This window comes from Plectropomus leopardus, chromosome 18 (genome assembly GCF_008729295.1).
Source record: "Plectropomus leopardus isolate mb chromosome 18, YSFRI_Pleo_2.0, whole genome shotgun sequence".
Taxonomy (NCBI): Eukaryota; Metazoa; Chordata; class Actinopteri; order Perciformes; family Serranidae; genus Plectropomus; species Plectropomus leopardus.
Window position 1 is genome coordinate 25,719,879 of NC_056480.1, and position 72,089 is coordinate 25,791,967.

Consider the following 72,089-nt stretch of genomic DNA (forward strand, 5'->3'; position numbering starts at 1 on the left):
CCAAAATCTAATCAGTTCATCTTTGAGTCCACTTCTAAGGTCCCCTCCTAAGGTGTTCTTGAGATATCGGTTTCATAAGCATGAGACAGACAAGGTCACATTCACCTTGACCCATTGCCACCAAAATCTAATCTTTTCATTTTTAAGTCCAAATAAACGTTTGTGCCAAATTTGAAAAAAATTCCCTCACGGTTTTCTTGAGAAATTGTGTTCACTAGGTGGGATAGACAAGGTCAAAGTGATTTTGACCTTTGACCACCAAAATCTAATTTGTTTATCCCTTAGACAAGTGGAAGTTTGTGCTAAATTCAAAGAAATTCCTTCAAGGAATGGGCCGGCCAGATGTACATACAAATCTACAGACGTTTATACAGATGCACGAACAACTCAAAGACACTATGTCCCCGGCCAGTGTAAAGACGTTTACATTTGTTTATTTATTGCAAAATAAAGTGTAAAATAACAAAGCCTCTCTTAAATCTATTGGCCTACCTACTGTTTTAGGGGAATATTCTCTCCCCTTGAGGAAGTTTTCAACAGTGTTTCTGAGAACTGTGTCCTGCCAAATGTTTGTTTCTGTCAAATTGTACATCTTTGGCGCAGATTAGACTTCATTAAAAGTTATTTTTATTGGGCTTTTAGTAGTAGTTGTAGCAGTTATAATAGTACTAACAGAACAACAACAAGACAATACAATCACAATAGAAAAGGACCACGATTCTGTGGGGGCCTGCCAAATGTGAAGATCCTTCAAGTTCCACATGACTGCAGAGGTTAACTCAGCTTTTGATGCCGAATGAATCAGTGAAACTCAATTGGGAAAGGAGCAGCTTGGCAGGCTGATTCCTGAAGAAAGAAGACGGGGTTCTTTGAGTTGGGCTTGGTGCTTTATTTTTTGTATTATATCTCCTCTCACATTATTGACTAATCAATTAATTATCAACCATTCCTGAGACAAATCAATTTTATCAACACCTCAATTCCATTTTTGGGTTGAAAATTACTTTTAAATGATGATGATGATGATATATATATATAATATATTATTATATATATATATATAACGTAATTATATGATTTACGAAATTTTTGGATCTGTGTCCATTGTTGCAAAGGCAGGTTGATGGATGGATGGTATATGTGCCCATATGTAACCATTATTTTGAATGACCACTAAATCTATCAAAAATATTCCAAAAATTGTGCAAGAGAAAAATACCAGAGAAAAGACCTGCCCTAATCTACATTTTTTGTAAATAATTTTTCTGTTGAAGTTAATGTAGGAGGGCTAAATAACCATGTCAGTGTTTGATACAAAAAAATGCTAAATCATGTAGTGTGTTTTTTGACCGTGTTGTGGCAAAGAAACTACTTAAAGTTGCAAACTGTAAAAGTTCTAATGCCCAACCATATGGCTCGCAGACAGGGCTTATGGACTGTCTCCATTCTATTTACCCTAATATTGGACGTCTTAAAACATGTCCACTAGCACCACTCTCAATTAAATGTCCAAAATCCCTCATCCAACAACTTATCTTTACATGCGGTTACAATGCCGATGGGTCTGGTATATGCTCTGAAAACATTACATTATTATAAAACATTAGGTAAACTTAATATTGTAGGTAGACTGAAGTATTTTCAGCTCTGGAACTGCAGTTAAAGGAACTTAAAATATTGTGTTGATTCACCTAGATGATTCTGTGGGCACTAAATTGTAGTAAAGTTACATAAACTAAAGAATTTAGGTACAACTAAATAAATATTAATTTGATTTGACTTGAAAAATTATCAGTTTTGAAACTTTTCAAAAACACATCAACTTATCTCCTAAAATTCAGTCAACCAAAAACTTTAAGTGAGAGCATGGACATAACTTTTTAAATTTAAAACAAATAATTTCTTTTCGTAGTGGCAAAGTGTGATATTTTTTGTTGGTTTGTGTTTTTAACAGAATGTAAAAAATTGGCATGAATATTGCACCTGATTAAAATTAAATATATGCTACTTTCCATATGTTAGACAGAGGAGTTTATGTAGAAATGCACAAGAAATACAGATAAAACCAATATTGCCATCAATAAAATAATTTGAACATGAACACATTTAAACACTCGGTGTGATGAATAAAAGGCCAAATCGAATCGACGCATTTCTTTTTTCAGTGTTCTCTTAAAGCTAAAGAGACAAAAAAGAAAAACAAAACGTACCTTTAAAATCCTTTAAAAAAGACGATTTTCTTCTTCTCCTGTAGTTGCTGAATAACCTCATATTCATGCCCTCCCGCATGAGGTCCAGTTCTCAGCATTTTCAGTTTGAGAACTTCAAAGTAATGGCTCCAGTTTCCTTCGCTGTCTGCTCCAAACCCAAAAACGCGGACCTTTGGAAAACAAAAATCATACCATGAATTAACTTAAATTTTGTTGCCACTGTTTTGTCTTGTTTTTGTTTTTCTTTTGTTTGGCAGATTTGTACTTATTCAAATGAACATTTCTTTTTCTTTTTTTTTTTTTATTTCTGCATACTCTAAATTTGCTTTAATATGTAGTTTAGTGTTCTGATGTTGTGCTCCAGTGTTAGTAATTAGCCTTTAGAACATTTTATTTTGTTCCTAACCTTCAATAAATCCTCTATCCTTAAATAGCTATACTCTTTCTTGCAGAGAGTTGGATAAAACAATCCATACTAGTTCATATGGTAAAATGAAGCTGGAGCCAGGGGAGAGTTAGCTAAGCTTAGCCTTAAGGCTGTGGGGAAATTAGTATATGGCAATTTTTTTTCCTTTCTTTCCTTTTTTTCAATACAAAAAGGAGATATTTTTATTGGTGTCCTAATATTGGAGGTAAATTCTGTTACCTTTGGACTTAAACAGGCTAGCTGTTTCCCGCCAGGTTTCATGCTAATCCAAGCTAACTAGCTCCCAAAATGATGAACTTTTGCTTTTGTGATAAACACAACCCCCTTTTAATTTCTAATAAAATATTTGTTTTAATCTGATGATTTTGTGTTATTTTGAAGCTTGAATTTAAATTTATTTTGGCCTGGCAGTCTTCTTCTTCCTTATCATTGATGAAGCATCATTGTGTATGGATGCACTGCTGCGAGCAGCTGTCAAATCAGTGAAATAGCTTGAATGTTTGGTGTAATGTGTAACTAAACTTACCTCATCACATATCTGCAGGCTCAGAGCCACAGTCAGGAAGCCAGTGGATGGATACTTCCCCTTCTTCTCCAGCCAGATTTCATGCACATATTTCATGAAAGCTGGATTGAGGATCATCACCTGTTATGAATAAGACATAGCTTTAAACTGACATTCATAAAGCATTCCTGTCTGCATTTAATGCACAATGTTTTACTGGGTGACTTATCGGTTTTGTGCAAAATCATTTAAATTAGTCACCAAATCCTTGTTAGCTATCCTCTTGGAGTTCCCAGCACTGTTTTTTCTGTTGGAGGAAACATTAAGTGTAAAATTTAACAGAAAACCAAAATGATTACTCAGTATGATTTAGTAATAATTCTACGATAGTGGTATGTAAATGGTAAACTCATACACGTCATTGCAAAACATAAAATTACAAGCTGTGTGAATAACGACATCAAGCTGTTTATCACCCAAAATGCCTTTTTTTGTTATATGATAATGCCACAAAAAATGTAAACAAAAAAAACAAAGAAACATCACTTTAGCTCACTGAAACATAATCAAACCCAATACTGTAACAACTTGATCAATATGTAATTAAATATTCTGACTGTTTCTGCAATAACATTTTTATTGTAATTTATTACATTTTTAGGTGGTTCATTTTGTTCAAAAGTGATAATGACATGATAAATGACAATCTTGCCTTCAGGCAAGAGATACAGCAGCCTGCATAGCAGCACTGTCAGGTTCAGTAAAAGCTTCTACCCAGCTGCCATCAGACTGCTAAACAAAATAACACACCGCTGACTTTGCACATATTTACATAGCAGCTGCCTAGTTATGGATGTGAGAAATGACAAGGCAATTATTATTTATCTGTTGTGCAATGCTTCTCCACCTTTATTCCTGTGTATTGTCCAGGAATGTTTTTATCTATTTATTTATTCAGTTTTTATACAAATGTATTCATTGATGTCTCTATTTTTATTATACCGTTTTTTGTTTGTTTGTTTCAGAAAATGTCATCACTTTTAGTGTGAATATTTACTACATTTTTTAGGAAATTATTACATTATTGCTAAAAGCAGACTTGAAAAAGTTGAACTTTGTTTATTTCAAGGCCCAGCTGTGATGCCTTGAAAAAAATAGGCTTTGAGAACTGTTGCACAATGTGATGGTGTATTTCTATTTTAAACATGTCCTCGGTGTGCATTACCAAAAGTTTGCCCAACTTTGGAGCATTTATTTAACCCCCTTCTTAACTCTCTAAAACCTGAGCAATTTGTCTTAATGTCTTTTATAAACATGGAAAGAAGGCAATGAGCAACTACAATTACCCAAAAATCTGTGAGAAAATAATTAAAAAGTTATAGGAAAATTACCTAAAATTTGCACAAAAAAATGATAAGAGTAAAAAAAATAAATTAACTCTCTCTCTCTCTCTCTCTCTCTTCTTTTAAGGCAATTTCTTTGCCACTTTTTACAGATTATTTCATCAATTATGAGACATTTCATGCCAAGTTGCTTTTTTTCATTTTTTAAAAAAAATCTGATCACATTTTAAAGATTTAAATACTTGTGAAAGCTGTCTGAACGCAACACAAGAAAAACTGAAGTCGCTCAAGGTTTCAAAGGGTTAATTAGCTAGCATGACATGGCTGGTACCACTGGAGTCTTTAGGTCATTTTATATTATGTTACAATCAGTGCAGCTGCCAAGTACTGCCTCTTCAAGATGGGAATGTCAGGGGCAATTAACGCGAGTTTGTTATGAATGGACCTTAGACGCATCAAGAATAACACATTTACACCAATAGCCCTAATTAGAATGGAAAAAGACAGTTTAAAGTTGCTCTAATCTATATTCTTTATATTAACAATTGATCATATGGCTGAAACTCAGAACAAATAAACCAACTTTACGCCACCTACCAAGCACAAAACAGGCAGACACATTAGTGATTAGCTTCAACTATCTAAAGAGCCGCATCATTTGCTTGGTGGTGTGACGTCATGTGCATATCCTCTATAGTTAACGCTGTTTGTTTTTTTTTTTACACACACCCACCCTGTATCGAATTTCTTGAGGAGCCACAGGAAATCACTCATCTTGAACGGAAACAGCACAAGATGAGTGGTGTTGTCCAAAGTAATAGCACTCTCAGGATACATAACATGATGAGTCGTTCTGGTTCCAGCGTCTGCTTCATAGCCTTTAGTACGGCCATGATTCATTCTAAAAGATACAGAGGAATACACATATTATGTAGTTAGAGAACAATGATATTGTGATTGGTGGTAATATTAAATGTTACCAGATTTTTGTCAAACTACAAAAGAAAAATCTTCAGAATTTCTCAGTGTGTCAATATCAATGTTCAAATTTGATATTTATAAAGATGGCAGTCATAATTTACCTTATTACGATATCATGATAATCTATGAGAGGCCCATAACGTGATCCCTTCAAATTCCCAGAGTTCCCCACCACAGCACAAGTCCTGCAGCGATCAGGGCTGGCTTCTACAACATTTGGAAAGGGTGGGAATATCTTAAAAAGCTTGGCCAATGTTGTTTTGTAGAAAGTGAAGTTGCGCCTTTCCCCCTGCATACCCTGACAGACAGAACAGAAAAAGAACGTTTCCAGCATCAGATAATACCAGTTCCATAAACCAGAGCTGTGCTATTTAAAAGATAACTTAACCCCTAAAACCACTTTTTTTTCGGTTGAAAAGCGAGATATATGGTATTTAGCAGGGAGGGGCTGTGGATCAACAGGCAGCACGATTGGGTGACTGGGCATGTCTTAGCCCCACTTCTGATGTGGTCTTAAGATTTGATGACTATTATCATTATTTCTACTAGTATTATCATTAACATTATTATTATTACATTATTATTATTATTATTTGTTAATGGCTCTTATTTACAATTATTGATTTTTTAAAAAATGTATTTCTTCATAATACTACTGTGATTCCGCTTCTTGGAAATCTTGGCTCCCCCTGCTAGGATGCATTGGAGTTGGTTTTATGTGTGGACATAATTAATTACACTTTCGAGATCTTTGCGTTTTTTCCAGTGTACACTCTGAAGAAGGGCATCTGGCCCAGCACGTCCGGGTGGAAATAAAAATATTTTTTTTAAAACCACTGTAATCGGAGTGCTATCCTATTTTGACTGCTCTGATATGGAGAGACACTATTATGGGTAATTACTGATAGGAGTGTTTGATTAAATATTAAAATGGTCATAGCAGCATTTGCAAATACACACTCTGGAACACTCTTGAGTTAAACACCCTGGTTGGTAACTGAGAAGACATGAGTGCAAACACAAGTTATAAATCCCAACTACACTATCGCTCTTATTTCTTGACTATTAATAACAGCTGTGACTTATGCCAAGAGAGCTGGATTTTGTTGTTTTTTTTTTTTTTAACTCTAAAAGCTCAGTTAGATGAATTAGCAAGCACTCATAGTAGAATAGCGTCTTCAAATCATATAAGACCTTCAGTTTGTTTGTGTGAGAATAATCCAATCAGAGTATTTTAAAATAGTTTTTGGACAGTACTTTGAAAAGTGACAGAGAACACCACTGACCCCATTAAAAGTGAAACACAAGCAAAATATTTGTGCTTAAAGATAAGTTGACATTTACCTTCCACCAGTTGAAATCGTCCTCTAAGGGTGTAAAGATTTTTGACAAAAAGGGCTGAGGAGATGCCTTGATAAGCTCCCGAAACCACGGATCACTCTCTGTTAAACATCTGGGACAGGCGCAGAGACTGGAGTTCTGGAGGCCCAAGGAATATACAGATGAATCCCATGAAGATCTGGAGATCAGCCCGATGGCAGCGATGCACAGAAGGGAAATTAATATTCTGGCTTTTCCCAATCTTGAAAGCATCTCGGCAGATCGACGCTCTTGAAGGCAGACCAGAGCCAGTCTGTGGGTACAATATGTGATGAAGCACACAAGTGAGTCTAGGGCTGAACATTACATTGCAATATTTTTATTTTATTTTAAAAACTGATTGATTGATGTCGCTTTGGGTTTTAAAGGGTTAATACTATACGGGCAGGGATTTGGATTTACCTCCAAACAGGTGTTAAAAATTTCAATTTCATGTGCGCACTTAAGCTGCAGTACCCAAAAATCACTCATCAAAATTAACAAATAAAAACAAAACAAAGCAAAACAAATCTGAAATGAGGATTGTAAAAGCACTTCACATAGTTATTGCTGGTTTATTTCAGCAGTGTGTTAGTTAAATGGTCACTTTAGAATCATAACGTTCTATCTGACATTTTAGTCAAAATTGTGTTATTTATACATTCTTATTACATGACAAATTATTAATTGTTTGTTTTTTATAAGTTATATACATTTTTGGACTTTTTATCCAGAAAATAAAAAGGCTCATATTATTTTTGCTATTTGGAAATGCAAAACTTTGAAGCTCAATGTCTGAAAATTGATAAGGATTTAGACAGAGCGTCTCTGCACACTCAACCATAAGGGATGCAGAAGGGAACAAAATAAAATAAAATAACTTTGCAGCTCTGCACAAATTGTCTTAGTTTGTTTATTAGAGGGCCTGGATGTGCTAGTTGTGGCATGCTCATCACAGCCACACCGTAATATAATTGAAACTGTGTGAAATAATCCAATCGAGGTGCACATTAAACGGGGGTGTACAACAGTGTGATGCTGGCTGCGCAACGTTCAGCCTAAAACCAGCAGATCTGCAGTGTAATGTCACAGAGGGCCTCCTCATAAAATGCACTGACTTCAAACTAAAGTGAAAGTCTGCAGCCCTGACGGCTCATGGATCCTCCTAACAGCGGCAGATCGCCGTTTGTGTGCTGAATGGTTGTGTACTCACCTCTGCCTGTTCCCGCGCCTCCACATCCAAACAGCAGCAAAGTCCAATCAGCTGTTAAATAGCTGCTGTCGTCACCAGGGCGCATTCAGATGAGGTAATGGTCACGTGATAAAAAGTGATATGTTTCTGTGTAATATTTTAAGGCAGATTAGAAAGTTTGTTGTTTGGGGTATAACATGAATCTTTTTTTTTTGTATGACTTTGGTCTGTTTGAGGAATAATTTAATATTCTGCAGATGAGATAACTGCATGTATTTTGGTATGCCATGTGGACAATTAGCCAGATGCGCGGGGCTTCCTCGAGGGTGGAGTGTAAGGCCTCCAGAAAGCCCTTGGTCGACTGGTAAGCAAAAAATTGTATGTCATATTCAGAGTTTCTTCAAAAAATTGAAGGTATCAGTTAAACCATATATATATATATATATATATTTGATATTGTTCTATTGCCTGTATGTTTTTCCTTTCAGACACAGAAATGCATAAACAAACAAACAAAAAAATATTTTTGATTTCAATATCCAAAAAACTCAAAAATGAAAAAATTAAAAGTTTTGGGGTTCAGAAATGCAAAATACAGAATAGAAGTGTCACATTTCCCCCCCAAAACCCAAAGAAAACAAAGAAGAAATAAATCTTATTTTATCTTCTGAAACCAGAAGTTGTCCTGGGTAAAAATAATAATAATAATAATAATTAAATTTGAAAAAAAATGAAGAAAGAAATAACATAAACCTTGTTCAATAGGCTACATGGGCGCCAAAGTCACATTAGTGTAGTATCGATTTTTTGTTTTGTTTTGTTTTGTTTTTCCAGGACAACTTCCAGTTTCCAAAAACATGTTTTAACTTAAAAAACAACAACGTTTAACTGTAAAATGACATCACCAGCTACTACTGTTTCAGTCGGACCAGTCCACATTACCACCAGCGGGAGCATCTCATAAGGCACGATGCATTTTGGTAGTTGCTGGTTTTCATGAGCAAAAGCGTCCTTCTTCTTGGTTTCCTCTAGTCATCTAGCACCACTTTCAAAAGAATCTGCATCTTTCTACTGCACAGATGGCCTCGTTGTATGTGAGGACTCTGGTGAAATACTTCTTTAGGTGGAAATCACTGAAAATTTCAGTCCTGGTGGATTTGGCGGCACTTGTAATTACAGGTGGTAACAGCAAATGCAGTTTTTTCCATCATTCTGTGAGCAACTATGATCTAAATAAAAAAAAATGCTTTGAAATGCTTTTATTGTCAAACTGCAGCAGTAGGAAATGTTATATTTTTATTAGCAGTAACTTAATACATCATTTTTTCTGCCACCCTAACCTCAGGTGAACCCAGCCTCCCCTGTGACACCCCGTATCTCTATGTGCCGTATATTAAATTGTTTTGCAGGTGATGAAGTCTGATATCAGTCCAGACAAAAGAAATTATTGCTGACTTTGGAAGTCCAGAAGGAATTAGACTCCCTCAACAGCTCATCTATCCAAATTGCTGTCAGTTATAAATTCCCAGACGCAAACATCACAGACACACTGACAAGGGAACAAGAGGACACACAACAGAGGCTGGACCTCCTGAGGCGCCTCGACAGCTTCAGTATCAGTACACACCCAAAGCGGATGTCCTCACATGCACTGATCACCTTTTTTCCACAGTATACAGTGTTATTTGATAGTGCTGTGGGTGTATGGTTATGTGATTTATGTCACATAAAATCCAGAATGAATGGCATCAAGTCATTTTGGGTCACATACATTTTTTTAGTCACAAGAGAGGAGCTGAAATCACTTTTTGGCATGCTGGTTAAATTGTCCTTTAAAAGGTATTCCAACTGGTAAAAAAAAGACTGGGCAAGTTATATTCTGACACATAAAATCCTAATAAATCAAGTCATTTTGGGGGCAAATATAATGTTTTAGTCACAAGACAGAATCTTTCAGATCACTTTTCAGCAATTAGATACTGATGTAAAGCCTGACATCTCTTGGTAATGATATCCTAATCACCACCCTTTTCCCTCATCAGTTATATAATATTTATATTTATTTATTTATATTTAATAGAACAATTACAAAACAATACAATCACAATAGAAAAGGTCCATCATTCTGTGGGGCCTGCCATATATCCTCCAGGAAGATCCTTTCAGTGCCATAGGACTGCAGAGGTAAGCTTGATGATGCTGAAAGAATCAGTCAAACTTGAATGGCAAAGGTGCAGCTTGGCAGGCTGATTCCTAAAAAAGACAAAATGGAGTCCTTAGAGTTGGGCTTGTTATTTTTTATAACATAAATGCTCTCTAGCATTATTGAAAAATGAATGCATTTATACACAAAGTCAGCGTAAAATCAGCAGATTTCTGCAGACCATAATCATATTTTATTTCAATTAGGACAATTATCATTTAATACCCTCTGGAGGGCTATAGTATGTGTGTGGATTTTTAGTCACAAATGCGAGTGAAAAACACACTGTCGTACCCTGACATAACAACATTTGGCGTGCAAAATACAACACACAAACTTTGTATAGATACAATTTATTTATGTCTTGAAAATGATTTTAGATCACACTAGAAGGCTGACTTGCCATTTATCTATTGATGTATGATCGCCTGAATATAAAGTGACGCATCGATACAACAGATGTATCCATACGCCCCTACAAAATATATGTTTTGTTGTTTTGTGTTTTTTACATGAGGGCATGCATATTGCACCTGTTGGAAAGTGTAGAACTTCATTTTACTAAAACAAAATTGAAGTTAAGGAATAATTTGAACATGAACACAGTTAAATTCTTAATAAACAAATGATGTGACAAAAAAACAAACAAATAACAGCCAAATTGTTTGCCAAAAAAACCAAAAACAAAACACTGCCCTCTTATAGCCATGGTCACATTCATGCAATTAACGGACATGGGAACATAAAAAGAGAAACAAAAATTACCATTAAAATCCTTTAAAAAAGACAATTTTCTTCTTCTCCTGTAGTCTCTGAATAAGTCTATATTCATGGCTCCCTGCGTGCTGTCCAGTTCTCAGCTTCTTCTGTCTGAGAATTTCAAAGTAATGGTTCCAGTTTCCCTTTTTGTCTGCTCCAAACCCAAAAACGCTGACCTGGGAAAACAATAATTAGATCATGAATTTCAGCAGGATTTTACGTAAAGTATTGCTGCCATTTAATTTTTTTTTAACTTATTCAAATGAACATTTTTTAGGACTTTTTAAATATTCTGCATATTTTATTTTCATCATGCTATTTAGCATTATGGTGGTACACTCCACAAAAAATGACTCTTTGCTTTGTGAGCATTTTGTTGTCCTTTACCTTAAATAAATACTTCTGCATTTTAAAAGATGTGTTCTTATCCTCTTACATGCTGAAAGTAAGATAAGAAGATACATTCATTCTCATGTGCATTTGATAAAAAGAAGCTGGAGCCAGGAGCTTAGCTTAGCTTAGCATTAAGACAGGAATTGAGGAAATTATGCATGTGACAAAAAGTTGTTTTTACTTCTTTTTAAAATACAAAAACAAGATATTAAGTGTTCACTGGTGTCCTGTAGGCACTTGGACGCAAATTCTGTTACCATTGGACAGAACTGGGCTAGCTGCGTTTTCATGCTAAGCTAACAGGCAAACTAGCAAGGAAAAAGCACTGCTTTTCTCATAAAATATCTGTATTCTGTATTCTGTATTTTGTGTACATTTTGAAACTTGCATTTTTATTTTTTTATTTTTTGTCTCGCAGTCTTCCTTTACCTCGTCATTGCTGGCACATCATAATTTACTGGTGCACTGCCTCTGCCAACTGTCAATTAGTGAAATAGCATAGAATTATTGGTGTAATGTGTGATTGAACTCACCTCATCACAAATCTGCAGGCTAAGGGCCACAGTCAGAAAACCAGTGGATGGATAGGCGCCATTCTTTCCCAGCCAAGTTGTGTGAACATATTTTATGAAGGCTGGATTGAGGATCATCACCTGTTTTGAATCAGACCTAGTGTTTAAAATGACATTTATAAAGTATTCTTTTTGCAGTCAGTACACAATACAATACAATGTATCACTGGATGACTTAGATATTTCAGTTTCATTCAAAAATCATTGAAAATACTCACCAAATCCTTGTTAGCTATCCTCTTGGAGTTTACAGATCTATTTTCTCTGTTGGGAGTAACATAAATCAGTAATTAGTTACATTTTCTACTAAATTTTATAACAAGTGTTATTTAGTAACAACTATGTTGCACTCTTTCACCAATTATTATGTTAAATACAATGTTATAGTAATGCCCGAGGACATAATAGAATTTGCACTTGGCAAATGCACTTGTTAGCATAGCCTATGGTTAGCAGGCTAGCTGACTAACTTTGCTGTAGCTCATAAGAATTTTGTTCAATTGTACAAACTTCAATGTGTAAACTTGGCTTAGCTCTGAAGAGGCCATGGATGTAATACGACGGTCAGCCATGAAGGTGGGGCCCCAATAATTTCTATGAGAGCTGATCATGGGTGCATAAAGCAAAAAAAAAAAAAGTTTTTTTGTGGGTATAGAATAGTCGGATCTATGGATCCTTGAGGCTTGTGCACTTGAGACTTACGGCAGCCGGACGCTGCCAAGCGTGCCTGAATAGGTAATTTCCGCCAGCAGAGTGACTGACTTCCAGCTTAACGCTTTGCTACCTTGAATGGAGGTCTAAAAAAGTTAACATTGCTGCTCTTTCCAAATGTTATCAAACTGGATGGCTTAAATGTATATAGTAAAGTGAGTAATTTCGAGGGGGATTTGACCCTCACAAAAATTATCTACTTATTTACAGAAGTTTCTTCTCCAATGTAAGTCAATGGGGAGAAGTTTCTCTGGACCCGTTGGCATCACATGATGGACACAGATGGCGTAATTCCACTTTTGGCCACTATGTAAAACTTGCATCAGAGCCTGACGCACTACCTGAGGTTTGGAAGAAGCACAAAGGAATATTGAAAGAACTACAGTAGCAGCACACTGATGATGTCACAGGGCTGTGATTGGTTGATCGCAATGTTGTTCCAGGGGCATGTCTACTTGGCTTAATCACACCGGTCACCTCCATGATGCCACTACCTTTTCTCTTTTGACTTTTTTGAATTTGGCTCTCTGTTGGCTAGTCTGAGGACAGTTTCACAGCTGAGGTACAACTGGATAGCATTAAGAGTTACATTTTAATTGCTGATGGGAGAAACTTATATAAACTTATATAACTTAAATCTTATTTGTCATCACTATGGAAATTTCATACAAACAAATCTATACTTTGTTGGTTTTTCATTTAAGAACAGTATACAGGTATAGCAGCTTTGTTTTACAAACCCACCCTGGATCGAATTTGTTGAAGAGCCACAGCAAATGACTGATCTTGAATGGAAAAAACACAAGATGAGTAGTGTTGTCCAAAGTAGTAGCACTATTCGGATACATTACATGATGAGTTGTTTTGCTCCCAACATCTGCTTCATAGCCTTTAGTACGGCCACGATTCATTCTAAAAACAACAACATGGAAATATAAATTTAGTAATATGTTGTTAAAGAACAGTGATATTGTGACTGGTGTTCACATTAGATGTTACTAGATTCTTCTTAAACTACAAAAGAAAAAATGCTCAAAATTTGTTTTAGTGTCAACATCAATGTTCAAACTGTTTTTTTTTCTTTTTTTTAAAACGATGGTAGTAATAATTTACCTTATTACCATATCATGAAAATCTATGAGAGGTCCATAACGTGATCCGTTCAAATTCCCAGAGTTCCCCACCACAGCACAGGTCGTGCAGTGGTCAGGGCTGTGTTCTACAACATCTGGAACAGGTGGGAATATCTGAAATAGCTTGGCCAGTGTTGATTTGTAGACGGTGAAGTTGCGTCTTTCAAACTGTATGCGCTGAAACACAGAACAAAAAAAAGACTGTTTCCAACATCAGTGTACAATGTCATCATTTAGTATTTAAAGCAACAATCCTAAGATTTATATGCAATCATATCCTGTTTTGACACAATAACAAACAATGTCATACTATATGTGGGCACCATATAATAAAAAGGCCAAAAGCCATTGGTCTACTTTTAAATTAAAATATTCAGCTTAAATTAGCATATTCATTTTGGATATGTAATTAAAGACATCTCAAATTGGAAATTCTTTTGTTGACATCTAAAAGTCAATTCTGACATCTAGTTGTGACAGAAATTCTGGATATCTCAAATATAATTGTTACTAGTACAAATATAATTTCCACTAGTTAAAATTGTATTTCAGATACCTTAAAGGCAACTTTAGATATCTGAAATTACATCTTACTAGATATAATTCAGAGTGGCATATCAATTTGACATTGGCTAGTGAGAATTTAATTTTAGATATCTAGAATTCCATTAATGATATCTGTAATTCTGAGCGGTCAAAATAAATTATTGACATGTCAGCTTGCAATTTTAAACTAGTTGAGAATGTAATTTCAGATTTCCAGAATTACATTCCAGATATCTGAAATACAACTGTAATATGGTAAGCCCTTTAACATTTAGGGCTTATTATCTGGGATTTAGTTTTCACTTGTAAATGATACAACTCAGATTCCAAAAAAGTTGGGATGATGTTTAAAACAAAATTAATAAGAGAACGCAATGATTTGTGAATCCTTTAGACCAATATTCAATTGAATACAGTCTAAAGACAAAACATTTTTATGTTCAAACTGCTAAACTGTGTTTGCACATATACATTAATTCTGATTTTTATGCCTGCGACATGTTTCAATAAAGTTGGCAAAGAGGCAGGTGTGGCAGTTTTACATCATCTTTTATCTTTTCACAACACTCTGTAAAGATTTGGGATCTGGGATCGCTAATTGTTGAAAGTGAAATTCTTTGCCATTCCTGTTTGATATACAACTTAAAAACAAAGAATATATGTGCTGGACTTGTATATGTAAGTTGATATTTACCCTCCACCATTTGAAATCGTTCTCTAAGGGCTCATATGTTTTTGACAAGAAGGGCTGAGGAGATGCCTTCATGCGGGCTGTGAACCACGGATCACCCTCAGTCATACAGTTTTGGCAGGCACAAAGACTTGAGTTCTGAAGGCCGAAGGAAAAAATGGATAAATCCCATGAAGGTGTTGAGAACAGCCCGATGGCGGCCATGCATAGAAGGGATATGAATATTTTGATATATCCCAATCTTGAAAGCATCTCAGCAGGTTGACGCTCTTGAAGGTGGATCAGAGCAAATCTGTGGATACAACATGTGATGAAGCACACAGGTGGGTGAGGTCATAAATGTGGAAAACCTGAGGCCATTTGAAAAAAGCGTTATGCCCTGAGGACAGAATCAGTGGCTCTTCATAGGCCTCATTCACAAACTGTGCATATATACAAACCACGTGTTAGAATTTGGGATTGATCAACATTGTTTTAACTTGATTTGTTCATATCTAAGAACTACCTCAGACCATGTCTATGCGCAAATGACAAAGGCCCTACTATCTTAAAAAATGTAAACACACTGTTTTTCGACTGTTTAAGGCATAGCAGATTAACACCACATTCTGGCACTGCGCTGCGTCAGTCTGCTCCAATCGATCAGCTGTGTGTGATCAGCGATCACTGTGGTCCAAAACTGTGTCCTCCTCAGACCATTTGATAGAGAGATATAGAACCATCAACAGCACTGTTTGTTAAGTGTAGGGGCCGCTGGCGTGTGCATAAGATGTGTGTGCTGTTCATAGAGCTGAAACAACTCTGAGGAGTTAATAACCTGCCTGCTTTGTGTCACGGTGAACAGAATTTTTGCATTCAACTCAATATTAACCCCATTACAGCTATCTGCAGACAGAAGAGAAACAACAGGGAAGTGGGCTAAGATCTACAAAAAACAAACAAACAAAAATGATCATTCATTTAACCATGCAAGTGAATTTTTGCACATTCTCCTTCAACATTTGCAGGGGGGGAGGCGCTGAAAACAACTGAAGCATAAATCAGTAACTCAGTCTCTGTCTCTGTCCTCTGCTCTGTGTTTCAGTACCACGGACAGCTCCACACTGCCCTCCATCATTTGGCATTTCCATCAGTGACATGTCCGGCTCCGCATAGACATACGCTCCTCCAGTCCCTCACTGCGTCGTTATTGACATTACACTCGTCACGGCAATAATAACAACGTTTTGTACTCTTGAATATAAAAATTGACCGTGATAACCTTTATTCATAATTAAATAACAGCATCAATCTAAAACTGACAGCTCTGTAGAAGATAGCCATCCCATTACCAGAAATGAATTATCTCACTGCATTATCTCATGGCCACGCATTGCTGTCTTGTGACCACACTTTTTTTTTAATCAAATGTCACCAGAGGGGCTCCATAACAATAGGATAAACATAACTCAATGAGTTTCACCTGCACTGCACTCACAGACCATCACAGAATGATGAAAAAAGGGACACACACACACACAAGACTGAAAAAAAGAAGAAAAAAAAAGGAAGTTTTGCTGACACCAGCAGCTCTATGCACATGTTAGTGAATGAGGCCCAGTGTCTTCGATTATCTATGATAGAGCCACAGCTGACATTTATAGGTATAAACAATCACATTGTCTCAGTTGCAGCCACACCTGTTATTCTCAAGTATACTCAAATGAGACAAAATAACATCAGATGACTATAAAAAGAAAGGAAAAGAACACGCAGCTCAAAGTATTTTCTGATTTATACTCAGGCCTGCCACTTTTTTGTTTTTATCAAAGGGAAATGGGTCAGAGCTGTGGGCATTCAAGACAAGTTATCAGATTTTATAGTTAGATCTATTACATCACAGCAGGAAGTAGGGCTGCACCCAAAAATTATTCACCCAAAATAAAAACATAAAATGATTTAAATCCTAAATGAGGATTTGGGGTCAGGGATAGCTTGCCTATGGTTCTAGACAGTAATAATAATAATAATAATAATAATAATAACAACAACTTTATTTATATAGCACCTTTAAAACTGAGTTTACAAAGTGCTTTGACAAACAGGCAGTTCTCAACAGTTTTTTGGGTGATTTTCTGATGAGTTTAAGAAAATTAATTTATTAACTTATTTAACAAAAAAAAAAGATCAGGTGTAGCCTATTATTATGAGATTCAACAATGTAATGTTGGGGGGGAAAACATTTATAAAATCCTGCTTAGCTTATCTGAGCATTTTCAAGGCTCTTCAAAGATTAATTTAAGCCAATTTAATACAAATTAAGGCCGTAATTTCAGATAAATGAATTCACTGCCTTTTAAGACTTTTTAAGGATCCGTGGGAACCCTGTATTTTAAGAAACACTGGTCGCAGTGAAAGTCATTCTCAAAATTTTTTATTGTTTATTTTGAAAGAAATATGATTTCATTTTTTTTTTTTAATCTTTGTTTTCTCATTTTTCGTATTTAAATCTTTGAACCTTCAGCAAACTGGTGCAATTTCATTTGAAAACATAGGAGGAAAAGGCAATGCCTTACATAGGAAATTATTTTTTTAAAGCTAGGGAAAATGTTTAGGGAAAAAAGAAAAAAGCTAAGGACAAAACATAATAAAATCTTTTAATGGCTAATTATCATAATTACTTATTTAAAATTAAATTACAGAATCATTATATTTTAAGCAAATGTTCCAGGTAATATAATGTTTTATTCTTTTATTTATGCATTTATTGTTTTATTTTACTAATTTTCAGAGGGTTAAACATGTAAATCACAGGAAAAGGTATATTGAACATACACACTTTTCTGCTACTATTTTGGTAATTAGTGTTTTCAATGATTTAAAAAATGCTGTCTCTTAGTTTTGGTGTGTTTTTTTTTTTCTTAATTGTTTAATTCCAGTCTGTCAGTTGTCTTTTTGACAATCTACGCTCTCAGTGATGCCTGATTGCGTTTTATTATGCCTTTTCAATCAAGCTGAATTGAAAAAAAATATAATAAATGCGTTAAAATTGTGGTCTGGGCCGCTGAACTGTTTAATGTTAATTCTTGGGGCTTTAGGAGTGATGACACAGAGGGCCTCATAAAATGCAACGAGTTCACACTAAAGTGAAAGTCTGCGGACTCCTGCATCAGCGGCAGATCGCCGTTTGTGTGCTGAATGGTTGTGTACTCACCTCTGCCTGTTCCCGCGCCTCCACATCCAAACAGCAGCAAAGTCCAATCAGCTGTTAAATAGCTGCTGTCGTCACCAGGGCGCATTCAGATGAGGTAATGGTCACATGATTAACCCAAAGACAATTTTTCCCCCTGGTGGTCAATAAATATATATCCGGTTCTATTCTATTTGAAACCTGAGCACCTGGATTTACATCTTTTGAAATGATGGGAACAAGGCAACGAGCAATTTCACAAGAAAAGACCCTAAAAAAATGAAAAAGTAAAAAATAAAACAAAATAAAATAAAATAGGAAATGACCAAAAAAAGTGGTAAAATAAAATAATGATGTGTAAATAACGTGTAAATAATTGTAAAATTATTTTTTTTGTATAATGATTTTAACAATTTCAAATGTAGTTTTTCTATATTTTTGACTAATTATCTGATCATTTCCTTGTTACTTTCGTTTTTTTTCCCCCACAAAATTTCAATATTACGACTGAGTTTTAGGGCAACACTGAAAAAAATTGAGACTTTGATAAAGTTGTAAAATTATCAGAAAAAATCATAATAAAGCTGTAGTTTTAAGAGAGAAAAAAGTAATAATTTTATGAAAGTAAAGTAGCAATAATATTGGAATAAAGTAGTTATTAAAGGAGAAAAAAGGCTTAATTTTATGAAAATATATTTTTTTATGAGGAAGGGGATATTATATTATGGAAATAAACATATTGCCAGCAAACTATAAAAAAGACAAGAGCACAGGCGGCCTCCTTGCCAACCACTGCTCCCATTTGCTTATTTCCTTTTTGCATCACTGTCTCTGTCCATATCCAGCGGGCACTGGACGTCAGTATTGTGCAGAAAGATGATGAAATCTAAATGTTAATCTTTGTTTGGAATGAAAATCAGGTTGTTAATATGTTTAATGTTCAACAACATAAACATAAGGAAGGTTTTGTTCTCCAAAGCTTATGACACTGAATTTTGGTCACTGTCACAACATAAATTCAACCAAACATCAACGTCTAACAACCTTGGTTGCCAGCTGGGTAGTCACAGGGGCATTGAATTCATCCATCATGAAATCCAAATTAAAGTTGTTAGAAAGCCAGCTTTGGGTAAGCAGAGTGAGAGTTTTAGCACTCAGGTTGTACTGGTGTAGATGTAGTACATTGGCCTGTAGCCCATCTGTTTTGTTACAGAGGCATTGGACATCCGCCAGGGAGATGTAGGCAGTGGTCGGCGGTTGATTTTATGCTGCCCTAACCTCAGGTGAACCCGACCTCTCAAGGGACTTCCTGTGTTACCATGTGCTTTAAATTTCCATCAAGTCTATAAAATAAGTTGTTTTGCAGGTGATGGAGTCTGATATCAGTCCAGACAAAAGAAATTATTGTTGACTTTAGGAAGTCCAGAGGGAATTTGACTCCATTAACGGCTCATCTGTCAGTTTTAAATTCCCGGTCGCACACATCACACACACACACACACACACACACACACACTGACAAGGGAAGAGGACACACAACAGAGGCTGGACTTCCTGAGGCACCTCAACAGTTTTAGTATCAGTACTCATCCAAAGCTGATGTCCTTACATGCACTGATCACCTTTTGTTAAGAGACTGGATAGTACAATGTTACGTGATAGTGCTCTGGGTGTATGGCTATATGAGTTGTAAGTGTTACTATTGTTGGCTTTAATTGTTATGATATGGTTGGTCTGTTTACTTAAGGATGACAGAGTCAGAGAATAAGCATTTTACTGCAGTTGTTCAGGTGACAATAAAGTTTAACACTAATTTGAATATGAACCTGTGCCCCCAAACTCCCAAAGCCCAAAGCTTCTCTGGGTCTCAGACTATATTTAGATTCAAAGTATTAAAACAGGCTTGTCTGTGTATGGAATTCTAGAGCTACTTGTACCAAAAAAAAGTAGAAAATTTAAAAAAATTTTTTTTTTTAAAGGGAAATCTTGGGCATGTAGAGAATCAGGGGCCATTTCTTTCGTTTACCCAACAGTGGCATTTTGAGGGCCTGGAAATGCAAACTGGAGCAGACTTTAATTTTTGAAAACGCCACCTCTTCTGTCGACATGTAATATGGCAGTGTGGTGACGGTGATGATACAGAAGTATCAGACAAAAATATGAGTAGGAGGAAAACAGTATTGTAACAACAACCTATAAACTATATTTGTATTTACATATTTAAAATTACATTACAAAGTTATTATAAAATTTGAACTTCCTCTTGCAAGTTTTTCCCTCGTTTCTTTTTTCTTTTTTCTTTTTGTTGTTTTAAAATAATGTCTTAGTAGTTTTCTTGTACATTTTTTTTAAATTTCTTGCTCATTATGGGGTTATTTCTTTTTGTGTTTCTCGTGCCTTCTTCCCATGTCTTTAAAAGAAAACAAGTCTGTTTTCCCAAGTTTCAAATGGTTAATCAAAATTGCATTTTTTTCATTGTTATATTTTAATGTACTTCACTTTTGATGCTTTTGCATCAATGGTTATAACCCGTCAATTCAAAATGAGCATGCCTGAACTAAAACTTGAGATGCATTTATATAGCAATTTAAAAGGTTGGTAGTTTGATGTTGACCTCAAAATTTAAACTAGAAGCCCAACATTCATCATACTATAAAGTTCACATTGTTTTTACACATTATTTAAACTAGACAATATAAAGTTAAATGAAGTTGCATGATTTCACTGCTCACATCAGTGGAGTGAAGATGTCTTGTTAGCTGTCTACTACAGAAAAAGGTAAGACAGCACCCTCTGTATTTCCACATATATAACAACAGCGTGATGGCCTCATTTCAAATATGATTCATTAGTCAAAGTGATGAGATTGTTATTAAGATTTTATCAACTCACAAAATGCACTAATGCCCCCATAAGGAAATAAACTGGCAGTTATTTAATGTGTGTGGTCAGTTTGGGTATGTTTAATGGGTGTCTTTGTTCTCTCCGTTGGCTGTTTCATTCAGCAGGTTAATGGTTGATTTACTCAAAGTTGTTTGGGTCATAAAACCAAAACAAGGAAATGTTGGCCAATGAGTTGGAACAGTATTCAACACTGCACTCAAATCTGTGCACCTTTTTATCAAGACAAAACCTTTGAACTGAGGACATTTGTATATGTATTAAGTTTGTGTGTTGCCTAATTTTAACCCTTTATCTCTGTCATAATATTTTTTTGTGCATTCTGAAGTGCATTATCAGCGCTTATTGAAATTAACTCTGTGCGTGAGCTTGTGCAAAATTAAAGTCACGTGAAGAAATGTGATAAACTTATACTGTATCTCTTCCTGAAGCTGTCCTATTAATACTAGTTACACTTATTCAAGATTTTGAATTTTTAATACATTTGAGGCAAGTTTGTGAAATATCTCATTGCAGGTAAATTGCTTGACATAAAATGTATATAGCAGCAAGAAACACAGCATACAATGTGTGAAATAAATGCACCAAAAACAAAAGAAAAGGCAAAAACAAAAGCATTCATATTACATATATAAAATATATAGACATATTACAATATACTTCACAATTACCACAATGTTTTTTACTCCATGAAAACAAAAATAAATGTTCGCACACATTTTCATCCATAACTTTAAGTCTATTTTAGTTAAAGGAATATAAGTGAGTCAGACTCATAGAGGCACTTGTACAGTTTGACATTTATAGAGTATATAGATATAAATATGCATTGCATCATATTGTATCAGATCATATGGTATCATATTGCATCGCATCATGTCACATCGTATTGTATTGTGTCCTATCATATTGGAACGTATCGTATCATATCGCATCACATCACATTATGCAAAAACACAAAGATCAGTGTTCTTTGCTGACCAATCACTTTATGTGCTTCTATATTACTAACTACTAATCTTTCAAAGGATACTTTTTGTTTTGAAAAGATATTCTAATGGAACTACTTAATTTACAAATGTTAGCAAGACAGCTTTTTAACCACACAAAACAGATTTTATCACATCAAAAAATCACACAAAAACAATAATGCTCTGCACAGTGTAACATGGTGCCATACCTACCAAATTTCTTTTCAAACATTTCTTAGCCTGAAGAACTCGTTCATTTAGGATGTGCATTGCAGTGTCCAACATCACAAACTGAGAATAAATAAACATAGAAAACACACTGAAAAACAGGCACAAAGCACCATCGACTGCATCAGTCACATTCATCATACGTGTAGTTTCAGTTCACTCTTCATAGATCCTGGAGGATTCACCATTTACAGTTTAGTCTATAAAGGGTTACTGTGTGCAAGGGAGTCAGTCAGAGAAGAAAATGTCTCTTGAGTTGGAAGTCCTCTGCTTCATAGTCTTGTTTTGCTTTATAAAAAAATTTTCTGTCAAGGCTTAAATACTTGAAATGTTGGTAGAAAGATCACCACCCTCTATAAAAAGTGACTATTTGTTGTGCAGCTAGCTCCTCGATAATTCCATATTCATGATTTCCAGGATGTACACCAGTTTTTAAGTGTCTGTTCCCCAGTTTTTCCCAGTAATGACTCCAGTTTCCTTCACTGTCTGCTCCATAACCAAAAACATTGACCTGGGGAAACACAACATAACAATTTTAGAAACTGAGAACGCAGTCAAAGCCTGCTTAAAATCTCAAATCCAATAGTCAACAATCATTTGCACCCACTTGTCAATCATTAGCGTTTTACAGCAACACTGATTCCAAAGAAAAACTCCACATTAAATATTAACCTACCTCATCACAAATATGCAGAGCAAGAATCAAAGCCATAAAGCCTGTGGATGGATACCTGCCCTTCTTTCCAAGCCATATGTCATGGACATACCTCATAAAAGCCGGATTGACCACCATTACCTGTAATTAACCAGAATTAGACTTTAAATGTATGTTTATAAAGTTTATTGTTGAATGAAAAATACTACTCACCAAATCCTTGTTAGCTTTGATCTTTGATTTTACTGGCATATATGATCTGTTGAAAACATGATTGGTTTTGTCAGTAAAAATAAATATAAGACATCATGAAACTAGAATTAAGTCATTAAGAAAAGTGTTATTGCAGAACATTATGATGCCATAGTGAAGTTGACCTTTGATGTAAAATGTCATAACTTCATAATTTTATCCTATTAGACATTTGTATTACATTTTGTCGAAATTACATGCACATTTTTGAGTTTAGGACAAAAAGTGCAGATTCTTAAACATTTTAGACTTGGAAAGACATCAGTTTTATTGTCTTGCTTTCAGATGTCTTTTTGAAAAAGTATTTGAATCTTTGAGCACTAAATTGCTGCAATTTCTTTCAAAAACATGGGGAAAAAAGGCAATAAGCAACCTGGTAAGAAATGTTACACAAATTACAAGAATTTAGTAGATTTACGAAATCATTTTTTTTTTTTTAAAGCTAGGGAGACATTGTCTGAGTAAAAACGCTATAGAAAAACTGTATTTATTGCTAATAATCAAAATAACGGATATGACATTCTTTTACAGCATTATTATAATTTCTAAGCAGTATTCAACGTTTTTTCTCTTTAATTTTTTATTTTTTGATTTACTAATTTTTGGGTAATTTTATTGTACTTTTTGCACATTTCTTGCAAATTTTGTAGGTCATTTCTACTTTGTTGCTTATTGCCTTCTTCAAATATTTTTGTAAGAATCAAACCAATTTGCTCAAGTTTCAGAAGGTTAATATAAATGCTTATTTCAGGAGGAAGTTTTGTTTCACACAGGCTGTGCCAAACTTGGTCAACTTTTCACAAATATCACACAATGAATGGATTAAATTTCAGCCTCATGTTGCCTCATGATGCTGTCTTCTGCAGCCAGTGGTGGTAACTTGCAAGGCAAATGCCACCCACATGGTAACAGGAGATGATTGGTCTTGCGTGACGGGGCAGCTTGCACACTACGTTAAACCTGTATGGTCTCATGTGGCATGCATCTGTAATCTAATACCTAGAAGACAATAGGATACGGGAGAGGACTAACAAATCACCTCCACCACCCCGTCAAAAAGCCAGTACTGGACAGTGGCTAGACATTGGACTAGCATCCCCGTTATTTAAAACAGCTTAATGCTGCAGGCACAATCACAAAAGAAACCTTAACAACATGTAGTGGGACTTTGTTGTAGCTCTATGCACCAGCTGGTTCAGTGAAGATAAGTGGATGAGCCTCATACAATCCTGTTGTCAACAATTTTCAGTCAACTCTTCCTTAAATCAGCAAGGCAGCTTTTTCTCAACACTCCATGTTGACACTGTTACTCATATCTCAGACTCTTTGCTGCTGATCTTTAGAGCAATGCATTCAGACTACATCCCAAACACCCAGTTTAGCTCGATTAGCCTATTTAATTGGACTATTCTCCTTGTTCCAGTATACAAGCACAGAGGGGAAATCAATTTATTGACGAAAGTATGTCTGACTCCGCAGGAGTAGGTGGCAATATGCACCCTTTCAGCTAGTTGCTATTGGACCTCATTCTGGTTGACCTATTACATTATATTTCAAACAAGTTAGGAAGCAGCAAACAAGTTGCAAATCAAAAGGTGAAAAATGTTAACTTTTTTGGCACTGCACATTTCATACATACTCTAGACTTTACTTGTTTTGTTTTCTTCTCTTCTTCTTCTGATGTTTTTTTCTATGAATTTATGCTGTTCAACTTCTGGGTCAAAGCCCGGAGTGGGGACTATGAAGCATGCACAGGACACCTAGGCCAGTTCAGGTCTGTTTGAGTTGTATACATGAAAGATTAAATTGACCCTCAACTGCATTATCTAGGTGTGTTATTTCGACTTCAAGAAATTCAATTTAGTACTACTAACGGACTGACATGTTTTCATGTATTTCAAAAGTCTAGTTTAAGTAGGACTAATACAATAATTCAACTATTCATTTTTTCGTTGACCTGCAGCTTTTGTGCATGAATGCAGTTATCTTATTTATTTCCATCTGGTGTTCAGTTACAATCGTAATGTTAGTCCATGGTTCTCTCCTGCGACTTTATCAGATTGGTGTCAGATTGGTTTAAACAAAGTAGATCTAAGGAATTAAGAGTCCACCTTCTGGTCTGATAAAGTCACTTGTTATTATTGGTAAACTCTGAGTCGACTTGCAAGTAAGTTTTTTACTTGTCAAGTTGAGTCTAAAGTCATCATATTTGTGACGCGATTCTGACTGGAGTCCACACCTCTGTAATATTGCAGGATCATGGTTATGGGGTCTTTTCTCTCTCTTTATGTCTTAATCATGGGGAGTGGTTTAGGGTTTATGGTTTCAGTGTTTATTGTTTCAGAGGATAAGCTCCAGTCTCCCACACTACAGACAGATAAATGTTTTGCCTATAGTGAAAACTATTTCTTGCACTGGCACTCAGCGTTTGCATCGTATGTAAAATGTGTGCAACAGGCACACAGTCTTAGTAATAAGCAGTCAGTTGTCACACAAGAGGGTGCTCTTTGTTGCAACCTAACAACTTACTGTAGCATGCAATGAAGTCTATTGACTTCCGTGAAGGCGCCTCCCGGTCACTTGTGTTACTTCTAATAAACCCAATGTTTATGAGTTAACAAAGTTTTATTTGATGCATAGCAAAGACTCTGTGTCCACCACCTCAGCAACAAGTGCTCACATTGTGCATGCGCTCACCTTTACAGGGTTGTACCTTGTACCGTAATAATATGTCTAAAAGCTGCTGTGTGGTGGGATGCCCTACCAACAGACGGAGACAATGGGATAACTGTGGAATCCTGACACTCATAAATATATTTAAAACGCATAGTGAAATGGAAATTTGACTCACTTTCCAGTAAATCCTGTAGTGAGGGCCTTGGTGACCCACTCGATATCCTGTATCTTGAATGGAACCAGCACAAGATGAGTGGTGCTATCTAAATCCACAGCGCTTTCTGGATACATGATACGATGAGTTGTTCTGGTCCCAACATCTGCTTCATAGCCCTTCGTGTGAGCAGTGTTCATTCTAAACAGAGGGATATAATACATTAGGGAAGTCATAGTCCTAAAGTCTTAGGAATGCCCCAAAATCTTAGAAACATCAGTAGGTTTTAGATCCCAAAATCCTAGAAATGTCCTAAAATCCTTGAATTGTCCTAAAATCCTACAAAGATTCTCAAGTCCCAGAAATGTCCTTACAACCACGCTAAAATCCTAGAATTGACTTAAAGTCCTAGAGATGTTTAAATACCCTAGAAATGTCCTGAAACCTTAAAAATGTTGTTAATCCTATAAATGTTTTAAAATGTTAATGTTTTAAAATCCTAGAAGTGTCATAAAACCCAGGGAACATCCTAAAATCCTAGAAACATCCTTTCATAAAATCTTACAAACATGCGGAAATCCTACAAATGTTCTAAAATCCTTGAAACATTTTATAGTCCTAGAAACTTCCTGAAATCTTAGAAACATGCAAAAATCCTAGAAATATCCTAAATTCCTAAAGATGCCCCCAAATCCTGTACTTCCTGCTATCCTGGAAACATCCTAAAATCCTAAAAATGTTCTAAAATCCTAGAAACGTCCTAGAATCCTAGAAACATCCTAAAATCCTTCAAACGTCTTTAAATCAGAGAAACGTGCTCAAATCCTACAAATGTCCTAAAATCCTGGGAATCTCTCAAAATCCCAGAAACGTCCTAAAATCTTAGAAATGTCCTCAGATCCTAGAAACATCCTCAAATACTAGAAATGTCCTCAATCCTGGAAACATGTATGCTGCAAATGTGACTGGCCCCGGCCTCCTGTCATTTGGCAAAAGTTGATTGAAACAGCTTTCTTTAGCTGGAGGATTTACCTTATGATAATGTCATGGAAGTCTATGAGAGGTCCATAATGTGATCTCCTCAAATTCCCAGAATTCCCCACCACGGCACAACTCCTGCAGCGGTCAGGGCTGGGTTCTACAACATCTGGTTTGGGTGATAACATCTGAAACATCCTGTTCACTGTTTTTCTGTAGGTAGTGAAGTTGCGCCTCTCAGTCTGTAGGTGCTGTCACAAACAAAGCACAGGCTGCTGTTAGACCAGGTATGAATTGTAATATATAAACACAATGACAGGCGTTGTCGCCACAGGGATGTATAACAGCATGCATAACAGGTTTTCCTGCAAGGTAACAACCTACCTTCCACCAGTTGAAAGCGTCCTCTGAGAGACTGTAGTTTGCTGACAAAAACGGTTCAACAAATTTGTTGAAACGCTGTGTGAACCATTGATCCTTTTCAGATAAACATCGCTCACAAGCGCAGGGGCTTTCCAGCTGAGGCGGGGAGTAAGGTAACAAATATGCTCTCCAAAACACACACATGCCTGTCACAGACAGGACAAAAAGGAGCACCCTTACTTTGGAATTCATCTTGGCTGTGTGATGCTCAGGATTGGAAAACCGTTCCAACCTGTAGACAAAGTGTGTGGTAAAAAAAACCACGAGTCATAAATGTGGAAAAGTCTCATAAAATCATTTTGTTTGTTTAAACCTATACTGATCAAAAGCAAATAAGACAGTTTGGGGGTGGAAAGCATGTACTGCAATTATATTGGTCATTTTTATGTCAGGCACAGGATATGATTTATTTATTAAGAACGGTTAACATGTAATCATCACTGTGTTAATGACTTTAAAATCAGATCAAGTCTGAATCTCTGTGACTTGCTTGGTCAAAAATGAATGATAACACCTGATGATATTTACCAGATGTGTCTGCGTTTACAGAGAAGGATGAATGGCTGCAGTGTATTAAAAATAGAGCTCAAGTCCACAAACAGCAGTATGACATAGGTGTTGCAAACCAAAGCTCACATATATGAGCCAAAATGTAACAAAATACTAAAACAAACTGTGCAATGAAAAAATAAAAGAATAGAATAAATAAATCAATTCAATAATAATAATAGATTTTTTTAAAAATTATTTTCATTATTTTTTGTATATTTTCGTCCTACCTCTCCAGACAATAAATCCGCTCTTACTCCAGTTATAACGTCAGACAGTAAGGGTGCCAGAGGATGACGGTAATCCAGCTGAATGCCCATTGGTGCAGGATGAAGTCTTTGGATAGGAGGACTGGCTCTTCGATGAGGAGGGGTGTGGTTTGCGCACAGGTGTCCTAGATCCATCCAAACATTAAAATATAGGAGAGGAACATTTCTTTGTGCAAATGTTCAGATTTTTAGCCCTCTCCTTCTGTTATTTGGCTGTATGAATATATCCTGACCTTCAAAAAAAAAAAAAAAAAAAAAAAAGTGAAAAATAAAGTTTTACTGTAAATTCAGAATTCTGTTGAAATATAAATGACGACCAATAAATAAAAATGTTTTGTCTCTGATTGGCATACACTTGTTGGTCCATAAATGACACAACAAAACCATAAAAAAATCTAAATGAGGTTTAAAGGTGGCTTTTGTCGAGAACAAAGTGAAAGTACCTCCGGTAGTTCCAGGTCATCCTCTTCTCCTCCTGCTGACAAAGACACTAAAAAAGGGAAATATAAAAATCAGGATATTAAAAGACTCCATCAGATGTTCTTGACAAATATGATATGCAGGAAAGTTAAATATTTATCCACAAGATAAGTCGTCGAGTGAAGTCTCTCGGTCGGATCCTGGCGCAGCGCTTTATCCGTCTCTCAGCCCGCAGCGCTAGTGACTCGGTGAGGAGCGACATACACAAACTTTATACATTGGTTTGAGGCTATAAGCTGCCAGAGCGCATAAAAAAACTGACTTCCCACATCACATTGTTATGCTCCACTTGAATTATTATAAAGAAAAAGAAGGGGGGAAATGTGTGGGTTATCATATGACTGCTTTCATAATTAATGTAAAAAACAAAAAACAAAAAACAAAAAAACAGCTGAAGTACCGTGCCAGAGAGAGATGAGACGGAAACACAGTCTGCTGTTGTGTGTTTCGACATCGCGCGCTCACACAGTGCAGCTGATTGGACGAGATGCAGGGCTGGAAACGGAGGCTCGCGCCTAGTACATGAGCTCTGGCAACTTTAATGGAATAAATGCAATCTGTTAATATGAATATGACATACCGAACTATTTCACTGTTACCGATAATTACAGGCCAAAACTCAAAGAAAAAGACATTTTTATGGAACATTTGTCATGACAAGTAACAGAGAACAAACGGCTTCACAGGGTCTAAAGGACAAGAAAAAAGGACCATCCCTTTGGCAATAATAATTTGGGGCTTTAAAATAATTATATTTGTAAGAATTGGAAGAAGTTTCTGAAACAACAAAGGATTGCTTAGTCCTTTCGTTTATATATATATATATATATATATATATATATATATATATATATATATATATATATATATATATATATATATATATATTGTAGCGACTCACACTGACGAGGCTACCAGGCGTTCTCTCGTTTCTCCGTTCTTTATTTCTGACACAGAACACAGGTTACTGTAGGCCGTAACCAACGCCAAAATAACAAAAACAGCCTGTCTACTGCTCCGGTAACACAACTCATCAACTCTTAGCTTTGCCGCCGTCTTTTCCGAATCACACACACCACGCTCTCTCCAGGAAGAATAACAACCAACCCTCCTAACTTTCTGCCAATCACAAGTGAGTCTTCTCATGCAAATCACTGTGATAGGCAGCAACAAGAGACTGACAGGCTTAACGTCAAAGCATCTCATATTACAGGCATGGTGTGTTCACTGACCTGAAGAAAACTGGTAACTCTGAACTCTCTAACTGATCCCTTCCTTAATTAAGCATAACTGCCTTAACACTGTGAACCTGACATCACAATAACATAAACATGTCAGTCAGTCCGTTACACTACCCCCGCCCTTCAAAGTCCCTCGCCCCCGAGGGGCTGAACAAAGTCTCTCAGATAAGCAGGGGGCCTATGGGTCCTTTGTGGCCTCTGGCGCCTCGGAGCAAAGCTAGGACAGGGGGACAGGGATGGGTTTGTGGGGCAAGTTGAAGAGAGTCCGGTCTGTACAGGGTGGGGTAGCATGGCAAGGTCACTGGATGGGATTGACTGGGGCCCGGTGAGGGGACTGGGGAGGAGCCTGATGGGGTGTCAGGGCAGGGGGCAGGAGACAGGGCCTGGAGGGCCCCGGGGTCAGTGTTCTGCGGGCTATGTGTTCCAGTCTCCGATCCTTGTGGGGTGCCCGTGCCCCGGTATGGGGCCAGCCTATCCCGATGCAGGGCAACCCTCCGTCCTCTAGGTGGCAGCTGGACCCTGTACACCACCTCTCCAAGTCTCTCCAAGACCCTACAGGGACCCACCCACTCACTGTCCAGTTTTGGGCACCTGCCCTTCTTCCGCTGTGGGTTGTACACCCAAACCAGTTCCCCAGCCGTGAAATGTCGTCCTCTGGCTCGAATGTCATAGTTTCTCTTCTGCCTCACCCCTGCACTCAGAAGCTGATCCCTGGCAAACTCGTGCGCTGACTCCAGCCGATCCTGCAGCTTCCGGGCATAATCAGGTCCTGGAGGGTCCAGTGGGGTATCAGGGGGTCTGCCCACCACCATCTCCGCTGGGGTTCGGATCTCCCTGCCTAGCATGAGGAGGGCAGGGGAGCAGGAGGTGGAGTCTTGAGCAGCAGACCGATATGCCATCAGCACAAGGGGAAGATGCGCGTCCCAGTCTTTTTGGTGTTTAGCTGTCACAATGGCCAGCTGCTGCGCCAGTGTGCGGTTAAATCTTTCAACCAGACCATCACTTTGAGGGTGGAGGGGGGTGGTGCGGGTTTTGTGAGTTCCCAGTTTCGCACACATGGCTGAGAACACACGGGACTCAAAGTTCCTGCCCTGGTTGGTGTGGATGATCTCAGGTACCCCAAATCTACTAAACATCCCCTCCACCAGCACATCCACAATGGTCTCTGCTTCCTGGTCGGGCAAACTATATGCTTCTGGCCACTTTGTAAAATAGTCCATGGCTGTAAGGATGTACCGGTTTCCCCTCTCCGTGCGGGGAAATGGCCCCAGGACATCGATCCCCACCCTTTCCATGGGAAACCCTGCTGGGAACTGTTGGAGCTGGGCATGGGATCTGTCTGTAGGGCCTTTGCGGGCAGTACAACTGTCACAGCAACGACAGTAGTCTCCTCCACATCTCGCCTCTGTTGGCCCCAACAGAACCCTTGCCGCAGCCGTCGAAGCGTCTTAGTGACTCCAAAGTGTCCAGATCCTGGGGCCCCATGCACTGCCTGGAGAACTGTCCCCCTCAGGGTCCTCGGCACCACCACCTGCCACCGTGTCTCTCCTGTCGCTGGTTCTTTCCACCCTCTTTGGAGCACACCGTCACATAGCCGCAGGGCCTCAAACATGGACCAGAGGCCCTTCGTGGCTCGAGAGTGCATGGCAACCTCCCCCTACGGGGGCCGGCACTGTGTCTCCACCCATGTGAGCACTGGTCTGATGTCCGAATCCTGCCCCTGTTGGAGAGCCCACTCAGCTGCATCCACGATCATAAGTTCCAGTCCGGTGCACTGTCTCTCTACATTTGCCGTTGCACACTTCACATCAGCTCTCCGCTCCCCCTCCTCCTGCGTCTCCTTTCTCTCTCACAGTAGTTACAGCCCTCCACGTAGCAGGGGCGGCGCGAGAGGGCATCAGCATTACCATGATGTGTCCCAGGCCTGTGGAGCACAGTGAAGTCATAGCCCTGCAGCTCCTCAATCCAGCGTGCCAGCTGGCCTTCTGGCTCTTTGAATGACATGAGCCACTGCAGAGCTGAGTGGTCAGTTCTGACTGTGAAGTGAAGACCCCCAAGGTAATACTTGAAATGTCGGATGGCGCTGACCACAGCAAGCAGCTCCCGCCTGGTGACACAGTAGCGGCGCTCTGCTTTATTGAATGTCCTGCTGTAGTACGCCACCACTTTCTCCCCTTCCGGTGTAACTTGAGCCAACACAGCGCCTGAGCCGACACTGCTGGCATCTGTGTCAAGAGTGAAGGGCAGGCTGGGGTCAGGTGGTGAGAGGACTGGGGCCTCCATGAGGGCTCTTTGCAGCGTGGTGAATGCTGTGTGACACTTTTCTGTCCAAACAAACATCTCCCCCTTTTGCAACAGGTGGAACAGGGGTGCAGCTATGCAGGAGAACCCCCTGACAAACCTCCTGTAGTATGAGGCCAGTCCCAGGAAGCTCTTCAGTTCCAGCACAGACCTGGGGGTGGGCCAGTCCTTAACAGCCTGCACCTTCTCATCCATGGTGCTGACACCACCGCCCCCCAGCCGGTGACCCAGGAATGTGACTTCACGCCTCATAAAACAGCACTTCTGGGGGTGTAGTTTCAAACCTGCCAACGCCACCCGCTCCAGCACACGCCTAAGGGCCCCCAAAGCAGTTTTGAAGGACCCACCATGGACAAGAATGTCATCCAGGTACACAACACACTCACTTTTGGGATGTTGGCGAGCACCTTGTCCATCAGTCTCTCGAAAGTGGCAGGGGCATTGCAGAGTCCAAATGGCAGGACTTTGAACTGCCACAAGCCCCCGCTGGTGATGAAGGCAGTTTTAGGTCTGGCTTCTGGGGCAAGAGGGACCTGCCAGTAACCACTGCGCAGGTCCAGGGAGGAGAACCAGGAAGACCCAGCCACAGTGTCCAGAGTCTCATCAATCCGCGGTAGTGGGTAGGGGTCTTTCTTGGTCACTTTGTTGAGTGGCCTGAAATCCACACAGAACCGCCAATCGTCTTTCAGTTTTTTTTGGGACCATGACAACAGGGGAGGCCCAAGAGCTGGTGGAGGGTTCAATCAGCCCTGCCTGTTGCATCTCTCTTAGTGCTTTGTCTGCTGCTGTCTGTCTTGCCAGGGGGAGGCGACGAGGTCTCATCCTAATGGGCTGTGCATCTCCAGTCTCTATGTTGTGCTGGATGAGATCTGTCCGCCCAACGTCATCCTCTGACAGTGAGAAACAGTCTCTGAACTCCAGTAGGAGCTGCCACAGTAGACCCTGTTCCTCTGGAGAAAGTCCATCGCAGTTTTTCTGCCAAACTTCTCTTACTGCCAGAACTCTCTCACACATGGCAGGTGGTGAATAGAAGGCAGATTGTGGGCATGGGTCGGTGGTGGGTGGAGTAGAGGGTTGCATTGTAAAGACTGGTTGCACATGGAGGTCAGCATGAGAGGGGGAATTGTGCAATGATGTAGAAGCTGGGTCTTCACATGCACTAGCCGCTGGAGGGCCAGAGGGTGAGGTACTGGGGACTGATGGTTGGTGCTGGCCAGTGGGGGGCAGGTCCGGGGGTGGTGGGCTGAAGGGTGGCTGCGGTGGGGATCAGCAACAGGTGGGGTGCAGGTAAGTGCAGGCAGCTCGTAGGGCAGGGTGGGGTGAGTGGTTACTTCAGATGTGGTCTCAGCTGCCAGCAGTGACACCGTGTGGGCCATGGGCCACTGTGGTAGAGGCTGCCGCTTGTACATCTGAATGACATGGCCATCTGGAAAGGTGAGAGTCCCCCTCCTCGTGTTGATAACACAGTCCAGTGCCCCGAGAATATCCAACCCCAGTATACAGTCATCTATGGCTGCGACCCACACTGGGCAGCGAACTGACCTCTTCCCCACTCTAAATGTCACTGATGTTTCCCCTATCATGGGGGGCCCGCTCACCGGTGACTGTCTGAAGCTTACACAAGGTGGGGAAAATGGTTGCTCTGCCGTCCAGCACCTCGGGTCTTACCAGGGTCGCTGAGGAGCCAGTGTCCACCAATGCAGAGCAGCCCGTTGTACCAACAGAAACAGGGGCGTACCAACAGTCTCCAACCCAAGTTCGACCCAGCACCACCACCCGCTCCAGCTGTCCATCCAAATCATCTGGGAAAGGCCGGGACATGGTGTCAGGGTTCCGCAATGTCCCGGTCATGCGGTCCCTTCCCCGTTTCCCTGTGTTGTGGGGACGTGAGGGCACTGACGGACCAGGTGGCCAGGCTGTCCACACCCCCAACATAACCGTTGGCGGGGCCTGGACCGCTGTTCCTCCTTCAAAGTGGCGGCCCGAACCAGTTGTGTCAGTTCACTCACCCAGGCAGGCTTCGCTGTGTCCAACTCAGCCACACTTGCAGCTCTCACCTTGGTTGGTTCCCCCAGCAGGGCCCCCGAGGAGCCAGCACACAGCATTTCTCTTTCTGTTGCCAGCTCCAATGCTTCCTGAAGCGATCTGGGGTGAGCCAGTAATGTCTGGATACGCAGGTCAGCTGGTAACAGGGCTTGGAGGAAATAGTCCCGGGCTAACTCTCTCTGGATGGCAGGTGGCATGTGTGCATAGGTACGGTGAACTAATCCCCTCAATGTCATTTGCAAGCTCCCTAAGATGCTCCCCAGTTCGCCGCTGACGGCTACACAGTTCAGAGCGGAGCAGGCTGGCTGTTGAGCATAGTCCAAAACGCCTTCTCAAAGCTCCCACCAGAGCATCATAGTCTTTTCGATCATCAGGGCTCAGTAACAGCAGGCTTGAAAGAGCATCACCGGTCAGGCACATGGCTAACTGGAGGGCTTTCTCTCCCTTTTCCCACTTAGCTGCAGAGGCCAACAGTTCAAACTGGGCGTGAAAAGCTTCCCAGTCCGTTTTCCCATCATACCTGGGGGTCTTTAATGCAGCTGCAGGAGCTCCACCACGCGGCCCAACATTGCCGATCACATCCGTGAGTGAAGCCGCCATGCCTCCTTCATCTGAGCGGCGCGCCGCGCCCAGGCCGGCGTCGGCAGCTAACTTCAAAGTCATTTCTCTCACCCGCTCTCTGTGGGCTGCAGTCGATGGAGCCGCGGCGGCGGCGGCATAGAAGTCCCGCCCGTCAATGTCGGCCTCCTGTTTAACCTTCGGTAAAGCCCCGGCAGCATGTCGCTCTCTTGTCCCGGCAGAACACAGCCGAAGTCAGCCGACCAATTGCGGTGATACCAGGAGTCACACAGGCGAAAATGTTCGTCACTTCTGACACCAAATGTAGCGACTCACACTGACGAGGCTACCAGGCGTTCTCTCGTTTCTCCGTTCTTTATTTCTGACACAGAACACAGGTTACTGTAGGCCGTAACCAACGCCAAAATAACAAAACAGCCTGTCTACTGCTCCGGTAACACAACTCATCAACTCTTAGCTTTGCCGCCGTCTTTTCCGAATCACACACACCACGCTCTCTCCAGGAAGAATAACAACCAACCCTCCTAACTTTCTGCCAATCACAAGTGAGTCTTCTCATGCAAACCACTGTGATAGGCAGCAACAAGAGACTGACAGGCTTAACGTCAAAGCATCTCATATTACAGGCATGGTGTGTTCACTGACCTGAAGAAAACTGGTAACTCTGAACTCTCTAACTGATCCCTTCCTTAATTAAGCATAACTGCCTTAACACTGTGAACCTGACATCACAATTAACATAAACATGTCAGTCAGTCCGTTACAATATATATCAGAATCTGGAGATACATGATTTTTACTGGACAATTCAAGCACACATAACAAATGTAAAAAAAATTCAAAGCTCTATTCTAACGAAAGTATTAAGTTCAATTATGAAGTTGCATGGAATTTAAAGTAACAGAAAATGCAAATACTTAAGTGCCAGCACCTCAAAATTGTCCTTAAGTATTGTACTTGAAATAATGTAATTTGTAACACTCCATCACCGGATATTTCTTAAAGGTCAGAGCCTGCATGTCCCAGTCCTACCTATTCAAAGGATTTTCTTTTGTCATAGAGCTGATTAGATTGCCTCCAGTAATTGAAATTAATTCAAACAAGTAACTTTTTGTATCTGTCACTAACGACCAGACTACGTGGTCTCAACAACAGTGTGCTCAACATGAAGAACATAAAATGATTGTTCCTGTAACCAAACGGAAAGTTTCCAACACCTAACTACAGACAAGCAACATGTTGCCACCTGTCCTTTATAATACAAGATCTCCACGAACTGAAAAATAAAATGCACTCTGTATTATTGAATCAAAAAAGCATGCAACAGAATGTCGTTCACACCTTTGATTCAGAGATTACATTTCAGCATTTTTAGACTGACATGAGAAATATAGGCCTGCAGTTTTCCCCCTAGGCCATCTGTAAAACTGTTGACAGGACAACTCAAACAGCAAACAAGGTCAATTATGATTCTTTTTTCCCCATGCTTTTTCATGCAGGGAGGCTAAATATTTGTAAAACTTTTTAAGGGATGAAAATGCAATTTAAAAATCAGCGACATCGCTGCAATGTAAAGACTACGAGCCATGCAGAAACTTACAGGCAAGGCCTGCAGGAGAAAATCTAATGCTCATATTCAGTGGGCTGGGTAAACCCCAGAGCTAGAAGTAATAACACAAAAAGATTATCACAAGACATAGCAGATAAAAATGATATGAGTTTGTGGAAGAGGATGACACCTCGAATGCCAATAACTTAACGGCAGTACATGATATCCCTGTCGTTCCCTGTCTGACTGCATTCTCAGCCCACACTGGAAAATCGCCCAGGATGAAAAACACTCAGCAGTTGTCCACTAAAATTACAAAACACATTAAAAACAATAAGGAAGAATGAACATTTTTACCGTTTGCAGTATTTCAGCCACATGGCTACAACATCGCTCATGAGGCACACAGGAACCCGGTGGTTTGGCTTTCACCTGATGCTGGACGTAAATCCCAGGCTCTGTCATGTGACACTTTAAGACTCTCACCAGGCTCTTTGAATGCTTTAAGGAAGATAAGGTTCTTTCTCATCTCCTACTTTATTGAAACCTGTCTGTGGCTGCTGGGGTCTATAAAGTAGCCACCTCCACAGTCCAGAGTTGATAGTGTCAAAACAATCACTGGGCAATGACCCTGTAAAAACAGAGCATCCAACCTACCAGTAAATTATATGGTTTTATATTCTTTTGAATTAAACATCATTTGAGAATGCTGTATCCACTGTATATATTGTCAAATTCACGTACCACACGTAAATAAAGCAACCTGCTCCATTTTTATTCTATATTTATTTCAGCACCATTTTCACCCTGCACTGTGTGACTGAGAACTGAGGAATCCAGTGGTGCCAGCCATGCCATGCTAGCTTCTCTCTAAGGGGACAGAATATTGCTACAAATTTAGGCTAAATTATGGGGATGGAAAAACGGCATGGTCATTTAACAGGGGCCCCTTGACCTTTGATCTCAAGATATCTGAATGCAAATTGTTTCTATGGGTATCTATCAGTCTCCTATTTACACACTTGCCCACTTTATGCTAGTCCCATGCAGTTTTTCTTGCTGTCATTTCATTCCTAAATAAGACAATGTGGTAAGAATTACTTTACGTTGTCAAAGTAGAAAGTTATAACACACACACACACACACACACACACACACACATATATAGAACAACAGCTGTCACCATCATAAACTGCCCACATGACACAGGCTCTCACTCACCCCCAAATCTGAAAACATTACATTATTGTAATTCTAAATCAGTTTTTATGCATTACATTACTTACTCACACTGGATGGGATTTCTTTACATGCACAGTTAGTTAACTTATTTATTTAGAATATAGATACTTTCCACTGTAAAACCAACTTCTGCACATCTGTACTTCCTCCATTGCCCCTTTTGTACATACATTTTGGGTTTCTTTATATTCTATTTTTTCATTTTATATTTTTAAAGTCTTCTAGATTTTTTATCTTACGTCTTATACTATTCAAATTCAGTATTTTTATTCTTCCTGTATGTTTTGCACCAAAACACCAAGTCAAATTCCTTGTATATGTAAAAATACTTGGCAATAAAACCAGATTCTGACAAGTTATTGTGTTCCTTTGCAGTGCAGACACAAGTCTCATGGACTTTTTTTTTTTTTTTTTTTTTTTTACATATAACTTGTTCCCTTTTAAATTTAAAATGCTTCCAAACAACAGATGATTGATGAGGTGATGATTTTGGATTTTGCTCATCAGCAGTTTGCAGCATTTAGGAAAGTTTCTCACAGGCCACTGCCACAGGGTGTGCAGGTAGTGTCATGACAGCTCTTAAACAGTGGCTCTTAAGTTTATGAAGTGCTTGATTTCAAATGCGGCAGACTTTTCTATGAGGCAAAGCCACAGACAGGATAAATAATGGGTGTCGCTACTGTGACATCACCCATTGGTTTGTGGACTGCTGTTTTGAAGCCAAAGTTTAGCATTTCAGATGTTGTCATCTTAGGGTTTGCTGGGGGTTTTTGGAGTTAGAAGTGACCATATTTGACCTCATACAGTGGAAATGGGTGAGTTATATAAAAAATGAACCCTCTTAACAGTTGTCATGAATGTTGAAATCAGTTATCAAGAACTGTCTTTTGTAGAATGTGAGAGATTTTTAGGCATGTTTGATCTGTGTGATAGGTGCAGCTGTACATCCTGTCTATAAGATTTTATGGTGCAGTGACTGTCCCTTTGAGATGTTCCCACCTGGTGGTGTTTTATCATCTGTTTGCCCGAAAGGGGTATTGTTTTTTCTATCAGTTTAGTGTTTTATTGCTTAATTGTTCATGTAGAATGGTTATTAAGATCTTGTTCCTTGTGGTGATCGTGGAAGATGACCAGGTATATAAGTCAGTCCAAGCCGCATTGTCAAGAGAAAACTACTGTTTGTCTTCCCTCCATGAGCTCATGCATTAAAGATTTTTGATTCATCACACCGCAATTCTCATATTTTTGGAAGAAATTTCTCTCACAAACAGGATGTTTATTTTTGCTGTAAAGTTGGGCATTTTAACATGCGGGTCTATGTGCATGGACTCCGTTTTGGAGTCAGCCAAAACAGGCTCTTCCTCACCTTACAGTGAAGCAGAGGGCACAGTGAGCTCCCCTCACCATATGCTTATGCTGTGGTGCTAACACCACAGGCCTAAGGGTGTACACGCTGCATTATCAAAGTCATGTCTCTATATGTGGTGCAATACTTGGATGAGTAATTTTTATGGCCTCATCTGAGGCAATATGTGCATCACATTACGTTATTATCTACTTACAGGTTACAAAGTTTATAGTTACATTGTGTGAGCTCTTTTTTACTGTTTTATGAATACACTTGGCCAAAATCTCATGTTATAAAGATTAAGTCCCATAACAACAGGCTATTGAACACAGTGTGGGTTAGGAACAAAATTCCTAACCCTAACCTCTTCCTGACTGGCACTAACATTTATAAAAGAAAACTACGGACCAGCAAAGATTCTTTGTTAAATATTTTTAGTTTTACACAAATTTTCGCTCTGAAAACACAGATGATGTTATGATATGCACACTATAAAACTGTTTTAATTTTTGTTTTCAAGAGAAAAAAATCTTACTTTATGGGCCAGGTGGAAGAAATAAGCAACTATAGTGAAAAAAACAAACAAACAAAAAAAACATTTCACACAGCATGTTCTAAATAGAAAAAAAGTCGACAGCAAAAACAGCTTTCAATCCAGACTGGACAGACTCTTATATTTCATTTATCCAATGGGGAAGTAATATACCATGTCTCACCATATTTTCCGAGAGCGTTGTGATTATTAAAAGCATCACTACGTAACAAAGCAGTGTTGGGGAGGTCTGTCCTCCCTGTTAAAAATTAACAAACCACCAATGGCTTTTATCAAGCTGTAAAGTTAAATCTCAGGTTTATAACCAGGGAGTTGCCCTTGTAAGGCAGACAACTCGGAGACAAATCTATCTGTAGTTAGGTAGGTAGGTAGGTAGATAGATAGATAGATAGATAGATAGATAGATAGATAGATAGATAGATAGATAGATAGATAGATTGATAGATAAAACAGCAAAGTTCAGACCTCACTTATACTTACACTTATAAGAGCAGGAGCAATGTTGAATTTATGAAGGTTTCATCATCTACCACTGGACAGAAAGGACTCGTATCCGTAAAGTTCCAACAGTATACAAGTTTTTGGATCTGTCACATGTCTAAAACGTTTTCAGAAAGTATCCTGGAAGATTGGATCCCTAGCAGATCCATAAATATGTTTTCCACATATAATATCAGTGACATATCTGTTAGGATACCAGATTGGAACATCGCAAAGATCGCAGATCTGGAAAAATACCATCAACAGATTTTCAGGCAACTGCAGATACAAAGAAATCTGACTGACATATTCACGGATCTGCAATACTGTCTCAGCTGGCCAAAAAGACGGATTATCTATGGTCGAGTACAGATCTTTACACAAGCATGTTAGGGATTACATGTTTCACATTAAACTAATTTGTCCGAGATGCTAATTTTGTAATATTTATCTATAGTATAAATACAAGGTTAGGTCTCCATTACCCCAAAAATCTTACAAAGACAACGGAGCTTACAGCTAGCCTGAAAGACTCAGTGGTATACAATTTTATCTTTCACATAGCCATAGATATCTGGAAAATATGTCATCTGTCGCATATGCCTCTGGATATTGTCAGTACACATATCCTCATGAGGATGATCGTGAATATTATACGGAAAGATTTTTCAGGGTCTAATCCTGTTTATGGATGTGTGTGCGTATGCATGCACACACAGGACCTATGGACCTATACGCGTTAATTAAAGAGAGATATCAGCGTGATGGAGCTGACACTTAGAGCTCCAAGCAGTTAGAGCCTTGGTGCTTTGCCCAAGGGCACCTCAGCAGTGTCAAGGAGGTGAACTGCCTTTCCAGCTACCAGTCCACACTCTGTGATGTGGTCTAAGCTGGACTATGTTATCAACTAGTTAAAGAGGCGCAATGCTGGATAGTTATTAAATATTTTCTCCGTCTTTTGCTCTGTGACCGCAAGTATATTATGATGGTTTGCTACATAAGCAAAACATGTAGCTACTTTGTAAATTTTCAGCTAAGTGGAAGCTAATATTTGAGCATAAACATAAACTGTTTTGTTCAGGACTCACAGTTTGGGACGACCTACAACCAAACAGTTAAATATGTCGCATTTAGAAAAGTTAAAATTTAATTATCTGGTTTTTCAGTTGAAATGAATTGTTGTTATACATTTAAAAAATGCTCATCTTACATTAAAAAAAGTAATTAAAATAAATGATTAAAGTTATTTTCATCTTTAACCTACGGATGAAAAGTGAGCTGGCGGATTCCACGACAGCAGAGCTACTGCCGTCCAGTGAGATCTACAAAGAGTAAGTGTTGTCTTTATTTTCTCTAAAGCCCTACTCGCATGGGACTACCCATAGAGCACCAGATGTCATTTAGATTTTTTTTTTTTTTTTGGCTAAATTTGGTCGGCTTAAATTAGCCCCCAAAAAGACTTTAAAAACTGGTCTGACTTGGTCCTAATTTAGCCCAAAAATAGACGCTGACAATTGGGCTGTGTGTAGACCATCTGACTTTTATTATATTTTCTATTCTATTCATTTATGCGCACCATTAAAAAAAGTAAGAAACTCACCTGGGCTTATAGAAATACTTCACAGAAGGCAATGCAATAAATTACAAGTAATACAATGGTAGAAATATTAAATAAATCTTTCCCATACAGTGGCAGGTCACCTGTAACCTGCTCGTGGGTGGTCTGGGAGTGAAAGCTACAACCCAAAAAACAAGTAACGGAAAATGTTGTATGTTTTCTTTATTTTGTTTCACTTTATTTTTTTTATACTATTTTAATTTGTTTTATGTATTTCTTTTAGATATTAATTTAGTTGATATTTCCCCTTTTTTGTTTTGTGTTCATCTGACAGGGTGGGGGGATACATAAAGTTTGTTTTTTTTTAAATTGTACATAGTGTAAGATGGGCTGCAAAGTTTCTATTGCGCTTACTCTAAGGGCCCCTTCAGCTACTTTGACTTTAACACCATGATTCGTGAATTCACTTGGACTTAAACCTCTTTGATTGAAAATATTTTGGGAATTGTTTGGGATGAGAAAGTAATTGACATTTTGGCAAAATGAGATGACTTAAATACAACAAGACAGGACAAAAACATATAACATTTATACTGGTTAATAGCACTATATGTTATGCTCTATGTAATGTCAGCACTATTTTTTTATGATTGAGATATAAGAAAACAAATAATACAAATTTGAAAAAGCATTTATTATTTTTTCTAAATGTGATATATCGTTACTACTATCGTTGTTGAAATGACACAATTGGTGAAGAGTGCATGTTGACTCGAAACTCAGGACTTAACGTGACACTTGCTGGTCTTGACTTTGGGCATGACTCCTGCCTTGCCTGGCTTGACCTTGGGTTTGCCAGTCTTGACTTGTGACTTGAATTGAAACTTGAGTGCAAAGACCTGAGACATAATTGTGACTTGCAGAACTGTCTCTGGCAGTTACTTGCTCTAAATGATTAGTAATGGCACAATACAGGTGCTGTGTGGTGGAAGTTGTTTTAATGTAGTAACACTAACAACACATATATTTTGGCTTAATTATTTTATTAAAATCATTATAAATAATGAAGAGCCAGAGCATCAAAATGGGCACTAGTAACTCCTCTTCCTTCTTTGAGATGAGCAGTAATCTTGTGTAAATAACAGTCACACAATGATTTGTGTACAGATTGAGGCTCTTGTGATGTTTTAGTAACGCGGTGAAAGATTAACACAATCACGACAGCCTACTTGGGTGTTTACACAAGATAGGAAATGCATCTTGAAAGTGCAGAACATGTAAGACAGAGCTACACCTGGAAAAGATTATTATACTGAGTTCCGGTAGCGGATCTTAAATGTATTTCCCGATTGCCTGCAGCCTTGTTCTACAAGTTCCTTTCTATTGTCATCAGTACACTCCCCTTTTACTGTGTGCAGGAAGTCAATACAGGATGATTAAAGTCTTGTATAAACAAAGTAATACTCAAGAATACATTGCATAACATTTTTACTGGTTACCAAGAAATGACTAAGAAACAAATATACCTGATGATTAACAAATCCATGTTATGCAACAAGTAGTTTTGACCAAGCAATCTTGATTGGTCAACATGACATTTAGAATGTGCTCAAATCTGCATGACAGAACACCTTCCTCGTAACTAAAATACTACTCTACCACTTCTTAAGCTCTGTACCTGCACGTATTCCAGAATTGTGGAAATGTAGATCAGTTGGATAACAAGGGGCATTTCAGGACAGTATCATGAGGCATTGATTACACAATATCATAAAATATCTCTCCATTGCCAACAAATTACAGCTCATATTAAATATATAAAAAGTAACAGCCAGCTCACTGATGGTGTAAACTATACACTATCACAAAGATGACGCAAACCAGCATAAATAACCATGTTGTGAACTGACACATTACTGTATAAACAAAAACTGAGATTTATGTTTTGGAACATAAAACAGCAAAGCTATTACAAACTAGGCCTGATGGGAAATATAGGCTAATAGGACCACAGGGAAAATGTTGTTTTTGCAGGCTAAACAGCATCAAATATGGATTGAAGCAGAACATTCCTTTAGATAAGAGCATGTTGTGAACTTTGGAAGTGATGATACCTCTATCTTTTTTTCATAATTTTGACTTTTGGACTTAACCATGCTCTTGAGTTACCAGGAATATTTGGTATCCTCTCGCATCCGTCATCAACTGTGCCAGTGACATGGCGGCTACTAGTAATTATTTTGTGTAGGATACGCCACCATCTCTAGAAAGCAAGCAAAAGTTGGCCAGCGAACTCCAAGGGCTAGAAAATGCAAAAGGTTTGACCAGCTTTCTGGAGTAGATTTCAGTGATGCTTGCAGACTGTGATGCAAGTGAATCAGTGCCTCAAAATGATGTTGACGCTTGGCTTGGACATGTACTAGCTGAACACCTCTGCACTGAACATAGTAAAAAAGAATTTGCATTGGATGTCAGACCACAACAAATTCAAGCTAAGTACATATTGTGGACTTAAGGAGGTCTCAGACAGTGTCCTCATTTAGAATCCTATGTAGAAGCTCTTCCTGAGACTCTCTTACCCTTTTTCCACCAACATGGAACTGGTTCCATTCTGATTCTGCACCCACAATTTTTTTGAACTGTTCAGAGCATTTTGACCAAAAAAAATTGATTCAGAAGCTCCAAAAAATGTTTTTTAAGTAAGTCCCAGCAATGATGACATGGGAAACTGTCAGTACAAGAAGAGAACAGCCATCTGATTATTTTTCCCAACCTCTACCAAAAGATTTAGAATCATTCTTCAAACACCACCTATTAAAAAAAAAACATCCAAAAAGTGTTCCACTAAAAAGATGGCACAAATTGGCTGTCCTGCAATGATACAAACCACTCCTTCATGCTCAGTGTGTCCTCCGTTGTCAAATCTGACAGTGATAGTGCATTCACCAGAGGGGCATGGAGACATTCCCACCAGAGAATAGAAGGGCATGAGAAAAGCAAGACACAAAGAGATAGCACAGAGGCCTATTTCCTCAGAGGCCTGAGTGAACAGCAAGTCTTAGCAGATCGAGGGCAGGTTAGGACAAAGAGGCGTGTTATAGAACGCATTAGTGATATAATTAGAGTAACTGGAGAGTGTGGTCTTGGCTACAGGTAAGATTCACATGGAGCTGCATTTTGCCTTGACAACCCTACCATTAAACCATCGCAATTCCCTGGAAATGACATTGCTGCTCATCCAATATGTCTGCCCCCAAGAGCATGTAACGACAACACTGAGAAGAGCAAGGGGCAGCATGAGAAGAAAACATCCAAAGATCAGTGAGGAGTAGTTCTGGGCCATGTCAGTAGTGTGCCGAAATCTACAGTCCACCGAGTAATTCACAAAGCGGCGCAGAAGATTTCAGTAAACCTGAAGATTGCCATTTCCCTCCCAAATGCAGGAGAGTTGGACACAGTTGGGGCTGGATTTGGACAGCTATCAGGAGGTGCAGCTTCCTACAAAGCTGCTGGTGCAATAGATGGCAGCCACATACTGATCAAACCCCCCTCACATCCCCGACTGGACTACCTAAACTGCAAAGGGTTCTTCTCCATTAACATGCAGGGCATATGTGAGTCACAAGGAAAGTTCATAGACATATTTGTGGGCTACCCTGGATCTGTCTATGATACATGGATTTTAAAGAGCAGCCCAATTTACCTAGAAAGATAATACCCTCCCCCAGGATATTTCCTAGTTAGTGATGGCAGCTACCTCTTTTTGGAGACTCCATTCTGCCTCAGCTCTCCATACAAGGAGCTTGTAAATGGCTGAATACAAGAGCACTTCAACTATCACTATTCCAAGGGGTGTGCAATAAATGAGCCTTCTGCATCAGCTGTTCATGCTCCAGGATGCCCTTACAGTGGTGTCAACAGATGCACATGGTGCAGCATGGTCCTTATGTTTTCACAACAGCACAGACTGTCACGATGGTTGGGATGAAGGAACAAAGTCGTGGACAGGTTTAGGAAAAAGAGGCATATGGTAAGGTGTAGACAAAAAACCCCACACACATCCACATGGAAAGCAAACACTGGACTCCTACACAAAAGTCAGTTGTTCATGGGACCCATCCACTTCCCCACCTGCCTGCCCAATAAGTGTACTTTTCTGATTCCGTCCGGCTGCATTCTCAAGTGATGCCGCCCATGCGGCTTTAAACATAAAGATCTTGCAGTGTCGTCCCACCATGTGCATTTGTTGACATAATGGTAACAGCATGTCTATATGTTAACATCACGTAGACAACATCCAGGAGCATAAACAGCTGATTCAAAAGGATACCTAAAGTGTCATAGGCAGACGCAGGTCAGCGCGACCATGTGACGAGTTGGGATGAGAACAGGTGGGCTTGTCCTTGTAAAAGAAAATATAAGGGTGCATACAATAAATCCAAAGCAGATCATAATGCGCTCATCTCTGTCAGGAGTGATAATACATAAGCTGTTTAAAGTGCAGATAGGGAGAGGGAGATTGTCATTTTGATTTGATATGAAAATCAATATAGAGGCATTTCAGAGATAGAAACTGGGTCCCGTTCCCACCTTACAGGAAGTTATGGGGGAACTGGATCAGATAGTGGATAGTGTACCCTGTTCTGAATGCAATGTGGATTTCATACGTCTTCTATTATTTTCCTCTTTTCCCCTTTTCATTTTTTACTTCAACCTCAGTTTCAACTGGTATTTAGTAAATTATATATCTTTCATATTCAGTGTCAGTTCACTTCTGATTTCCAGCCTAAATGCAAATTCGAAAGACAGAGTTGAAATTAAAATTTACCCGGTGTTTATGTGGGAACCACTAAAATGATAGAAAAACAGGTCTTACAGTGTGAGATATTAACACTACAGTACACCTTTTTCACAACAGAAATGATGGCATATCATAGCAGAAAAAGCACAGGTGAAACTGATAATATCAAGTGTGCCTGTGAGCTAGAATGAGCCAGCATGCACAAACACAACACCCTGAAACTAGGTCATCTCATACACAGTTGTTTTTAACAATATCAGTAATCCTGCTATGATACGCCAAGATGTCTGATATTTGGATGGGTGGTCACTCAAGGATGATGACATCCAAAAACTTTGGCACATTTACAATAATTTAAGTTTTAAGGAAGTGTGGCTTTTGTAATCTGTTCATGTGTGTGAAACAATCATCAGATTTACTGCTGTGTTTTCCATCAACAACAATGCAGTAAAAAGAACAAACTGACCATTGAGGAACTAAGTATTGACTTGGGTCACTGTTTGCACAAACTGATCCATCTCAACCATCCGCTCTTCATCTCAAAAATAATCCCACAGTCCCTTAGTGTGATTGCAGGGTGCTACAGTGAAACAGTGTGCATGGAATCTGCTGTCATGCCACGGCAACACTGAATGGGTGGAGGTCTTGGTCATTGATGATAACTAAGCTTCTTCCTGAACAAGTGGTTGCGTAATTTCTTTGGTGAGATGAATGATAATGTAATTGTTCTCTTCTGATGGATGGTGATGCGATGGCGACGACTGATGAAGTTGTCAGTATGGTTTAGTGAACACAGCCATCTGTCAGCCTATAGCGGAGCCCATTCTTCACAGACCTACAATGACAACTTTTTATTAGGTGATAAACAAGCACTCTGCAGCATTTTGCCAGAAGTTTTCTGCAGAGAGGCACTGGCTGCACATGCTGGCCAGATAAGTATAGTGACGTATAAGATAGATCCGGCTGGGCTTTTCTGATATAACTAGGCTATATTAAAATTCATTCTGTGTAACATGGATTGTAACTGATTAATATTTACAGGTCCGGTGTGCAGAATTTACCATCCAGAGATTGCAGAACTGAAACTTCTCCTATGTGCCAAAAATGCAGAAGAACTATGGTGCACGGAGCAAAAATTCAAATGGTTCTTTCTAAGCTAGTGTGTAATCTGTTTGTTCTTGGCTACTGTATTATAATATGGCAAACCTGTATTTGGCCTTCAAAAAATTGTGATTTGATCAATGCAAAATGATCAGCAAACTGACTGAGAGCTTTACTATGATTTTTTGAGTTATATATTTGTGGCGGCCCGAAGGTTAGATTATGCGAGCCTGTGACCGGGAGGTTGTTAGATCAGTCCACAGACCAGCAGGATAAATCTGGTTGGGGAAAGTTAAAAAATACGAAGTATAGCTTTCTTATCCACCACTGAGGTGACTTTGAGCAAGGCCCTTTACGCTAACTGCTCCTACGGAGCTGCTTACTTGCTATATTAGTCTGCGGTTGTACTGAGCAGCTTCCAGGTGTGTTATGTGTCAAACTATGCAAATGGGTGTTCGTGCTCAAGACAGGCTTCTTCTCAGTAAAACTTCCCTAAATAAATAAAAGTTTAACAAAAAAAAACCCTGTTTTACAGCATTTTTCTCTTGCTGCAGGACATTTTAGTCACAAAATAACTCACTGTTTACTTAGCTCCCATCCCTAGAGCCATGCCTGCAGCATGACCAGAATATATTATGTATACATTATATTGTCTACTTGGAAAAAAATCAAGCGAGATATGTAAAAAAAAATAGTGGTTATAAAATACAAAAAAGGGCTGTGAACACCGGAAGCAAAGAGATTGGTATGGGTCTAACAGCTGGTACTATCCACCTACTTGAAAACTGTAATAAGCACTTTACAGCAAGCAAACAGGCTTGATGTCCTCTCCCAAAAGTTCCAGGATTTCCAATAACAGTAGAAAAAATGGCACATAATGGCTCAAACACAGCATGGTTGCAGAGTGAGCAGGGCCACAGCAGTACGGTGAGATTTGCTATGTTCTGTAAGGTTAGTGTTTTTGTAGCATGACACAGCATACATACACAACATGCTCTCTTGTTTACAGGAACATCATAGAGTCACATTTTTCAGGTTTTTTTAACAGTTAAAGTTGATACATGACACAAACTGCGTTATCTTGCAATATCGAAAGAGGACCAAGGTTCTCTCGCCAACACGCTTACTGCACTCTGTCATCAATTGCTAGCAGCATTCTAAAGAAATGAAGGTAAATAGATAAGGGAACACAATGTTCTAGATGTCAGTAATTACCACTGCTGTATACTGCATCACTTTGATCCAGTGTGTACATTAACTCTTCAACCTTAGCTGAACTCAAGATGTCAAGTACCTTTGTCAACCTTCACAGTATCTCAGATATCTAGAATTGATTTTGGGAATCATCCACCCGGATGAAATACTGTACTTCCCCTGAGGAGCTCTGTGACTGGAAACTTTCCAAGATTATTATCTATCTTTTGCATGAGACCCAACTGCCACCTTAAAAGTGGTGGGAGGAGTATTCAGATCTTTAGTAAGTAAAAGCACTAATACCACACTGTAAAAATACTCCACTACAGTTGAAAATCTTCATTCAAAATTCAGGGTCAGTGTGTATTATTTAGTGCTATCAAGTGGTGAGCTTGCTTAGTGCAACCAACTAAATATCCATTACCAAACCAAGCATGAACAGAACCTACAGAGGCATCACTTAAATGTAAAAAAAATGTGAAAGTCCGTCCTGAGAGCCAGTGTTTGGCTTGTTCATTCAGGGCTTATGTTCAAACATGGCTGTGCAACTTGGTTAGTTCTGTGGAAAAGGATCCACTCCCTTTGTAAATATGAGGCGCTCATTCAAAGCTCAGGAAAACACAACAATCCTTAGTCTCAGGTGATTATGCATTAACGATAAGATTCTCGATAATATAAAAATTACTCCTCCCTGCTTTTTTTAACCCTCTGTTCCCCTTCTGCCTCCCAAGGACAAGGATGTCCTTCCTAAAACTGCCTTAAAAAATAATATTTAATATCATTTAAATTTTTTGTGTTTCAATCTTTTACCAACTTGCGTCTTAATCATAAAATACAAATATATACAGTGCAATACAATTCATACAAAATCGTTCATTTTCAGAATTCTTAAACCTTTAAATGCTAATATCTTGCCACTGTTTTTTTCATTTTGTGTCGTTCATTAATGACAAAAAAACAGAAAATCAATTATTTTCTGAATAATAAATCCTGATTTGTTTTTTTTTTGGGGGGGGGGGGTATAAGATTCTGAGATATGTTAATGATCAGTTATAAAGATGATTTTGGTGCATTTTCATTTTATGTGCAGTTTGTGATTTCAAAATATATTTCCTTTTCATCCCCTAAGAGGACAAAAATGCCCTCCTCTGAAACTGCTTTAAAAAATAAGACAAATTAATATTATTTTTCACTTCTTTGGAGTTAAATCATTTAACTAACTTCAGTATTGATCATTATTACAAAATATTATATATTTTTTTTAAACCTTCAAATGCCAATTTCCTAACAAAATGCCACAGTCTTTTATTGTAAAAAAAACAACAACAAACAAACAGAAAATGTACTGAAATATCTAATGCTAATTTGATTTTTTGGGGGGTAGATTATCAGACGCTGGGAGATAAAGTAAAAGTATGTTAGTAGGGAAGACCAGGGACAAAAGCAATGAGTGGTGATTGTTACATCTCAAACTACAGTGATCAGAAACAACACAGAACCATGACACTTAATATGCACATGGTCTGTGATGATGCTTTTCTGCCTCCTTAAAGTGTGAACGTGATTTTCTTTTAATATTCAGTATTTTCCTCATACTGTCCTAACTTTCAGAGTCTATGAATTTAAATCTGTCTGGTTCTGATGACGATTCCTTCAACTAATATATTAGATTTGTTGTTTCTGGTCAACAGGATAGCTTGTGTAATGAGCAGTACAGTAGGCCTGTTTAAATTCACAAGTTTTGAACCCGGTGAGGCTGTGTAAGATCTACTGCCTGAGTTGGCGGCGTGGGTACTTGTATGAACATAGTATCTATAATGACAATATACTTTATTTTTGTAATAGGCACTAAGGCAGTAGGAGTGAGCTGCCAAATTCTTTGGTTCTCTATTTTCTGGTTTCTGCTGTATCTTAGAGGGCCAGATTTAGTGAATGCCTTTTGTCAGACAGCAATTTTGGGCAGATAGTTAATTTTGTTGTTGTTTTGGTTTGGGTTCACCCTAAGATGTTTTGCTTCAGTTTATTGCTAGTTTGACTTGGCCCAGAGTAATAAATAATTTTTCTTAAACTGCAATTCAGCATTGAGACTTTTGGTTTGGGGACATGGGGGGAACGGCCTTTGCAAACATTTATGTTGCCCTCCTACCAGATCCTATTGTCTGTGTCAGATGGGGTATCACCAACGGGAAATTAGCCTCCTGAGGGTTCAGGAGGCAGGATAGGTTGCAAAAAGTACACTGCGGAAATTGCAGTGTTTTGTTCACACAGCCAGTTTATAATTTAAAAAAACAAGTCTCTTGCGGTTTCTTGAATTTGTCTATTGATTTCTGCAATGGAAGATTCAGACAGAAGTTGAATGAATCTCGTCTTGCTTGTATTTTTCTGCTGTCACACCAGTTGTGTGAGAGAAATATCATCTGCACACTCACTCGCATGTTGTGTGAACAGTTGCCGTACCAGTGACCTGACAAGGAAAGTTCATCTTATACCCGTTCCAATTGATTTGAACATTTACATTCTCACATGCAGCTCCTCCAGGTAATGTCTAGATAAGTTCAGGATTGCAGTGTATGTGTGAAAGGGGCTTTAATCAAAAATCCACTAGCAGTAGATCTGGCAATTTTAATTCGTCAGTTCGATTTACACAGTTTGTCATTAAATACATGACCACCTTCAGTTTCTATGGTGTGATTGGTTACAATAAAACTTTCATACACACAACTCAGTGGCCTGCCTGTTACTATGGAGGGTAAATCACAGCATTCCCACAGGCAGGAAACAGTCCCCTTGTGTTCAATTACATCTCCAAAACCTGCAATCCTCAAGATGATTTAAAAGAAATACAGGACCTGATATAATACACCGTTCCTCCTTGCCACTGATATTGTTTATTAATATGAGCCCGTGTTAACCTACCTATGCCTTCATCCATATCTCTTTGCCACATTACTGTAATTTAAGATTGTCACACTTTCATCTGTACATTGCACAAACTCATTTGATCGAGTGGTAACTTAAAAAATGTAGATTTATTTCAAGGATTATCTTGCAATTGACACACATCTTAAGTCTGGAGACTTCACTGAAAATCATGTCAGTGGCGTGGCTTTGGGGAATTCACTGTTGGTCAGTGAGTCAGTCCACTTTAGTCCAGACTCAAATATCTTAACTATCTATCTATTGAATGATTGCAGCTCTGTGTAGTACTGTGTTTGCGAAGGGTTGCCATAAAATGTTAAGACATTTATTATCCCCCAAGGATGTGTCATAATAACTTTGCTGATCCCTTGACTTTTCCTGAGGTGCCAACAACAGGTCTAAATTTTATACTTGCACTTGTTGAATTGTCATGAAATTGCATCTCTGGCCATCCTTTAACTTTTCTTCTAACTCCTCGGTTTATATCCCAATAACTGCTATATTAATGACATTCTTAGCTGCCTCTGCTGTGTTTAGTATTGTGTTTGTGAATGGTTTGTCATAAAGTGCTAAGAGATCCATTGTCCCTAGAGGATGAATCATAATAACTTTGGTGATCCATTGACTTTTCCTATAGTGCTACTTCCAATTCTTTAATGTTGGCCTTTTTGTTGCAACCACATTTGTCTAGACTGACATATCTCAACAACTTTTGGTTGGATTGTCATGGAATTGTGTATAGTAATTAACCCTAGGGTAGGGTTCAGCCAACTCAAGCTATCCTGAAACTTTTCATCTAACACCATCACCATGTCAATGTATCCACTTAACCAAGTGAAATATTTACAAATCATTTAAACAAAATATTTTATCACATATTTTGTTACAGATGTTCATGTCCTCTATAGCATGAACTGGAATAATTTTGGCCATTCCCCAACTTTTCTTCTTACTCCTGGGTTTATGACCACATACCCCCAAAATTAATGAAATTTCCATTGGCCTCAGCTGTACTTATTTCAGTGTTTACAAAGGGTCATCATTGGGCTATCCCTAGAGGATGAATCACAATATATCACAATAATCACAAAAATCACTTTGGTCATGCCTTGACTTTTTCTGTAGCTAGGTCAGAATTTTAAAATTCCAACACTGTTTATGATTAAACACCTTTAAATCTGGTGGCTTTCCTATCAGCTTCAGTTGTACTTTGTGTTTGTTGGGAATTGTCAAATGTTAGTATTTCTAGAATGCTAAACTAAGATATGACCATGCTAAATATTACCTGCTAAACATCAGCATGATAGCATTATAATTGAGAGCATCTTACTGTGCTGATTTATCTCAGCCTAAGTACAGCTTCATAGAGCTGTCAACGTGGCTGTCAACTTGGTCCTGTCATATAATTGACATCTTTATTGCATTTTTTTTTCTACAATGTTCTACAGACTAGGAAGTTTAGCAGCTTCCACTTGTCTAGGTTCTATTCTTTTTACAGCTTGTCCAGACAATGATTACAATATTGCGTTTTCTGTCAAACAGATACATATGAATTAGGCATCTTTGGACTTTATGAGGAAATATTTGTGATTGTAGCTGAGTTAATTAATACTTAGTCAGTGGATGAAACTGCAGAGCTGTCATATTTCTTGTTATCAAGGCCTGACTGCTGTCTCAGCAGGTAGATATTCATACCAGGTACACAAGGCAGTTTGAAACATTCATTCAATTAAATTATTATATTAGCACCTTACTGTTTGCTTTGCACCTTGGTAGAAGTGCAATTATACACACACACACACACACACACACACACACACACACACACACACATATATATATATATATATATATATATATAATCCACTGGATATTATGAGGCAGTGTGATAGCAGCAGAAGGCCCAGGCTCTTCCTCTGAGACACATCCATCAGTCACAGAGGGGGATTTGCCCAGTCCAGCAGGAGAACCAGCGTGCTCAATTAGTTTTCTGGCTCTAGCTCTGTCTACCTGATCTATGGGAGGCATTTAGGACAGAGCCCAGTGAAGGCCTAGTCATTTCTTTCTGCCTTGCCAAGTGCGTCAGTATGACTGCCTTTTTTTTTTCTTTTCTTTTCTTTTCTTTTCTTTTCTTTTATAGCTGGGTGTCGTGTTTGGAAGGTCTGTAAATTCCTTGCTTTAGAGGCCTTTTCTGTGACAATCAGGGTGCAATTAATTTTGTCAAATTGGAATTTAAAGTCACAGACACAATCCACTCTGCCCACAGTGCCCGTATGGTATTGCTGTACAATTTAAATGTGATAACCAACAGATGCTGTTCTCTAAATATACTGTAAATGTTTTAGTCATGCTAGCAACATAGCAGATGACAGTGTTGGGCCTGTTTTTTCATTCCAGACTGAAATATCTCAGCAACTACTTGTTGCAATTTTGTACAGATATTTATGTTCCCCAGGGGGATGAATCCTATTAACTTTAATGATCCCTCTTACTTTTCAGCTACCAACTGCCTGTTAATGTTTTCACTTTAACAGGTGAAATATGTATGTATAATTTTAAGGAAATATCCCAGCATAGTAAATCTTGTTACAGATATTGACATCCCCCACAATTTGAATCAGAAAAGCTTCCCTAACTTTCCATGTAACGTCCTGGTTGATGCCCAAATAACTGCAAACGATTGATAATCCCATCAGTCTCAGCTGTGCTTTAGTTGTGTTTGTAAATAGGTTGCCATGACATGACAGACATGTATTATCTCCAGAGGATGAATCATAATAACATATTTTTGTCTATTGGTCACCATTAAGCCAATTTTTTTGAATTTCCAATACTTTTTTATGATCTTATAAATTGTCACTCCCATGCTGATCCCTCATTAACACCTGCTAAACATTAGCATGTTAGCATGGTAATTGTAAGCACGTTAAACAATGCAAAGTAGTAACACTGTAATGATTTATCACAAAAATGGGTGTCAGTTGCAGAGAAAAGCACCAAACAGCACAAACAGTTGATCAGATCCAAATATTCAATGAGGTGATCAGGGGTCACACGCATGAAGACCAAATATAAGGCAGACTTTACTTGAAATTCAACACACGTGCCCAGTTCAAATCAACCACTAGGGGGCACTACAAATGCAAATAAATAAATACATAGATAAAGGGCGTGGCATACCACAAATCATTCTCAGATCACCGAAAAAGAGGGTGCTCCAGTTTCACTTGCAAAACTTTGGCCATAAATCAACAATTTGTCCAAGCATCACCAAACTTGGTGGATATTAGTAACTAAGCTATTAAGGCATATCCCCAAAGTATTTCTGCAATCGAGAAAAAGTGTTGCCAAAGAAGACCTTGGCCTGGCAGAGATTTTGACATAAATGAATGCATGCCTGTCTCATGGTCATAAAACCTGTTACTATCTTCTCATGCTGGTGTCATAAACCGTCAAAGGTCGTGATCCTTTAGCAGCTTTCCATGGTCCATGCTGGCTTGAGCCCCAAATTGTCTTTCATGTTGTTATTGTGAGCATGTTGCCACACTGATGTTAGCATTTAGCACAAAGCACCTCTAAGTCCAAGTAGAGTTTTACAGAACTGACTGACAGAACTGATATTTTTTAACTAAAAGCATGACACATTACATAGCATACCTGGCAACAGATTCTCTCAGTCAACTATTGGCATTCAAATATGTAGCCACTCTCACCTAATTCTAGTCTCAGTGGCATGCAGTCTTGATTATTATTCCATAAATAAGAGCAAAATGAGCTCCAATTAAGAGGTAATTGCAGTGCTGTTGAGCAGTAACAAGATGCTAATGAAAATCCCAGGCTTATGATGGGATCGGGAGATTGCTTTTAAAATTAGGCCTGCTTCTCCGGTTTTGCTCTCTGTGGATGAAGGAATTAGACAGCATGGGTCTGGTTAAGGGAAGTCTTGGCTAATTACTCTCGGATCCCAGTGAAGTCCATTTGTGGCAATAATTGCCCTGTGATTGCCTTTGTACCCTGTCATCTCTCAAAGCTGCTCACAATTTGAATTTCTCACAGGCTGCTTTTTTTTTTACAGCATCTGTGGAGGTTTCTGGGGATTTTGCTTTTAAAGTTAATTTGCAGTATATAGTAAGTAAGTAAGTAGCTAGACATTAATGAGAATTGTCTAAGATCATAAAAAACATCCTTATATTATCTCAGGTAAAGGGCAGGGCAGAACTGCATCAGTCTAAACAGAAAAAAATCCTTCAATATATCTTTCCTCAGATGTACAAGACGTAATTTTTTTAGTAGCACCTATTTATCTAATCTTTGATGTCACGTGTAATCTAAACTTGTGACGGACAAAAGCAGAAACTGATCTGCTGTTTTTATCCGTGTGAATAGAAAAAAATATGATACTCACCCAGAGCTCTTTCATTGTCCCTTCTTTGTACAGCTATCCTCAACTCAAGTTCATCTCGGGGAACAGCAGAATCGGGGCCAGATTAGACTAAGTGAAAAACATTGGGGGCCAATGGCTTCTCGCATAAAATGGGTCACAAAAAAGAAATAAATAAATAAATCACAAACAGATTTAGCAAATGCAACCAGTAGATAGATAGACAGCTAGATCCTGAAAGCAGTGGCCCTTGCTGTTGACACTGTTAGACATATTTATATGTTTGTTTGCTCTATCATTTTCTTTATGAAAAACATTAATTCTGTCAGCATGGTTCCCACTTGGTGACTGTCAACAGCTGTATGATAGTCCTGCCATGATTAAGAAAAAAAAACAAAAAATGTTTAAACTCTTTCACAACTGGCCCCCGGACCAGACTTTGGACATGTTTGGCATAGATCAATCTTTTATTGTTGGATATTTAAAGGTGTGGACTCAAGTCACAATACTTGACTCAAGTCACAAATTTGATGACTGGACAAAATCAAAAAAAAGACTTGCAAATTGACTTGGACTTTAATACCACTGACTTGGATCTTTTGACTTGAACATACTTGAAACCTTCCTCCAAGCCAAGCGATGAACTAATATGTGATTTAAAAATGGAATAAATTAATTTCCCTTCATTTCCTGAATCAACTAACATTAACACTATTTATATTCAAGAAGTCAACAATTAATATCCCAGATCAGCTTGAATCACTCTGACAGCATCAAGCTGGAGGAGAGAACCATAAAGAGCTAGTTGAAAAACATTACACCAAAGATCATTTTATTCTTGTACAAAAACTGCACAGTTAACAAAAAACAAATTGCATTATGGGAAGCATCCAGATGGAAAATTACAGGCCAATACGCAACAAATTCCAGCTGTGTTTCACATTTGAACTTGCACAAATTTCAGCGAGTAAAGGCCAAGGGCTGCCTAGGACGTCAAATGTGCTTTGGCCGGCACTTGTAGGGATGCAAGTTCAGCTTTCATGCAACCTTAGGCTTTATAGACACCTTTCTTTAAACTACATTTATAAACTGTTGCTCACACTGCAAGTCTCAGAGCTTGCTCTTTTTTCCCACTAGAATAACAATGAGTGAAGAGAATCTATGTGACTTCAATGCCTGGTTCAATATAGCGCCACCCCTGATAGAAAAATGGAAGTCTTGCTTCCACCCTGAGGCAAAATACCTTTGCCACCCACTGTTTCATTGACACAACCCACCCAGGAACTCAGCAGTGCAACAACAGCTTTATGGAGGATATAAAACTCAAACTGTCCTTTCCAAAGGAATAAATTGTCATTCTTCTCCATTCAACATGGACATGCAACCTTATTCAGAGTTTAGCTCCGAGCAGCTAAGTCTCCATCATCCCCACTGAGTGCTGCGTTTGCCTGCTGAGTCAGTCTTTTATCATTCTGTGTAGCAGCGCTTCTGGCTCCCAGATAAATTGATAAAGTGATGTGTTTGGGTTCCTCTGGTCTGCTGTCATAAACTGATAAATTGTAGCAACTGTTTCCAGGCAATAGGTAAAGTTTTTCCAACCAAAGTGTTGGAGGGGCAGTTATCTGATTTCATGCCACCACTGCAAAACAATACAAGAGATGATCTAGTTTACTTCTTCTGACTCCAGCAACAGTGATTAATAATTGTGAGAAGCAGTTATATAATAAGAAGCTTTGATAATTGCATGTTGGAATGTTTATTACTCTTAACACTGCTTATTTATTGTATTGGAGCTTGTCTGTGCGTGACTCTTTATATCTAATTACGCACAGAGATAGGCAGTATTTCAATGAAGTGTTAATATTTAAAATTCATAATTATTTAATCTTGAGTATTTTGTAATGTATATTTTGCAGTGCAGAAAATAATATTGTGTAATTTCATACAAAATACCTCAAAGGTTTGTATGTGTGTATTTATTTATTAAATCTTAAAATAAAAATTACTGTTTAATATGTAATTTAATTCACACAAAAAAAGACATTAAAGAAAAACTACATTACAACAATCCAACTAATCCAATAGTTTTTGGCTGTAGGCAGCCTGTTCTCATGTCAGTCATCAAATACTGCCAATTTTGTAATGCTTTTTGATGTAATATCCCCAACGCCAAAAACCACCTTTTGCGTCAGCATGATGCGCTGCTGAGAATACAGCTGGACAGAACCTGATGCATTGTTATTATACACAACAGCATGGTACAATGATGGGTGACGTCAGCTGAGAACGCGTCTGGACAGAAACTGTCGTGCCAGCATGATGCGCCACTGGACAGTGTCAAGTTGAAATGCTGCCAGCAATGATGTTGTATAAGGAACACAAAGATCCCTATAGGGCTGGCGGGAGGGGCACTAGATGGATCCAACAAACCCTAGAAACTTTTTTTTCCCACAGCATGTACATCTGTTGACATCCCGGTGTTGGTTAACATGTGCTTTTATTGCCTTAACAATACCACATGCAGGGTAATCCCACCTTGTGCTTTTGTTGCCGTCACTGTAGCGGCACCCGTAAGGTCAAGAGCAAATGCAGAGGCATACCTAGAGCCGAATATTGAGACACAGAAGTCCACTCACTGCAAAACGGCAACGTGTGATGAGAGCGTGGTGAGTATGTGTTGCTACATACGAGACAATCACGTGACATCTCCAGCAACACACTCATTGTGAACTGTCGACTGTTTTTAGCCACAATCAGCAGCTCTACAGAGCGCTGTCAGTTAGTTTGTCATAAGAGTAAGGCACACACATACACACACAGACACACACATACAGATAAACATACACACACAACATTTTGCCAAGTCTGAGCTTCTGAGCTGAGTGTTGCATTTAAATTTTAGTTCAGTGTATATACACAGTATATACTCTAAACTGGGGGAAATTTCTGATTAAAAAACACTTTTTTGCGCAGAACAAAGCCAACAGTGTGTCAGTCCGGGATCTTCATCTTGACTGCTGGCAACCTGATTGCTGCTGTCTTCACCTCTGCTGTCATGTCAACACCCAGCGCTGCCTTTGGCTCATAGCTTGGCATACTTCCTACCTGACCTCAGATTAGAGCTGTCTGAAAGCTACCTCACTGGAATTTATGAGTCAATAGACACTAACGGTGACACATTAACACCATGTTTTATTTTGCCATCAGCAGATGAGGTCATTCAGATAACTCAGGCATCACCTGCACATTTGAGATTCTCAAGATACCTCTTTTTTTTCTTTTCAACGAAATTGTCTTGATGAAAGGGCACTATTCTTTAGAGACCAAACATGTCTTATACAGACTGAGAAAGAAAGCATTTTTCAATCCAAGGTTCCCATGCATTTTCATTGACAAAATTTCAAAACTTGTCCATGAATTTTTGAAGGACTTTTTTTCCTTATCTCATGTGCCCAGTGTTTTTCAAACAAATCCTATTTAAACTCTATTCAAAGATAATTTCAGCTAGCTGGCATATATGGAGGGGGAGATGGAACACGGGGAGGTTTTTTAAGTAATGTGTGTGATGGTAAACAAAACATATTCACACAGCGACACATATTAGAGCAACATAACATTGACATCTAAAGAAAATAAATTTGCTGTTATGAAACATTACATTGAAGGTTATCCACAGATCATTAATGTAAAAGTTTCATCACACATGATAAAATTCCATGACTTTTACAAAACTTGCAATGATTTTTTACAAATTTAATGACTTTTCCAAGTCTGGAAAATGTGATTGTTAAACTTTTCCTTAACTTTAGGAATGCTTTATGCTAAATTTGGATGATACAACCAGTGTTGTTTAATAAAAATCTTTATGTCACATTGTAGTCACATATTTGGCTTAACATTAATTTTAGTAAAAAAAAAAAGACATTGAATAATAGTTGTCAGTGTTTAACAATGCTAAAAGTCAGGTGCAGCTTTGTTAGTCCTGCTCTGATGGTGCAGGAAAAGTTAAATAAGAAGCTATTTACTGAGTAAAGATCATGATAACGTCACATAGTTTTTTGGGTTTTTTTCGTCATTGAGAGCACTGAACTTCCAGTGCACTGTGAGGCTCTGCTATCGGTAGAAAATACCTCCCCTCCTTCATTGTGTGTTCCAGCTTGTTATGGAGCAATAGCGGCCTACAGGCTGCAGTCTGTGTGTGACTTTTTATAGCTTTTCTTTAAATAAAGTTAATGTTTCTCTCACTGGGTGTGTCAGGGGGTTCAATATAGACAAGACTATGCTTATATGTTATGCCATTTATATGAAGTGCTGACTTAGTGCAGAAACATACAGAAAGAATTAGAAAACGGATGGATTTCTAGGTAGATTATGTGTAATATCTGGTAATATAGCTGCAACTTCCAAAAAAAAAAAAATGTATATAGAAGACATCCAAGCAACACCTAATTTACATTGAAAATCAATGACCAGGACTGTTTTGTGTCTGCTTTCCTTCAATAGTTGGATAAACAGATTGGACATGTGATAGGTGTGTGTGTGTGTGTGTGTGTGTGTGTGTGTGTGTGTGTGTGTGTGTGTGTGTGTGTGTGTGTGTGTGTGTGAATGTGTGAGGGAGAGAGACAGGAAGAGTATGTATGTAGCTGTCAATCAGAATGAGCAGACTAGTCTGTTTACTAATGGCCCTGCTAGATGACAGGCTTTCCTGACAACAACTGATGACACCCAGCCACATTTGTAATTTCTCACTCAGCAAGTGGTTGGATTTTTTCTCGCTGATGGCTTTGTCCTTTGGAGTTTACAAGTCTGGGCAGCCAGTTTTCTTAATTAGGTTTTCCTTAAATACATAGGTCAAAAGATACCAACAACCAAATTTGGGACAAAGAGTATGTTTGATTAGGACAATGTGGTGCATGTTACTAATGCTGGGAGGCGGTCTAATTTTTTGATATAATGTTTGTGTAATTTTAAAATATTTTTTCAAATATTAAATTTCACATAAAAGTCTCTTATGCTGCTTAAATGTGCTCCTCAGCAAATATCGTATGGATCGTTTTTATGAGTAAGGAGCATATCAACAGCCCTCCAAAGACGAAATTATGAGTGGGAATGATGATACCAGAGTTGTGGAGTTGTGTTGATTTCTGTGCACTATAGACTGCTAACCTCCAGTTTAGCATGCCGCTATCTTAGGGAAAAATGATTTAATACTGCAGCTCTTCTAGACTTTCCAATTTTCCAATCAGAGCAACTGGATCTGATCTGGAATCAAATCATCTTGCTGGGGTTGTAACAGTCAAAAAAAATGATACAGACATCTCTTTCACAATGTGAGTAAATGGAAAAAAGTCTCTTGGGTCAAATGACATCACATGATGGACCAAGAAGTTGTAATTTTGGCTATTGTGTCAAATGGGCTTTAAAGCCTGGCACTGTTCCATGGGGCTCGGTGGTGACTCGCAATTTTCCCCATTGGGCATAGCGCAGCAAAGAAGGTGACAGGTTAACCTTCACTTGAGCCACCTGTGCACAGTTTGAGTGAAGTCAGCCCTGTGATGACAGCCTTCCCTTCTTTCTTTACAGCCAGAGGATAAAAGCCAGAATTTAGAAATGTGTCTATCCTGCAGTGGTTTGACTTTTAAAAACTAGAGCCAATCAAAATCAAGGACACTGTGTCAATATGTGGACGCAGGATAAGAGGGTAATTCAGGTAAATCATTCAGTTACATTTGTCACCATTGTAGTTTGTTTTTTTTTCCCCACCCTGATATCAACTATTTCTTTTCTTCCAAATATTACTTAAAATTATATCCCAGCTAGCAGGGAATCTTCCTACAACACTGGCTAACATTACCTAAAAGTTGTAATAATGTTTTAAAGAAATCATGTAATCTAATGTTCAAAGAACCTTTTAGGATACTTAATATTTCAGATAATGTTCCTATAAGGTTACATGCTGATGTAACATTTTTATCTGCAACATTCTGAGAACATTGCATTGTTCCATTTTTAAAACCTTTTTAGAACCAATAATTGCTAGCAGGGATGTCATATACCCCAGTTGTCATTTTATATGAGACTTTGGGGGAAACGTTTATTTCATATGATCAGTTAATATGTATTGAGTACACCCTGTACAATGAAAATAATGCTGCAATATAAAATGTATTTTGGTGCTAAAAGTACAAGTGCAATAAATACAAGAATGTTCACAACCTTTCTTTCATCATCTCCAATTTCTCCAGGTCTGCGAGAGGACTTTCAGAAATACTATTGTAAAGGGCCATTTAAGTTGCAAACAATAATTTCTGCAAATACAGGTAGTCACTTAGGTAGGTATGGAACATATATATGAGTACGTATATTAACCCTTTGAAACCTGAATCACTGTCAGTTTCTTGTGTTACATTCAGATGCCTTTTACCAGCTTCTAAACCTTTGAAACCTGAGAAAACCGGTTAGATTTATTTTAAAAATATGGCTAAAATGACAAAGAGCACTTTGTCAAGAAATGTCGCACAATTTGAAAGAAATAAGGCAAAGCTGACAAGGGCATTAACTGAAAATTAGTAAAATCGATAAATAAATAGATGGATTGATAAATAAATACGTAACTAAATAATTCTACAAAAAGACAGAAAAGAGAGAGAAATATCCGAACATTATTAGATAAAAATTATGCAATTATAACTTAACATTTCAAGTTTATTATGTTTACATTTTTTATCTGTTTCCAAGACATTTTTATTATTTTTTTTAAAAAAAATTTCAGCATTTTTCTTTTTTTCTCTGCTAAATTTTACTTCATTTTCTTGTGAATTTTTACTTCCTCCCTGATTAATTTTCTGTGAAAATGCTCATTGCCTTCCTCCCATGATTTGTGATGCCAATTTGCTCAGGTTTCAGGGGGTTAAATGGGGTGTCTATAATCTAAATGGTGACATGTTTGATTGCAGGCATTGCTTGCAGTGCCCCCCGGTGGTGTTTGATACACACAACAAGAGCCTGCTGCACCAACACACATCAATAAAGCTTTGTTACAGACTCACAGCATCACTCCTGTAAATAGGCCCCCCTTTATTCACTACCTACATTTGTATGGCGGTACTGCCACCTCTGATTGTTGCCACCCTTTCTGCAGAGTCCTTTTTTTTAAGGCATTTGAGGTAAACACAATTAATCATAAAATGTTTCCAAGGGTGGCATTTTCCTTTTTCATGAATTTATTCTTGCATCTTTAATAATCTGTGGCTTCTCACTGAGGAGCTTAGACGCACATGTAAGATTTATGACATTTACTTTCCAAATGTCACCCAATCATGCAGTTTACTCTCTGGAGTGGATGCATGTGCTTGAGCATTGGCTTTTACACAAGAGGCAAAAAATAATCACAGCAGCATTTTTTAATTTTGGCAGTACATCCAATCAGCCCCAAAATGGCAGACCAAATGTAATCACATCAGCTCAGGGCCTTCACATCCAGTGCTTCACCTGCAAGATCATCTGAGACCAGTCACCTGAACAGCTGATGCAACAATTAGTTTGCACAATCAAAACCTTTCTGCAAAAACGCTCAGGTAAGCTCATCTGCATGCTCACCAGGGTCTTGACCTGACAGTCATACTGAATTGTGAGGTTGTCAGGCTGGTTGGCTGTCAGACTTTGGAGTCAGCTGATAATTGTAAAATGAACATTCAGTTTACAGGCAACAGCTTTGATGGAGATTCCTGCTTTCAGCATGCTAATGGCACATATTTACAAAACATGCAACATCTGCAGCATTGCCTTGGGTTCTCATAGCAATTCATCACATAATGTCGCTTTGCAGTGGACTTTCACGTCTACATATTACACTCTGTATCCTTCTGCATCTGCTGTTTGCATTCTGGGAAGCTGCTACCATGATGTCAACAAAAGCACATAGTGAGAGGACACTACACTCAGTTATGTTTAGACAGTACAAGCAAATGGCAACCAACACTGTGATGTCAACAAATGCACATGCTGGCATAATTAGGACTAGGCAAAAGAGGCAAATGGTGTAGAAAAAAAAAAAATCACATTCAGACGGGAAAAAAAACATCAGACTCCTGCATGAAAGTCCAGGTTTTGTTGGACCCATCCTCTTTATATAACATCATTACCGCCAGCATTCCAACCTGACGGTGTTCTGTGGCATATTAAGTGGACATGCTAGGTTCTGTCTGGCCACGATCTCCTGTGATGCCGCCCATCCGTGCATCAGGTTGCAGCGGCAGGTGCCGTCCAGCTGCTGTTGGCGTATAATAACACCCCAGCCAGTTATGTCCACCTGCGTTCTCTTCTGATGCCATGGGTATCATAAGGACGCAAAAAGTGCTGTCCAAGAGGTTTTATTTGACGACTTTGGAATGAAAACAGGCTGGCCACAGCTGTCAGGTGAATGGATTATTTTGGAAAAGGAGAAGTGCTTACTAACATGGATGTTAACATTTGTGACCATAATTTGAAAGAAATATTATATTAAGTGCATTATTTTTTGTTAGATCTTAGATTTTGTTTCCTCAATGCTGACTCCATGGCTACGGCCCTAGGTCACGTTCAATTATAGAGATGAGGGGAAAAATACTTGTTTTGTTAACATTTATTATCCTGACATAACTATACAATTTTCCATTCCTCTCCTGCTTTCATTCCTTCAGTTTCTAAAGTCACTGTCATCCTTCTCAAGTATAAATTGGCTCCACAAGATGCACATTTGTAACAATACATGATTAACTTCACTAATGAAAGTGACAATATGTCTTCTGCTGCTTTATTGTCTTTATTGTCTTCTCAGCAGGTAGTATTCGTTTGGGCGAAGGGAGCTTGATGTCAGTATAAACAGGTGGCCTATCTCCGGCACGCATGGAGTTAAATTTCTAATTAAAGCAGTGTGAGGCAGCACTGATAGTGTTGTCTGAGAATTACAAAGCACTGGAACTTTTACTATTGCCATTTAAAGTGCAAGTCTCCGGTTAAACCCTGGATGCGTTTAATTAAATAGCAGTCAGGAACTCATCACTGTAATGTTTAATAGTTTTTTTTCCTTTTGTAGTCAAGGTGATGACAAGCAGAGACGGAGGGGAAAAAAAGACATTAAAATTATTAGACAGGCTGCTCCTTTCTCCTCCTTCCTATTTTAATAAGAGACAATCATGCGAACAATCAGGGGAACTTATGTGTGTAGGTGTACGTTTAACTCGCTGCAGTGAGTGTTTGCAGCAGCAATTTCAGGGTCTGACTGAACACTTGCCAAATTTAATCTCATTTAACTGAGAGTTGCTTGTAAGGCTAATCATATTCATTAAAAAGTTGAACGCTTATATCTGGATGCGACACATTGTGGATGCATTCATGGTGGACATCCATACTTGTAACTGATGTTTTTTTTTGTCTGAGAGACATTTGTGGCACTCATCCTCCCAATTCCTCATTTTCTTTGCAAATAAAAACAACCTTCATCAACACTCAATCATGATGAAATAACTAAAACTCTGCAGTACAAGATGAGCCCAAACATACAGAATGTGTCTGTTTATTTTTTAAATCTCAGCTATTTTTTTGCCAAGAAAAATCCAGAGAGACTTGTCCAACTGCACTTCAGTATATATTAGTCTATAATTTATCTTTTATTGCTGACAAGGTTGGATTATCAATCAGACAAAGCAGGCCCCAAACCCTCAGGGGGCCTCAGGATACCCAGGTTGAGTTGATGGCAATTAGTTTGTTGTAATTTGATTAATTGCAACTTTGTCAGGGAATATGCACCACTAAAGCATGATATCAGCTGAAACGATGAGAGCCTTCAGGGGGCTTTTGCATTTTTAGCCACATTGGTGCATTCTCTAAGGATGGCAGTGTTGGTTGAACTACCATTTTGTTCCAGAGAGAAAACTCTGGATGGATTGGCAAAACATCTACTACAGAAGATGAGTCCTAATGACTTCAATAACACCAGAGTTTCTCTCTCTCTCCATGATGAGGTTAGCATTTGTGCTTTTGAGTAAAGTATCCCAGCAACTATTGAATGGATGCTCATGCAATTTGGTACAGATCAATGATCGTATATACAGATGGATAACAAGTCTCCACTTGCTCCCTCTATACAAAAATGAAATTATCCTGACAGTATCCAGAATATGGCCGCTGCCATCTTGCACTGGTGATGTATTACCTCTGACTTTACTTAACTTAAACTTGACCTATGTAACTCTACAGTAAAGTATCTAACTTTATGTTACGTAAATGTATTTCTTTTCCTAAACCTAACTTATGTAACTCAACGTTAAGTAGGTTTAGAAAGCGCTTGGACAGAACTGGTGGCATTGCCATTATATGACAGTGGATAGACAGCACTCAGCATGTCCACGTGTAACGCTCACAGGCATCGTGTCTTGAGAATACAGCCAGACGGAACTGGTGACATTCGCATGGAACACTGAAGGACAGCGTCAAATAATAACACTGGCAGTAACCATGTAATATAAGGAGTGTGAGTGCGCTTAAAGCATGGGCACGAGGGGACGTGGATGGGTCCTACAAACAACAGACTTGTGCAAGAGTTTGGAGTTCGCTTCCTGTGTGTGAGTGTGTGTGTGTGTGTGTGTTTCTACTACCTTACCAAGACTTAAGAGATGTTTGTAAATTTACTGCTCCAAAAGCTAAAAAAGAAAAGGGACTAAAGGGAGATGTATTTCTGTAGTTGGGGTTAGATTTTGGAATGATGCCAACATAAATTTAAGAATGTGTAACCCACTATTGATTTTTAAACAAATGGCTTATGAGGCTATTTTTGAGAGTCTCAAATTAGTTTAGTTAGGTCTTTTTTTTTTGGCTGTGGTTTTTTTTTCTTATTTTTATTATCATTTTCTGGTGGGTAGCTTAATTTAATGCAGGATTTTATGTAGGATAGGCACATATACACATTGTGCTTCTGCCTGTACCTTTTTTAGTCATTACCACCATACTTTATTTACTTTGTGCTGTTATCTAAAATGTATATACTTATTGTACATTTGTGTATATTGTACTTTTTGTTCTTGCTGTGCTGTGTGTGATGACAGAATAAAAACACTACTTTGTTGCCTACTCCAGACCATCATGACAGTCCACTTTGGTTGCAATGTGCTGTTGTGTAAACATAAGGACCGTGCTGCGTCATTTGCATTTATTGACATCATGTTAATGGCATCCCGGAGCGTAAACAGCTGATGCAGTAGGATACCTAAAACGTCATAAGTAAATGCAAAAGGTCACTGACAGAGTGGCACCATGTGACAAGCTGGAATGAGAATGTGTTGACATGCAGCACACTAAGAGGAAGGATAGCGTTACAGAGGTGCAGGTGGTTCTGGTTAGTTTGCTGTAGTCTGCATTGCGCTGTCTCTGATGGTTACACAAACAGCAACAGGATCCATGCATGGATACAATGCGATGTCACTTGGCTGTTACCCAGAACAAGCTCCTAAAATTACTCACATATGGAGGAGAACAATAGCAAGTATGTAAACTCAGCATGCTCATGCATATTTAAGGGGAATGAAAATGAGTCAGCTTTGACTAATGTCACTGCATACTGTGTCATCTGAACATTAATGTTCATACTGTAGCAAGGTTATCGAGGCTGAAAAGGCAAAAAGAGAGCCAAGATTTTAATAACGGTGCTGCGGTGGCTTCTTCTGTGCAGAGAGACACTTGATGCAAGGTCAGAGCCCAGAGTGCTGTAGCCTACATCAGTGGCTTCACAGAAACAAAATTAATTCAGAATTTCATTATGTCAAGGGCTACTTTTACCTCCCTCTGTTTAGAACTGCAGGTCCCATGATTCAGACTGGGGTCACATTGACACAAATCAAAGATGTGACATTTGCTGCAGGACCACATGTGCAGGTATCCTGAAATAGAACTAAATGTCAAATTTTGTATGATTTGTTCCACTGTTGCCTGCAATGAATGCAGTGGAATAAAAAAGCACCTCCTTTTCATGATCAATAAACATTTAATGGCGGGAGCCCAGGCGCCACAGGGAAATGTTGGCATTGTGCATTTCTGAAAACCAAGGATACCTTAAATTTGTACATTTCATTTCAGTTTCGTAAGTGACGTAGTACATGAGCTGACTTTGTTATCAGGAGTTGAGGGGGATCTTGAGTGGCAAAACATCTTGGCGAGACAGCTGCCAAACTGCATCCCACTGTTTCAGACCAACAAACAGCAAAACAGGTTGTTTTTTACTGAGTCATTGCTGCATTTGTGGGAGCTTTTTAGCCAACAGACGTGGTTGTTTTTTTAAGCTTTCGGTTGCTGTGTTTCGCTTGGGTAGAATTTGTTTTTAAACAGTGATAACTAATCGCTGCATTCCTAGTAGGGATAGCGCTAACAAAAGCAGTTATCTTTTACTGAGACAGTGCTGCTTTTCCCAACCTGTTCTCATTCTGAACTCGTTAAATACTGTCGCTTTCATACCGCATCATCCCAACACGTGCTGTTGTTGACATCATAGTATTGCCATCCCAAAACATAACGAGCAGGCACAGAACGTTACTTAAAATGAAATATGTAGATGCATCCACTGCAAAGCGGCAACATGTGACATCTTCGGATGAGAAGGTGCTGACTTTTCCATCCAGCGTATTGCCACCAAGAGGGATATTTTCAACCACAACATCACTGCATTTCGAGCCAAGACAGTGTTACCAAAGACAATGATTTTTACCTTGACATCGCTGTGTTTTCAGCCAAGATAGTGCCACAAAAAGCAGCTGTTTTATACAGAAATATTGCTGCATTTCCAGTCAAAATAGAGGCACAAAAAGACGACGTTTTAGCATTTCCAACCCAGTTAGTGCCACAAAAAGCAGTTATATTTTACCACAACATCGCTTCATTTCCTGCAGGGATTGTACCCCTAAAAACAGGTATTTTGAGCCTAAAAATGACCTTTTCCTTATATAACCAGGTGGATTGAGCCTAAACATAGCCACAAGTTAACCACAGCATTGTTGAAATAAAAAGTTTCAATGGATTTGCTAAATGTACAAATGTCTGCAGAAATGTACAATGCCAACATTCATTTTGGCAATCAGGTTGACTGCAAATTAAAATTGAGAACCATTTTTAAACAATACTGATGTTACTTAAGTTAACTCTCAGGGCACATTAATGAAGACTGAAGGGAAATCCAAAGGTTTGTATTTCGACTGAAAAACACACGCATGCGTACACACTTAAGATGAAGCGACTCTTTGATCAGTCGGAGACAGAGGAGGAGGAGGACGAGAACAGCGGCAGGTGATACAGCGCATCAGGAATTACTCATCGACAAAAACAAACTTAATTTCGAGCCAAGTGCTTCTGCGGGAAATGTTAAGTGACAGGAAGACCTTTACTCTTTCATTTAGCCAAACAGTTTTGACACATTGTTCCACGGTCCGTCACAAACGATCATTTCAATTGTGATGAGGCTGGCGCGAGTCATAAATCAGTATTTATGAATGTGCCATGTAGCTGTGAGGAGCCTGAAGTCAGGCCTTATGAATGTGTTAATCATCAGGTTATTAAGAGAGCAACTTTAATTCCAGGCTCAAGGGACACATGAAGTGCTCCGGCCTTACCGATGCTTATTATTTATAACCGTAGGCTACTCTTAGAATTAACACTCGCATATCTTCCACATTATACATCAGATAGTGTTTTAAGGGTGACTTTCCACTTTAATACTGGATGCCCATTTTTCATTGAGCTCACCCTGACATGACATGAACTTATTTGCTCCTGCAGGGTGGATTTCTTCCCCTGTGGTCAGCTTTTTTTTCTGATTCTACATCAGTCTTGAAGGCAAAACAAAGACCCTGCTGGCGTCGTAGCTGACGACTCGTGGACGTCATCTGTACAAATATTCCACCAAACGGAGATGAAGTGCGGCCTGTTTACTCGTGCAAAGCTCCAAAATAGCTAAGGGGAAATATCCAGTCATCTCTGTTGCAAATTATAGTCCTTATGGCAAATTCTCAAACAGTAAATTGTGAAATGCTCCAGACTGTGAAGTGTTTAATTGAACATTTGCTCCTCCAGAGGTAAGTACCAAATCTCTCCTTTTTTTCTCCCCCAAAGAAACCATTTGTCACATTCATGTGAAATTATGAAAAATGTAACAGCTGCACAGCATGGCATAGCGTAAGACCATCAAAAGAGCTCCAGGATACTTATCACATGATAGTGAAAAAAATATCCCCGCTAATTTATTAGAATACTGCACACTCTGATAAAATGAAATAGTTTGTTTCACCCACATTGGCTTTGACTGGGCTTTTATAACCTTATATACCAGCCAAGTCCCCTCTGATGGATGATTAATGATCCGCTGACTTGCTTTGCCAGAATGGGGCCATCTACATAGTGACTCTATCACTTAAGACAGTGAAGGGCAAAGCCCAATAACAGAGGTTGCAGTATTGATGCAACTGGATTCACATTCATAGCTGTTAATACCATAAAGGGCATGTGGAAAGCCAGCAACATGTACGTCTCAATAAAAAGTCCATTAAAGCTGCACTAATGATTCATTTATATGTTGACAATGGATTAAATGGCAGTAGTGATCAGCACTGAATTATTGCTGCAGTTCCTTTCAGCTTTATGGAGCTTTTTAGCCTCATTATTTGTTTTTTCTGGCCAACAATCTTTGCTCTCATCAGTCCCATTTCCCACTGCAGTAGATAGCTTTTTCAGCAAGAAGCTCTGATAAACCTCATATGTGCTACCTGTCCAGCACCAAATAGAAAAGATAAAGTTAGCAACTAGCGGGTGAAGAAGTTAGAAACAGTCATATTTCAGTCATAAACGCCTTATTTCTCGGGGGTTGCTTGAGACAAAATAGATCTGCAACCCCAATTCGAAAAAAGTTGGGAAGCTGTGTGAAACTAAAATAAAAACAGAATGCAGTGATTTGCAAATCTTTGCCAACCTACAATCAATTAAAAACATTAGAAAGACAAGATATTTAAGGTTCACTGATAAAGATGACTAGGTGGGTTTCCATTAACCCTCAAAATGTGCAAGTTAAAATTATGTATATATAAAATATGCCTAATGGCAACACATCAATTGTCAAAAGCCTTTTAAAAAATCACAAAAAAGTTTTTACACTTGCATGTGGTAGTATTTCAGGCGATTCAAAAAAGCCATATCTTGCAAATTTGCAATGGAAACACTTTATTTACTTTTATAGGTCACATGATGCTATGGCTATGCGCTTGTCCATAGGAACCGTCTCCCTCGGGCCTGATGCAGCAGGCGCTACAAGAGGTGTTACTGCATCACAAAACTCTTCAAAAGTAGACTGGATTATCCAGAAGTTTTAAATCAATGACTCCTCAGTGAAATCGTGGAATGTTGGCTAGTGAAACCCCAATCACTATGAGATGGTAAGCAAACTCAGAACTTAGGACATTATGGATGTTTTATGGGCTTTTTTCAGAAAAAAAAGCATGACTCTAGGAAGGAATTTTTATTTTTATCCTCTACTGTGTCTGTACTGATTATTGATTTGGAGGGTGGCAATAATATAATTAATGTATTCTGTTATGTGGTTTAATGTTTTTTTGGTGTCTACATATTTTTGGTGTATGATTACTGTAAGAGACAGATAGACAAATGTCATTTAGCCGTCTTGTTCTATGTGGTTCTAAGTAGAAAATTTGGCCCTAATTCCTAAGTTTCCCCCATTCTAGAAACCTGGCTGAAGGAACAGGACAAAACAGTTATAAGAGATAGCAAGCGCTACAAACTGTTAACAGCTGTTTCTATGGGCCTCACTCTGCTGATTTTGAGAATACTCCGATAAATCGATATAAATATTGCTCTGTTTGTGAAGACAGTGTTGTCTAGTTTTAACAGCTAACACCCACGCAGTTTAGTGTTGCATGCAATGTGAATTTTGGTGCATTCTGTGACAGCCCCCCCACAACTTTATGCAGGCCAGTCTAGTACCTCCACTCTTTAACTACAAAGTTGTTGTTGTTAATCATGCAGAATGTGGTTTGGT

General features: G+C 38.7%; 3 protein-coding genes across 5 annotated transcripts; all 3 read right to left on the reverse strand.

The window, feature by feature from the left end:
- Nucleotides 1-348: 348 nt before the first annotated feature.
- LOC121957788 (CMP-N-acetylneuraminate-beta-galactosamide-alpha-2,3-sialyltransferase 1-like) lies at nucleotides 349-8,048 on the reverse strand. Its single transcript, XM_042506566.1, has 8 exons — nucleotides 8,039-8,048; nucleotides 6,811-7,099; nucleotides 5,568-5,764; nucleotides 5,219-5,386; nucleotides 3,404-3,449; nucleotides 3,164-3,283; nucleotides 2,211-2,380; nucleotides 349-846 (listed from the first exon to the last, which is right to left on the reverse strand). The coding sequence occupies exons 2-7, from the start codon at nucleotides 7,057-7,059 to the stop codon at nucleotides 2,213-2,215; spliced, it is 948 nt and encodes a 315-aa protein (XP_042362500.1). The 5' UTR covers nucleotides 7,060-7,099; nucleotides 8,039-8,048; the 3' UTR covers nucleotides 349-846; nucleotides 2,211-2,212.
- Nucleotides 8,049-9,782: 1,734 nt separating this feature from the next.
- On the reverse strand, nucleotides 9,783-18,247 carry LOC121957786 (CMP-N-acetylneuraminate-beta-galactosamide-alpha-2,3-sialyltransferase 1-like). The gene is made up of 8 exons (XM_042506565.1): nucleotides 18,219-18,247; nucleotides 15,029-15,317; nucleotides 13,769-13,965; nucleotides 13,400-13,567; nucleotides 12,163-12,208; nucleotides 11,906-12,025; nucleotides 10,986-11,155; nucleotides 9,783-10,270 (listed from the first exon to the last, which is right to left on the reverse strand). Exons 1-7 carry the CDS (start codon nucleotides 18,242-18,244, stop codon nucleotides 10,988-10,990), a joined length of 1,014 nt encoding a protein of 337 aa, XP_042362499.1. The 5' UTR covers nucleotides 18,245-18,247; the 3' UTR covers nucleotides 9,783-10,270; nucleotides 10,986-10,987.
- A 4,007-nt stretch (nucleotides 18,248-22,254) lies between these two features.
- LOC121957819 (CMP-N-acetylneuraminate-beta-galactosamide-alpha-2,3-sialyltransferase 1-like) lies at nucleotides 22,255-29,138 on the reverse strand. Of its 3 annotated transcripts, none has more exons than XM_042506606.1 (9): nucleotides 28,835-29,138; nucleotides 28,694-28,740; nucleotides 28,212-28,375; nucleotides 27,394-27,664; nucleotides 27,064-27,260; nucleotides 26,053-26,232; nucleotides 23,163-23,208; nucleotides 22,971-23,090; nucleotides 22,255-22,805 (listed from the first exon to the last, which is right to left on the reverse strand). In XM_042506606.1, the coding sequence occupies exons 4-9, from the start codon at nucleotides 27,622-27,624 to the stop codon at nucleotides 22,638-22,640; spliced, it is 942 nt and encodes a 313-aa protein (XP_042362540.1). In that variant the 5' UTR covers nucleotides 27,625-27,664; nucleotides 28,212-28,375; nucleotides 28,694-28,740; nucleotides 28,835-29,138; the 3' UTR covers nucleotides 22,255-22,637. The 3 variants fall into 3 exon arrangements, with proteins under 3 accessions (XP_042362540.1, XP_042362539.1, XP_042362538.1); XM_042506605.1 differs by having other exon boundaries at nucleotides 28,212-28,483; nucleotides 28,835-28,856; XM_042506604.1 differs by having other exon boundaries at nucleotides 28,212-28,483; nucleotides 28,694-29,138.
- Nucleotides 29,139-72,089: the final 42,951 nt, after the last annotated feature.

Excerpts from the sequence above, each read along its gene's own strand:
- LOC121957788 (XM_042506566.1), bottom strand. The coding sequence starts at position 7,059 with ATGCTTTCAAGATTGGGAAAAGCCAGAATATTAATTTCCCTTCTGTGC. Across the intron at positions 5,765-6,810 it reads ACGATTTCAACTGGTGGAAG|GGTATGCAGGGGGAAAGGCG; the intron begins GTAAATGTCAAC and ends TCTGTCTGTCAG. Across the intron at positions 3,450-5,218 it reads CTCAAGAAATTCGATACAGG|AAAAAACAGTGCTGGGAACT; the intron begins GTGGGTGTGTGT and ends TTCCTCCAACAG.
- LOC121957786 (XM_042506565.1), bottom strand. The coding sequence starts at position 18,244 with ATGTGGAGGCGCGGGAACAGGCAGAG. Across the intron at positions 15,318-18,218 it reads AGGCGCGGGAACAGGCAGAG|ATTTGCTCTGATCCACCTTC; the intron begins GTGAGTACACAA and ends TTGTATCCACAG. Across the intron at positions 13,966-15,028 it reads ACGATTTCAAATGGTGGAGG|CGCATACAGTTTGAAAGACG; the intron begins GTAAATATCAAC and ends TCTGTGTTTCAG.
- LOC121957819 (XM_042506606.1), bottom strand. The coding sequence starts at position 27,624 with ATGAATTCCAAAGTAAGGGTGCTCCTTTTTGTCCTGTCTGTGACAGGC. Across the intron at positions 26,233-27,063 it reads TTCCATGACATTATCATAAG|AATGAACACTGCTCACACGA; the intron begins GTAAATCCTCCA and ends CCCTCTGTTTAG. Across the intron at positions 23,091-23,162 it reads TCAAAGCTAACAAGGATTTG|GTAATGGTGGTCAATCCGGC; the intron begins GTGAGTAGTATT and ends GGTTAATTACAG.